The 72,089-nt window shown below is 43.2% G+C and overlaps 2 protein-coding genes across 5 annotated transcripts in view; both read left to right on the top strand.

Moving 5' to 3' along the window:
- Nucleotides 1–20,755, top strand: part of LOC106561208 (voltage-dependent calcium channel subunit alpha-2/delta-1) — a 109,031-nt gene extending 88,276 nt beyond the window's left edge. For 2 of the 4 annotated variants that reach the window (XM_045698743.1, XM_045698746.1), the window contains 17 exons: nucleotides 2,094–2,154; nucleotides 2,383–2,477; nucleotides 3,058–3,139; nucleotides 5,871–5,933; nucleotides 7,002–7,105; nucleotides 7,862–7,948; nucleotides 8,065–8,132; nucleotides 8,719–8,757; nucleotides 8,845–8,916; nucleotides 10,763–10,915; nucleotides 12,298–12,350; nucleotides 12,439–12,494; nucleotides 12,795–12,921; nucleotides 14,099–14,211; nucleotides 16,172–16,254; nucleotides 16,633–16,721; nucleotides 18,652–20,755. In XM_045698743.1, the coding sequence (XP_045554699.1) occupies nucleotides 2,094–2,154; nucleotides 2,383–2,477; nucleotides 3,058–3,139; nucleotides 5,871–5,933; nucleotides 7,002–7,105; nucleotides 7,862–7,948; nucleotides 8,065–8,132; nucleotides 8,719–8,757; nucleotides 8,845–8,916; nucleotides 10,763–10,915; nucleotides 12,298–12,350; nucleotides 12,439–12,494; nucleotides 12,795–12,921; nucleotides 14,099–14,211; nucleotides 16,172–16,254; nucleotides 16,633–16,721; nucleotides 18,652–18,688 (1,382 nt within the window). In that variant the 3' untranslated portion in view covers nucleotides 18,689–20,755. The remainder of the gene's footprint in view (nucleotides 1–2,093; nucleotides 2,155–2,382; nucleotides 2,478–3,057; nucleotides 3,140–5,870; nucleotides 5,934–7,001; nucleotides 7,106–7,861; nucleotides 7,949–8,064; nucleotides 8,133–8,718; nucleotides 8,758–8,844; nucleotides 8,917–10,762; nucleotides 10,916–12,297; nucleotides 12,351–12,438; nucleotides 12,495–12,794; nucleotides 12,922–14,098; nucleotides 14,212–16,171; nucleotides 16,255–16,632; nucleotides 16,722–18,651) is intronic. The other 2 variants (XM_045698744.1, XM_045698747.1) reach the window with 1 other exon arrangement.
- Nucleotides 20,756–42,933: 22,178 nt separating this feature from the next.
- On the top strand, nucleotides 42,934–68,594 carry LOC123728316 (hepatocyte growth factor). The gene is made up of 18 exons (XM_045700363.1): nucleotides 42,934–43,281; nucleotides 44,343–44,499; nucleotides 47,708–47,820; nucleotides 48,162–48,276; nucleotides 54,621–54,763; nucleotides 55,849–55,969; nucleotides 58,018–58,136; nucleotides 59,355–59,520; nucleotides 59,966–60,099; nucleotides 60,966–61,053; nucleotides 66,843–66,979; nucleotides 67,075–67,107; nucleotides 67,214–67,310; nucleotides 67,508–67,582; nucleotides 67,672–67,821; nucleotides 67,923–68,029; nucleotides 68,155–68,290; nucleotides 68,417–68,594. The coding sequence occupies exons 1-18, from the start codon at nucleotides 43,233–43,235 to the stop codon at nucleotides 68,592–68,594; spliced, it is 2,118 nt and encodes a 705-aa protein (XP_045556319.1). The 5' UTR covers nucleotides 42,934–43,232.
- Nucleotides 68,595–72,089: the final 3,495 nt, after the last annotated feature.

Raw genomic sequence — 72,089 nt, 5'->3', positions numbered from 1 at the left:
CCTTCCCTCTCTCTTTCTTTCCCGCTCCCTCCCTCTCTCTCTCTCTATCTCCCTCCTTCTCCCCCCTCCCCTCTCTCTTTCTCTCCCGCTCCCTCCCTCTCTCTCTATCTGGGGTCACTACAGGGCAGAAGGGCAAGTATTCCTCTTCCCCTTGTCTGCTTGTTCCATCACTTCAGTTTCACTCCACACCTTTTCTCCCTGTCTATCCGGCACCTCATATACAGTTGAAGTCGGAAGTTTACATTCACTTAGGTTGGAGTCATTAAAACTTGTTTTTCAACCACTCCACTAATTTCTTGTTAACAAACTATAGTTTTGGCAAGTCGGTTAGGACATCAAATTTGTGCATGACACAAGTCATTTTTCCAACAATTGTTTAAAAAAGTGTGTGCGATCAAGGATCCTACAAACCTGACTCAGTTACACCAGCTCTGTTAGGAGGAATGGGCCAAAATTCACCCAACTTATTGTGGGAAGCATGTGGAAGGCTACCCGACACGTTTGACCCAAGTTAAACAATTTAAAGGCAATGCTACCAAATACTAATTGAGTGTATGTAAACTTCTGACCCACTGGGAATGTGATGAAAGAAATAAAAGCTGAAATAAATCATTCTCTCTACTATTATTCTGACATTTCACATTATTAAAATAAAGTGGTGATCCTAACTGACCTAAGACAGGGAATTTATACTAGGATTAAATGTCAGGAATTGTGAAAAACTGAGTTTAAATGTATTTGGCTAAGGTGTATGTAAACTTCTGACTTCAACTGTGTGTGTGTGTGTGTGTGTGTGTGTGTGTGTGTGTGTGTGTGTGTGTGTGTGTGTGTGTGTGTGTGTGTGTGTGTCTGTGTGTGTGTGACACACATTGACCTGTCATCACTCTAACCAGTCTGTGGCTGAGATGAAGCAGAACTCTGTCAATAGACAGCAGTGTTCTAGATAAGGCCTGACAGTGAGTTAATAGACAGCAGTGTTCTAGATAAGGCCTGACAGTGAGTTAATAGACAGCAGTGTTCTAGATAAGGCCTGACAGTGAGTTAATAGACAGCAGTGTTCTAGATAAGGCCTGACAGTGAGTTAATAGACAGCAGTGTTCTAGATAAGGCCTGTCAGTGAATTAATAGACAGCAGTGTTCTAGATAAGGCCTGTCAGTGAGTTAATAGACAGCAGTGTTCTAGATAAGGCCTGTCAGTGAGTTAATAGACAGCAGTGTTCTAGATAAGGCCTGTCAGTGAGTTAATAGACAGCAGTGTTCTAGATAAGGCCTGACAGTGAGTTAATAGACAGCAGTGTTCTAGATAAGGCCTGACAGTGAGTTAATAGACAGCAGTGTTCTAGATAAGGCCTGTCAGTGAGTTAATAGACAGCAGTGTTCTAGATAAGGCCTGTCAGTGAGTTAATACACAGCAGTGTTCTAGATAAGGCCTGACAGTGAGTTAATAGACAGCAGTGTTCTAGATAAGGCCTGACAGTGAGTTAATAGACAGCAGTGTTCTAGATAAGGCCTGACAGTGAGTTAATAGACAGCAGTGTTCTAGATAAGGCCTGTCAGTGAGTTGATAGACAGCAGTGTTCTAGATAAGGCCTGTCAGTGAGTTAATAGACAGCAGTGTTCTAGATAAGGCCTGTCAGTGAGTTAATAGACAGCAGTGTTCTAGATAAGGCCTGACAGTGAGTTAATAGACAGCAGTGTTCTAGATAAGGCCTGTCAGTGAGTTAATAGACAGCAGTGTTCTAGATAAGGCCTGTCAGTGAATTAATAGACAGCAGTGTTCTAGATAAGGCCTGACAGTGAGTTAATAGACAGCAGTGTTCTAGATAAGGCCTGACAGTGACAGTCAGCAGAGTGTACTGGCCTAACAGCCCTGAAAACTCATGCTGACAGACTAGTGGCACTACCAAGCTTAAAGATGGATGGGAATTTGTCTCCATAATCATTGTCTCTCTCTCCTTCTGTCATGTCTTGTTTCACTCATTCATCTTTCAGTTCTTTATTTCCATAATGATCAGTCTGGTGTGCTGTATAGGCCATGAATCCTGCTCCGCAGAGTGTGTAAGGTCCTAAAGATGTCTCTCTATTCTCTTCAGCCATGAACACTCTGCAGGTGGAGATGTTTGATGAGTTGGGATACACCTTCATCGCCCCCAGGTGAGAGGCTGCAGCAGCACATCTGAATCTCCTCCACCCTCCTCCATTTTCAACCATTGTTACTCCTGAAGTGTACTTACTAGGAGTATCTGGTTATTCCACAGTTTATGCTGGGATTGAAGAGCATGGCGTAGAATTAGGTAGAAGTTATAAAAGGAGTTTAATGTTGTACAGATGTTGAATTTGAGATGTAATGTATCTAATATACAGCGTCTGCTATTTCTGTAGGGAGTATTGCAAAGGCTTGAAGGACAAGGACAACAACACCCAGTTCCTCCTGGACTTCAACCAGTTCATAGACAGGAACACACTGGAAGAGCCATGTAAGTTACCATGGCTGTTTAACACTCGCAGGCGCTCATACAACCCATGCATGCACACGCACGCACGCACGCACACACACACACACACACACACAGATGGAATTCCTCTACCTATTATACCCACCCAGGGGGAGGGGTTAGTGGGTGGAGTCAGGAGAGTTTCCCTCCACTTTGATTTTATGGTGTTCCATAGCCCTGTGAAGGTCCCAGAGAGGCGTTTGATTAGTCTGGTCTGGCCAGGAATGACATCAACCTTATCTAATGCAGTAGGCATTGGATAAGTGTAGTCTGATATCATCCTGATCGACTGAGCTTCCTAGAACCTGATGTTGTCATGCTACTGTGTGACTCAGAACCTCTATAGTGTCATCATCTAATGGGTATCAGCTACTGGAGATCCTATCAATGTCCTCCGTGTTGTCTAATGGATCACAATGTCCTCCGTGTTGTCTAATGGATCGCAATGTCCTCTGTGTTGTCTAAGCAAGCTCAAGCCATCTAAACTCCTATGTGTCATCCTTGCAGTTTACCAAGCGGTTTACTGTGGAAGATACTTCAGTAACAATGTCTTCCTGTCTAGGTAATGTGACTCTGGTCAGTAGGCTGCTGTTGGACGCTGGGTTGACTGCTGATCTGGTCAAACTGTGGAAGGAGCAGACATTGTGAGTTACACACACACACACACACACACACTGACCGCCATCAGGGCATCATCTACATGTACACATGAGTCAGTTACATGAGTCATATAGACAGTCAGTCTATTCCCTGTCTTGTTGATGTCTTATTGGAGAAACACCAGGCAGCTAGTACTGCTATATGCTAATGTCTTGGTCTGTTGCTATGAGAATCTTGTCTGTGTTTTACCAATAAAATATGATTAAAGAAAGACACAGGACCAGCTATGCCAAGACTTGGTGTGTTCTGAAGACACCACAGTAATTACCTCAACATGCATTCATCACGCCATACACACACATGCTCACATAAACAGGAACTATTTACTGAACAAAGAACTCAAAGAATTAGGACATAAAGAGAAGCGACTCTCAGGGAATACAACAATTAGTGTTCTGGACACAGTGATGTGTAGGCCTCTTTGTAGGCCTTTCCAAGACACACACTGTTCAGATGGACTAGTGACTTCTCCTGGGAGAGCGAGATGGGCTTCAAAGACAGTGGAATATTTAGCTCATGCCTCTCTGATTAGTCTAGATGGTCCCTGAGCCTCTGTTAAAGATGTGGTAAATGGGGCGATGCTTCCATTGACCAGATTGGCACACGTTCAACAAATCTGATTTTAACAAAGTGGATATCCGTCAAATCCGTCATAATTTACAGTATGTATTGTAACAAACCCACAATGTGGTTACTTAAGTGTTATTTGGCTGTTTTCGCTGCATAACATTTAGAAGTTGTCCGTTTTCAGGTTTAGAAGAAGTGACTGCTAAATGCTAACTCCTGTTAGTATAGCTAGCATACAGAAATCAATGGTGGTAGTCAGTCAATTATAACTGTAATGCAATTGATTGGTTCAGATGACATGAACATGTTGAGGTTGGCATCCATACAAGCATCATAGTAATTTTACCTCAATATAGTGTGAAATACACATACAGTGCATTCGAAAAGTATTCAGACCATTTACTCAGTATTTTGTTGAAGCACCTTTGGCAGTGATTATAGCCTCGCGTCTTCTTGGGTATGACGCTACAAGCTTGGCACACCTGTATTTGGGGAGTTTCTCCCATTCTTCTCTGCATATCCTCTCAAGCTCTGTCAGGTTGGATGGGGAGTGTCGCTGCACAGCTATTTTCAGGTCTCTCCAGAGATGTTCGATTGGGTTCAAGTACGGGCTCTGGCTGGGCCACTCAAGGACATTCAGAGACTTGTCCCGAAGCCACTCCTGCATTGTCTTGGCTGTGGGCTTAGGGTCATTGTCCTGTTGGAAGGTGAACCTTCGCCCCAGTCTGAGGTCCTGAGCACTATGGACCAGGCTTTCATCAAGGATCTCTGTACTTTGCTCCATTCATCTTTCCCTTGAGTCTGACTAGTCTCCCAGTCCCTTCTGTTGAACAACATCCCCACAGCAAGATGCTGCCACCACCATGCTTCACCTTAGGGATGGTGCCATTTTTCTCCAGACCTGACGCTTGTCATTCCAGCCAAAGAGTTCAATCTTGGTTTCATCAGATCAGAGAATCTTGTTTCTCATGGTCTGAGAGTCCTTTAGGTGCCTTTTGGCAAACTCGAAGCGGACTGTCATGTGCCTTTTACTGAGGAGTGGCTTCCATCTGGCCACTCTACCATAAAGGCCTGATTGGTGGAGTGCTGCAGAGATGGTTGTCCTTCTGGAAGGTTCTCCAATCTCCACAGAGGAACTCTAGAGCTCTGTCAGAATGCGTTGTCATGGCTGTGTGCTTAGGATCGTTGTCCTGTTGGAACGGTGAACCTTCACCCCAGTCTGAGGTCCTGAGTACTTTGGAGCAGGTTTTCATCAAGGATCTCTCTGTACTTTGCTCCATTCTCCCATCCTCACAGAGTAACTCTGGAGCTCTGTCAGAGTGACCATCATGTTCTTGGCCACTTCCCAGACCAAGGCCCTTCTCCCCCGATTGCTCAGTTTGGCCGGGCGGCCAGCTCTATGAAGAGTCTTGGTGGTTCCAAACTTCTTCCATTTCAGAATGATGGAGGCCACTGTGTTCTCGGGGACCTTCAATGCTGCAGACATGTTTTGGTACCCTTCCCCAGATCTGTGCCTCGACACAATCCTATCTCGGAGCTCTATGGACAATTCCTACAACCTCATGGCTTGGTTTTTGCACTGACATGCACTGTCAACTATAGATCCTTATATAGACAGGTGTGTGCATTTCCAAATCATGTCCAATCAATTGAATTTAACACATATGGACTCCAATCAAGTTGTAGAAACATCTCAAGGATGATCAATGGAAGCAGGATGCACCTGGGCTCAATTTCGAGTCTCATAGCAAAGGGTCTGAATACTTATGTAAATGTTATTTTTCATTTTCTTTTATAGATTTGCAAGCATTTTCTAAAAACCTGTTTTCACTTTGTCATTATGGGGTATTGTGTGTAGATTGATGAGAAAAAAAAATAAATGCAATCCATTTTAGAATAAGGCTGTAACGTAACAAAATGTGGAAAAAGTGAAGGGGTCTGAATACTTTCCGAATGCACTATATTAACAATAGCCTAAATGTAGGCTAATTTTGCTGGGGGGCAATGAGGAGATTCAGGATCTTTCCCCCACGGACATTTCCCCCACGAGTTTCCATGGCAATTCCATTGTTTTGGTCGAGTTCGATTTACCTCTTTACCTCATCAATTGAACTGTGATTGATTCCTGTGTGTTCTTTCTGTTCCCAGGGGCGGGATTCTGGCCAGGTTTGTAGCCACTGATGGAGGGATCACCAGAGTCTATCCCAGAAGGTATGCTCAGATTTCTCCTTTCATGTTAGTTAGATTAGCCCGATCCCAAACTGTAGGTGCTGTGGCCAACTCCTATTGTAAGAAGCCATGACAAGGGATTAATACTGGTAGGAGTTGGCTAATGCACAAAGCTATTTTAAAGTGTATAATGGTTTGGCTTGGATATGATACTGTTTTACTTCCCTACCTGCTCTGCTGGCTCATTTCACATTTCATGGAGAGTTGGTTCTCCCAAATCACCTACAGCCCATTAGCCCAGCCTAGAACATGGTTCACAAACACTGGTGACATTCTCAGTACAGATGGACTCTTTCTTTTCCTCTCTCTCTCTTTCTGTCTCTCTTTCTGTCTCTCTCTCTGTCTCTCTCTCTGTCTCTCTCTTTCTGTCTCTCTCTCTGTCTCTCTCTGTCTCTCTTTCTGTCTCTCTCTCTGTCTCTCTTTCTGTCTCTCTCTTTCTGTCTGTCTCTCTCTCTTTCTGTCTGTCTCTGTCTCTGTCTCTTTCTTTCTCTTTCTTTGTCTCTTCTCTCTGTCTGAAGATCTTTATCATTAGAGTGTATATCATCTAGCTGTCAAATGGGAATCAGTCTTGTTGATTGTTAGAGTACAGCAGTTTGTACTAAGTTTGTAGCTAAAATGTTAGGTTTTCGAAAGCATCTTTCTGTGATTTATTTACTAAGGAAAGGTTGTTATTGGTTGTTATTCATTGGTTGTTATTCATGTCTGAATTTAGGCAGGTGATCTTAGTAAAAAGTTGTATCTTATATTTATATATCTAACATGCAATTTAACTTGCAGATCACCAGTTAGAAAACAACTTTATATTGAGTTTTTATGACTGGCTTGAATTTAGTTATTATTGCATGTGAAGAAAATATGTAAAAATACGTTCATAAAAACCATACGTTTTCTTTATCTCTGGGCCAATTCCATGTCATTTTTCCAGTTTGTTGGGTGTGACTGTTATTTTGATCAAAGTGTAGCCTTGTATTTGAGTAAAATCTTTTAGACATCTGTGTCTTAAAAATGTGCGTACGTGTATGCGTGTGCATGTGTTGGTGTGTGTTTCAGTGCTGGAGAGGAGTGGACAGAGAATGCTGAGACATATGACTCAAGTTTCTACAAGAGGACTCTGGATAACAGCATCTATATTTTCACCGCTCCATACTTCAACAGTGGGTTAACACACACTCACCAAACACGCACGCGCGCTCACACACACACACACACACACACACACACACACACACACACACAGGGACCCAAGGGTGTCTTCTCCTCAATGTGGTCTGTCAGCAAACCTCTCTCTGGGGACGAACGGCTTGCTCTACTGGCTGAGATCTGAGATGAGAGGCCCTCTAGTCCCCACTCTCTCTGCTTCCTCTCATCTGTCTATCCCTCCCCTTTCTCTCCTCTGCTCTCCACTCACAATTTTTCATGTACTTCTTTCTTTAGCTCTCTCTCTCTCTGCTACTTTTGACTCCACCTGTGTGTATGTCCCTGTAGTATTACAGTACTCTATAGACCAGATCTCTGAGTTAAAGAACCCTTGTCTCCCTTCACTATAAGGTTCCGTTTTTCACTCATACTATACTGCAGTATGTACTCATACTATACTGCAGTATGTACTCATACTATACTGCAGTATGTACTCATACTATACTGCAGTATGTACTCATACTATACTGCAGTATGTACTCATACTATACTGCAGTATGTACTCATACTATACTGCAGTATGTACTCATACTGCCAAGCCACACATAATTTATGTCCAGTTACATCAGACCAAACAAACAAAGATTATATTCATCAAATATGATTCTTACCAAGCCTCACACAATTACTGTCATTGTCAAACAAGTGTCACTGTATGTGAATGTCTTGATACTCTTTCCTCTGCTCTCCCTCCCTCTCTCTCTCTGCTGCAGAGAGCAGGGAATCAGGCTATGAGTCAGGTATTCTGGTGAGCAAGGCTGTAGACCTCAACATAGATGGAGTCAACCTCAAACCAGCTGGTGAGTGGACAATACTGTCCCCATCCCCTAAGCACCTAAGCCGGGTGCTTAGTTGTTGCAGTGGGTACTTCTGAAGGGCTATTCAATAAAAACGTGTTTCTGAATATGTCTTGTAGTGGTGGGGGTGAAACTGAACGTCTCTGCCTGGATGAACAGCTTCATGAATGCCACCATCAAAGTCAACGTAAGGAAACACTTTTCCCCATAGTTAAGAAACGATCACTTATATTGTGTTTGCTCAACAAGTTACCCTTCATACATGATGGTGTGTGTTCTGTGTTTGCTCAACAAGTTACCCTTCATACATGATGGTGTGTGTTCTGTGTTTGCTCAACAAGTTACCCTTCATACATGATGGTGTGTGTTCTAATGTGTTTGCTCAACAAGTTACCCTTCATACATGATGGTGTGTGTTCTGATGTGTTTGCTCAACAAGTTACCCTTCATACATGATGGTGTGTGTTCTGATGTGTTTGCTCAACAAGTTACCCTTCATACATGATGGTGTGTGTTCTGATGTGTTTGCTCAACAAGTTACCCTTCATACATGATGGTGTGTGTTCTGTGTTTGCTCAACAAGTTACCCTTCATACATGATGGTGTGTGTTCTGATGTGTTTGCTCAACAAGTTACCCTTCATACATGATGGTGTGTGTTCTAATGTGTTTGCTCAACAAGTTACCCTTCATACATGGTGTTGTGTGTTCTAATGTGTTTGCTCAACAAGTTACCCTTCATACATGGTGTTGTGTGTTCTAATGTGTTTGCAGTGCAAGGATGAAATCTGTGGCTGTCTGAAGAATGATAAGGTACTATGGCCTGTCTTACTTATGAAAAATATTTAGAAATGTTGATAATGTTCTTTACTGACTGATGTTCTCTCTCTCTCTCTGCAGCACGTTGACTGTGTCATCCTGGATGATGGCGGCTTCCTGCTGATGTCCAATCAGGATGAGTATATCACTCAGGTGAGTCTCCATCAACCAATCAGCTTGTTCTGTCAGAGACAGGTATGTTTGCTCTACCAGTGCAGGGTCAACATTCTGTCTGGCTATAGGACGGTTTCCCAGACCTAGATTAAGCCTTGTCCTGGACTAAAAACATGTTCAATGGAGAGGATTATCCTTAATCTGTCTCCAGGAAACTGGCCCTTATGGAATCTGTTTAACTGATCTGGATGTGCTTTTAGTGACCCCTCTGACTATTATTGTAATGCTCTTCGTTAGAAGGAGAAGTGGACCAAGGCGCAGCGTGGTAAGTGTTCATGATACTTTATTCCAAGAAACACTCAAACAAGAATAACAAAAAGCAACAAAACGAAAGCCAACAGTTCTGTCAGGCATAGACGCTAAACAGAAAATAACCTCCCACAAACACAGGTGGAAAACAGGCTGCCTAAGAATGATACCCAATCAGAGACAACGATAGACAGCTGCCTCGGATTGGGAACCACACTCGGCCCAAAAACAAAGAAACAGAAAACAGACTTCCCCACCCGAGTCACACCCTGACCTAACCAAACATAGAGAATAATAAGGATCTCTATGGTCAGGGCGTGACAATTATGATTGTCACGCCCATATTTACATTTTAGCAGACACTCTTATCCAGAGCGACTTACAGTAGTGAATGCATATATTTCATACATTTTTTCCTCGTACTGGTCCCCCGTGGGAATCGAACCCACAACGCTGGCGTTGCAAACACCATGCTCTACTAACTGAGCCACACAGGACCTAATAAGATATTATTTTCTTGTATTGTCCTCTGCTTCTATAACACTCATTAATACCGAATGCCATATCATATTTGACATGACAACAAACAAGTATCTAAAGCACAGATCTGAAAGAAAATGGCTCTATGGCATCTACAGTATCCTGAAGTTAGTAGAACATAAATCCAGTGTCTTAAAGCCAAGACACTCCTGTTGGAATGAGTACTAAAAGGTTTATATTGGTTTGGCTGCCCACCAGATCTCTTCTCCTGCTCCTCTCTTCATCTCTGCTTCATCTGACCTGGATGACTCCAACCCATCACTCACTCACATAGGTCATGTATACGCCTTATGACATGATTATGACATGGGTATGACATCGTTCTGAGCCCATTGTGTCCTGTTAGAGTGTGTTTGAAAGCTCCTGTAGGACAGAAGTCTGCTTCTCCATCAGAGTAAAGGGTTAGTCTCTGGAACAGTATCAGAGAGAGAGAGAGAAAGGGAGAGGTTCCGACTCTGTTATGGTAACCTCTATTAAAGAGAGAGTTCACCCCTGTATCAAAGTTGGACAGATGTTTTCATACATTTCATGTGGTCTAAAGTCATGCTGAATCTGCTTTGTATATCCTACTATACTCCTTAGGAGAATCCTGCGGCTTCAATCCAAGTGAATGGCATATTTTGGCTCTACTTTGTTAAATTGGATTAGGTAGTTCAATCCTCCCCATTCATTTAGGATCAAGGCTTTCTAATGCATAGAGCAGGCATCCATTTTGCGTCTTTGGTTGTTGAATGCTCCTCTAGTTCTCTGTGGGGTGTCTTGAGTGCCTTCCCTGTAGCTCAGTTGGTAGAGCATGGTGTTTGCAACACCAGGGTTGTGGGTTCGATTCCCACGGGGGGCCAGCACAGAAAAAATAAAATGTATGAAATGTATGCATTCACTACTGTAAGTCGCTCTGGACAAGAGCGTCTGCTAAATGACTAAAATGTAAATGTTGAGTACAACCTTGTCCTCTGTGTGTATAGATAGGTCAGTTCTTTATGAATAAATGTGTAGGTGTGGTAGTTGAACGCAGCTCTCTGTTCCCTGTATACAGATTGGCCAGTTCTTTGGGGAGGTAGACCCAGTCGTGATGATCAGTCTGGTCAACACGTCTCTGTACTCCTTCTACAAGACTTACGACTACCAGTCAGTCTGCGATCCTGAGAGAGACAGCAAGGCTGCTGCAGGGCCACGGTCTGTCTATGTGGTGAGACACACACACACACAGCACACACACATGCATAAATGCATTATCTTGCTTTGGTTACATACAGTGCATTCAGAAAGTATTCAGACCCCTTCACTTACGCTACAGCCTTATTCAACAATGGATGAAATCGTTTTCTTCCCTCATCAATCTACATACAATACCCCATCATGACAAAGCAAAAACAGGTTTTTAGAAAATGATTGCAAATCTATTAAAAAAAGGGAAATATAACATTTCATAAGTATTCAGACCCTTTACTCAGTACTTTGTTGAAGCACCTTTGGCAGCGAGTACAGCCTTGAGTCTTCTTGGGTATGACGCTATAAGCTTGGCACACCTGTATTTGGGGAGTTTCTCCCATTCTTCTCTGCAGATCCTCTCAAGCCCTGTCAGGTTGGATGGGGAGCGTCGCTGCATAGCTATTTTAAGGTCTCTCCAGAAATGTTCGATCGGGTTGAAGTCCGGGCTCTGGCTGGGCCACTCAAGGACATTCAGAGACTTGTCCCGAAGCCACTTCTGCATTGTCATGGATGTGTGCTTAGGGTCGTTGTCCTGTTGGAAGGTGAACCTTCTCCCCAGTCTGAGGTCCTGAGTACTCTGGAGCAGGTTTTCATCAAGGATCTCTCTGTACTTTGCTCCATTCTCCCATCTCCACATAGGAACTCTGGAGCTCTGTCAGAGTGACCAACATGTTCTTGGTCACTTCCCTGACCAAGGCCCTTCTCCCCCGATTGCTCAGTTTAGCCGGGCGGCCAGCTCTATGAAGAGTCTTGGTGGTTCCAAACTTCTTCCATTTAAGAATGATGGAGGCCACTGTGTTCTTGGGGACCTTCAATGCTGCAGACATGTTTTGGTACCCTTCCCCAGATCTGTGCCTCGACACCATCCTGTCACGGAGCTCTACGGACAATTTCTTCGACCTTATGGCTTGGTTTTTGCTCTGACATGCACTGTCAACTGTGGGACCTTATATAGACAGGTGTGTCCCTTTCCAAATCATGTCCAATCATTTGAATTTACCACAGGTGGACTCCAATAAAGTTGTAGAAACATCTCATGGATGATCAATGGAAACAGGATGCACCTGAGCTCAATTTCAAGTCTCATAGCAAAGGGTCTGAATACTTATGTAAATAAGGTATTTCTGTTTCTTATTTGTAAAACCTAAAAACCTGTTTTTGCTTTGTCATTATGGGGTATTGTGTGTAGATTGATGGGGGGGAAAAATATTTAATCAATTTTAGAAAAAGGCTGTAACGTAACAAATTGTGGAAAAAGTGCAGGGGTCTGAATACTTTCTGAATGCACTGTATATGTGTATATTCTGTCCTTATGTTGTGAATTGTGCACTCAGTGCTGCTCTCCTCTCCACTCTCCAGCCCACTATAGCAGACATGCTGAGTATAGGTTGGTGGGCCTCCACTGCTGCCTGGTGAGAAAAATGGTCTGGTTACTGTAACAACTGTTTAGATATGGTCTGCTGTTTAGACCAACAGTAATGTGTTTGTTTGTCTCTCTAGGTCGATAATACAGCAGCTCTTCTACGGTCTCATATTCCCCAGCTTCCTAGAGGCAGGTGAGTGTTAGGGTACAGTATATTGGATGTAATTATGTGATTATACAACAGTCAATTTATAAAGGTACAATATGTTTGTTGTCGCTAAAATGGGCTGTTAATATAGTGTAAATATCCTTGGGCGTTGGAGTAGTTATGTGGAGGAGTTGTAAGCACAGACCTGTTTTGTTTGCTTGTTTGTTGATTTGGGTTTTTGGTTGAGTATGGTGACAGTAGTGGATTCTCTCTTTCTGTATCTCTCTCTCTATCTCTTTCTCTGTATCTCTATCTATCTCTTTCTCTGTATCTCTCTCTCTCTAGCGGACTCAGATGATGACATGTCAGCTAACATGTTTAAGGAGAGCTGTATCACAGAGCAGACTCAGTACTTCTTTGACAACGAAGAGAGATCCTACTCAGGAGTCCTTGACTGTGGAAACTGCTCCAGGTGTGTGTGTGTGTGTGTGTGTGTGTGTGTGTGTGTGTGTGTGTGTGTGTGTGTGTGTGTGTGTGTGTGTGTGTGTGTGTGTGTGTGTGTGTGTGTTTTTCCCTTCACTAGGACTAAGGGGCCTATCCCGAACCATGAAAAACAGACCCAGACCATTATTCCTTAGGCAGGTAGCGTTCTCCTGCAACCGCCAAACCCAGATTCGTCCATCGGACTGGCAGATTGTGAAGCGTGATTCATCACTCCAGAGAACGCTTTCCACTGCTCCAAAGTCCAATGGCGGCGAACTTTACATAACTCCAGCCAACGCTTGGCATTGCGCAAGGTGATCTTAGGCTTGTGTGCTGCTCGGCCATGGAAACCCATTTCATGAAGCTCCAGACGAACAGTTATTGTGCTGACGTTGCTTCCAGAGGCAGTTTGGAACTCGGTAGTGAGTGTTGCATCCGAGGACAGACGATTTTTGTGCGCTACACACTTCAGCACTCGGTGATCCCGTTCTGTGAGCTTGTGTGGCCTATCACTTCTCGGCTGAGCCGTTGTTGCGCCTCGACCTTTCCACTGGCAGGGCAGAAATTTGACGAACTGATTTGTTGGAAAGGTGGCATCCTATGGCGGTGCCACGTTAAAAGTTACTGAGCTCTTCAGTAAGGTCATTCTACTGCCAATGTTTGTCTATGGAGATTGCTGGCGGTGTGCTCGATTTTATACACCTGTCAGCAACGGGTGTGGCTGAAATAGACAAATCCACTAATTTGATGGGGTGTCCACATACTTTTGTATATATAGTGTATATCACCATGGTAGCCCATATGTGTGATGTCACGGGAGGCGGAAGGAACGAGCAGCGTTTACTCTTATCTGAGGCAGATAAAGAGCATGTTGTGTGAAAGCTTTGTTAGTCTGTTGGGAGTGTTTCCATTTGTTTCGGGGTTGAAATCTAGTGGAGCCTCTTCCTTCTGTCTTGGAATAATAGTGAATTCCATTGAAAGAATAATATAACATTCCAATGGAAGGGAAGTGTTGTCTCTCCTCTCATCCTCTCCTCCCCCCCCCTCTTATCTCTTCTTTTCCGCTCCTCTCCTCTCCCCCCCTCTCTCACCTCTCCTCTCCTCTCATCCTTTCATGATGTATAATGCTAAGTAGCTTACAAACACTTTGTGTGTGTGTGTTTCAGGATGTATCGGGCTGAGAAGCTGCCCAACACTAACCTGGTGTTTCTGATCACTGATGCCAAGGCCACCTGTCTGTCTTGTGACGCCAGACCACTAAGACAAGCTGAGCAACCCTGTATCCTTTGATACACACACACACACACACACACACACACACACACACACACACACACACACACACACACACACACAAACCTCTGCATTAGACAAACGGTAACAGAAGCTCAGCAGCACTGTATCTCTCTACATGTTGCTACCATTATCAACATAATACCAAGCCTGTGTATTGAAACCACATGGCTATAGATAAGAAGTACCCTCACATATAACTACATCATCCATTAGCAGGACACATGGTAGTACAGTTGTATTCATTTAGTTAGTATTACTGCTGGAGTGAAAAACTCTAGTCATGTCTAGTCATATGGAGCTATGTATCTGAATGGAACATCTGGAGCCATGTTGGGATCACTTTGAATCACTGTGTGTGTGTGTGTGTGTGTGTGTGTGTGTGTGTGTGTGTGTGTGTGTGTGTGTGTGTGTGTGTGTGTGTGTGTGTGTGTGTGTGTGTGTGTGTGTGTGTGTGTGTGTGTGTGTGTGTGTGTGTGTGTGTGTGTGTATACGAGACATATGTGTCTGGGGATTTAGCTTCCTGCTGGTGTAACAGTAAAAGTGTCGTTGTCAGAGTTCAGAGAGGGGTCAAACCAGAGGCATGTAGTTTATTACGACTCAATATGCTGATAATGAGGACTAAACACACTCACACATACAGCGAGATAAGCTATAAAATGTACACACTCCCTGTATTGCACACTATTTATCAGCAAGAGAGTCTGTCCAATCACAGTGTCATGTTCAATCATGGTGAATGGAGTTGTTAAAGGGTAATACTCTGCCACAGACTTGGTGATATGTCTGAGTTTGTAAGGGAGAGCGTTAAAGGGTAATACTCTGCCACAGACAGGGTGATATGTCTGAGTTTGTAAGGGAGAGCGTTAAAGGGTAATACTCTGCCACACACAGGGTGATATGTCTGAGTTTGTAAGGGAGAGTGTTAAAGGGTAATACTCTGCCACAGACAGGGTGATATGTCTGAGTTTGTAAGGGAGAGTGTTAAAGGGTAATACTCTGCCACAGACAGGGTGATATGTCTGAGTTTGTAAGGTAGAGTGTTAAAGGGTAATACTCTGCCACAGACAGGGTGATATGTCTGAGTTTGTAAGGGAGAGTGTTAAAGGGTAATACTCTGCCACAGACTTGGTGATATGTCTGAGTTTGTAAGGGAGAGCGTTAAAGGGTAATACTCTGCCACAGACAGGATGATATGTCTGAGTTTGTAAGGGAGAGCGTTAAAGGGTAATACTCTGCCACAGACAGGGTGATATGTCTGAGTTTGTAAGGGAGAGCGTTAAAGGGTAATACTCTGCCACAGACAGGGTGATATGTCTGAGTTTGTAAGGGAGAGCGTTAAAGGGTAATACTCTGCCACAGACAGGGTGATATGTCTGAGTTTGTAAGGGAGAGCGTTAAAGGGTAATACTCTGCCACAGACAGGGTGATATGTCTGAGTTTGTAAGGGAGAGCGTTAAAGGGTAATACTCTGCCACAGACAGGGTGATATGTCTGAGTTTGTAAGGGAGAGCGTTAAAGGGTAATACTCTGCCACAGACAGGGTGATATGTCTGAGTTTGTAAGGGAGAGCGTTAAAGGGTAATACTCTGCCACAGACAGGGTGATATGTCTGAGTTTGTAAGGGAGAGCGTTAAAGGGTAATACTCTGCCACAGACAGGGTGATATGTCTGAGTTTGTAAGGGAGAGCGTTAAAGGGTAATACTCTGCCACAGACAGGGTGATATGTCTGAGTTTGTAAGGGAGAGCGTTAACGGGTAATACTCTGCCACAGACAGGGTGATATGTCTGAGTTTGTAAGGGAGAGTGTTAAAGGGTAATACTCTGCCACAGACAGGGTGATATGTCTGAGTTTGTAAGGGAGAGTGTTAAAGGGTAACATGGGAGTATTGTACTAATAGGAGGTGTGAGTGTGTTAGTATTTCCTTAGTGTGTGTGTGTGCAGCCCAAGGTCCAGACCCATGTGAGCTGGCTCAGAACCCCAGATACAGGAAAGGACCTGATGTGTGTTTCGACAACAACATAGACGTAAATTCTATTTCTCTATCTCTTGGTTTGAATGTTCTTCATTGCCTGATTGCATGCATTTGTTTATCTGTTTTACATTTTGCTCTCAGTGATCTTTTTTGTTCCATCAAATGAACTGGTTGCTTGCATGACAGGTCTTCTCATGTTCATTCTCTCATCTTTCTGACATATTTCATTAAGTTATATCATCCTGCATTATTGCACCCTTTATACTGACTTTCATTAACTGGCACTACAGTAACTGTCATTTAGTGTTTTTGCATGAAATCTTCATTCTCATCTTTACATTTTTTCTTTTTCCTTGTATCTTTTTCTATTTCCAATTTCCTTCCTTCATTTTGCATCTCCATTGGCTGCTTCTCTTGTTTGACATGGTAGGACGAGCCCCTGTGTCCAATCAGCGGTGTCTCTGGTCTGAGTCCTGTCCCCCTCCTCCTGTTGCTGCAGGTTTTGATGCTGGGCCCTGGGTCAGTGTTCTTCAATACAAACTGAACTGAGACATGTCACTCCAGCAATGTTGATAGTCAGGCCTTACACACATGAACTACTAACTGACCTGAAACCTGCCAATAATCAGACTTTACACATAGCCACTACTAGCTATGTGGTATCAATTACTACCTGGCTTCTAGTACTTCCATCAAATGCATAAACCCACTTGGATAATCCCAGAGCAAAAGAAAGGCATCTACCACTTGATCATGTAATTCTACACCAGGTGAATAGTGTACTGTTAAGTCAAGTGGATGTGGATGGAATGTGATTGATGGTGAGAAGGCTGTTACTGTGAATGTGACATCATCTCCTACTCTGAAAAATACTGACATCACTCATGTAAATATTTAACATACCCCACAGTATTTCCCTTGCCTATTCTGACACACAGTCTTCGTACTGCTCATAATAGACCTGTCACACACACACACAGGCCGGTAGCGATGTTTAGGCTGGCCTGGGAATGGAGGGTACAGGTATTATACAGCGGATATAGATCCTCTTTGGAGAGTGAATGTAGGACAAATCCCTCTTCCCCAGCTGAACGATGGAAGTTCCTCTGCAGTCTATATTCCATCTAGAGTAAATTGAGGAAGCAACAGATGGGTTTCCTACCTTTGACGATGTGCTGTACTGTACAACACACAAACACACAAACATACACACACACCAAGGCCAAGAGCATGCACAGATATTTACTTTACTGACTTTATTGTTGCAGTGTCATGTACACGTTTAAAGTGGTGTTTAAGTAACAAAATAAATTGACAATCAACTTTCTTAACAGTTACATACCAATAAAAAGAGACTAGCCTGCTGGCCTTATTGGGTCGATAGGAACATTAGCCCAAGCTATTTAGGAGGGATATCACACCTGGCAAAAATGATTGTCTAGTTCTGTTTTTCTTGCTGAGGGGTGCCCTATACCTGCACCCAGAGGGGAGTAGTTCAAAGTCCAGGTACAGGGGGTGGCTTGGGTCTAAATTGATTTTGTGAGCCTTGCGGAGGGCCCTGACCTTAAAGATCTCATCCAGGCCTGTCTGTTTGATTCCAAGTACCTTGCATGCTATGGTGATAATCCTTCTCAGCATATTTCTCTGGCTGACAGTGGAATTGCCAAACCAACAAACAATACAAAAAGTTAAAATACTCTCAATAAAAGATTTGTAAAACAGAGTCAGTATAGTACAGTCAACATTAAAAGATCCCAGCTTTTTGAGAAAGTACAGTATCTGTTGGCTCTTTTTGTAGATCAGGTCTGTACATTTACTCCACTGAAGCTTATTGTCCAAGAGGACACCCAGGTATTTGTATTCCTCTACAATTTCTATGTTCTGACCTCTGATAGATGTTGCAGAGGTAGGTGTTGTATGCTTCCTGAAGCCTATGCACATCTCTTTGGTCTTGTTGGTATTGAGGACCAAGTGTGATTCGTCACACCACTCTACAAAGTCATTTAGGACCGGGCCATGGTGTTCCTCGTCATCATGCAACAGGCTGATCAAGGCAGTGTCATCAGCGAACTTAACAAGGTGTCTGTCAGGATGGGAACTAGTACAACTATTAGTGTACAAGATGTACAGGAGTGGGGACAAAACACATCCCTGAGGAGAGCCTGTGTTGGTGTTGCGTATGTCCGACACGTGGGGACCTATTTTGACAGATATCCTGAACACTGGCATCAAACAGGAGGAGGACACACACACACACACACACACACACACACACACACACACACACACACACACACACACACACACACACACACACCGACATTTCAATGATGTTGCACTCTCCTGAACGCAGCCTTGTAATATGTGTTTAATCTGTTATTTGCCACATAATCTGGTTTGAATTATCTCATTGGCTGCCTGTCTGATTAACGTTTGTTGTGTCCAACAGGAGGATGATTCTGACTGTGGGAGCGGGACCTCTCTAAGCCCCTCCCTCTGGCCCATGTTGGGGCTCCAACTACTGCTGCTGTGGCTCCTCACTGGCTCCCGACACTCATGACCCCTACACAAACACACAAATGCACACACATACACACTCACATCTCACTTAGACAGTGTTTTACATTGGACTGTTTTCTGACACCCCATCCTCTGAACGTAATCACTGATGTGTTAACTCACTGCCAGTATGGAAGAGGAGTCACTCTCCTGTTCTCCAATCATTTTCCAATGCCAAAGGGTGCTCTCTCCCATCGGTCACTTCTCTTCTCCACCATGTTTCAATTGCCTGAGATATTCTATTCTATTCTATGGTGCAACAGTAAGAGCTAACCAAACCCTTTAATTCTGTAGTATCTATGTATTGGTTTGAGTCTGAGGGAGGTTGAGTGGCTGTCCTTCATGCCAACATATTATTTTTCACTGACAGCAGATTATTTGTGTAGGCCTAGTTGTTTGTATTATTGTTGCTTATGATATTTATTATATGTAGAAAAAGATCATTATGAAGACAACGAACACTGTAACTGAAATGGACAGCAAAGTTCTCAATAATCCAACTGTTCCAGGTCAACCAGCAGTGAGTAAATAGATGCAGTAGACTAGAGTAGGGTTCACTCAACAGAGAGCTGACTACTATGACACCAAATAAAGCTCCTTAGAGTAATGGGGATAGTTGGCCCATGAAAGAGACTCTGATAACATGTAGGGTCAAATCATACTTTAATATCGTTATGGCCATGGTGCCAATCTATGACCTGAGCCAAATACTTTTGGTGTGCTTCATTTAGCTTCACTTGCTGAGTGAGCATGGTTGTACTTTTGGGACTATTCCATTGGTTCCATTGCACCGGGAAAGCGAAATCGAGTGCAACTCAAGTGATACACTATCTATTTGACCCAGGTCTTTAGAGATACATATACAGTATAGCTTCATTTGATGCATCAGATTCCTAGTGCCTATGTAGCGTCAACATCCCATTCATATATCCAGAGTTAATCTTTGATGGGGAATCATTGGAATGATGTCTCAATGTGTCCCAGTTGCACGCCGTACAGTATGCTTTGTGTAGTAGTAGAGCAGGAGCAGTAGCTCAGAGATATGTTTCTTATGTTACATAACTAGCTGGTATCTATCTAGCCTGGGGGTCAGTCTCATTCACCTTCAGTCTGCCAGACAGACTTGAACCCACCTCTGTAGAACAATGTGCTCCTGAAGTTAGTTTCCTCTGGATCCCCAGACTCAGGATTTCAGCAAAGTGAAAGACAGAAAAGCTTTCCAAAAGACTACAGGAGTTTGTTTCACATGCCTTGGTGAGCAGACAACTGGAGAATGATATCAGCACATACAGTATAAAGACTGTTTCTTTTCCGTCTTCTACTGCTTGTTTCTTCTTTGTGTTGCTCTCTAAGTGCTGTCAACCAGACGCTGAAAGCTCGGTGTCAGAATGCTGCAATGTGACGGAATAAGTCTGTTCGATGTTGGACGCTCCTCAAACCATGGATAAGTCACTGTTTGGCCATGATGGAGAGGACCAAGGTACAGGCACTGTTACCACAGACCTGAACCACAGACAGTTTCAAGTCTTACCCCACTCTTATCCCAACCTTACCAAAGTTAAGTTCACTGTAAACTACACATTACAAAAAAGCAGCACTGTAACCCAAAATGATGAACAAACAGCTCCTGTTATGTTGTTTTTACATCAGGGCCTATCGCTGCCTGTGTTGTCCTTTCTGCCATGGCCATCGTGTGACTAACTGGTTTGGCGTTCAGGATCATGCCTGTTTATTGGAGTCGCGTAAGGACATTATGTAGCCCTGGTACAGGCATGTCCCTGGGGTAATCCTTGATTGTGCTTTAATACATGACTTACTCTTTTGTGGAACTTGACTAGCCTGATTACATTTTGTATACATTTGTACAATAATGATATTTACTGTAAAAAAAAAAAAAGAAACTGAAAAAAGGAGATATAATGTTTATATAACTTGGTGGTGATTCTTGTGCAAATATGATGTATTCACAATAAACATATAGTATTGTTATGGTCTATTGATTAGCTGTTCGTTCAACAGGAGAGTGTTTTATGGACATCCAGCTTGGCACAGCAGATGGACATAAAAGAACCGCTTACTGTTTGAGGTCCCCTGTTCCCACAAGTAATACTTCAATAATGATTTAATAATAGTTCATGCTGGAGAGATCAAACAGCGGGTCACAGATCAGGACAAACATGGTATTATCTTTCAGCTGCGCAGAGCAAGGTCAGGATACTGCTACAGATGAGGGGAGGGGAGAGGACAACTCTTCCATCGCTCTGCGAGAACAACAGAGAGTGGCTCCCAGCCATTCCACTGTGTTAGGAGCCTTGGTACAGAGTCAACTGTACCGTCGCTGACAGGTTAGTAAATAACTAATCATGCAGTTACATGGATGTACTGTACAGCACTGGCTTGTAATGTCTGCTTAATGATGAATGTCACTGTATGCAATTCTAATCACTTATCAGTGTTTGGTTTAATATCATAAGGTACTGACAGACATGCAATGACCATGGCTGTCTAATAGACATACAACAACAAAAATATGATAAGATGTTCTTGTGTTCTCTAGCACACTGATAACAATACGTTTTTCAAAATGCAATAATGCTCCTCAGATTCTCTGATAGACTAATAGGGTATTATGCAACTATGACCAACCATTAGTTACAGTGAGTCTGCCTGTGGCAAAGATTTTCAGTGCTTTCTTCAAGGCTTGGGATTCATTATGCCAACATTAATTTATATTTATTTTCTCATAATGTTAATGTGACTATCACTACTGGACTCCCTAACTGATGATATATCATGGTAAAGTCATAGTACAGGGGTTCTCACTGAGAATGACCTGGTACCAATGGGACATTCTTCAACCACAGAGTGATGCCACGCTCTAAAGGCCTGCAAACTGTGATAACACCCTTTACATCATGGGATATTTGTGGATGCAAATGTTGTATCTAAGATGCTTTTGGAGAAATATAGTGCATATGCCTTCTTCTTTCTTCAATCAGAATGATTGTTCTAATACCTCAGTCTAATGTGATGGCAGTGCTGCTTTCTTTGCCCCACGAACACACACATACCCACACAGCATTACCGTGGACAGGTGTCCATGCAGATGAAAGACAGAGAGATGTGTAGTGACATAGCATGTCCCCTGTACTAGACTGTGTCCCTGGATGGGCCCACAAGTCCCCTCTCTCTGTGATGTCTTGACGGGAGAAACCGACTTGGCTCTGGTCAAGCATCACGGCTGTGACAGGTCCGAGTGTCTTTAGGTTTATGTTGTTTATCCCATGTTATATTTGGATAAATTCAACTACTGTTCATTTTTTGAGCTTTGTGTTTGTTATACTGGGAAAGGAAAGCTCAAAAGGATCACGTTGGGCTGGACTGGCAGGTCTTGGTGTGTGTGTGAAGGGATGGTTAGCCTGGGGGATCTGTGTGTAATGTGACTCCTTGTCTGTACTGATGGGGCTCATAGCCTTCACCATGGCTGCTATCTCCTTACATGCCAGTGCTCAGAGTTAACGGAGACTGAGGAAGAGAGAGAGAGTGAGCGAAGGAGGGGGGGGTGAAGGAATTACCTAAACTTCAGAAATGGTCACAGGAAAAAAGCCTTATTTTTGACTGAAATAACATTACCTTACACATAAAGAGTCAGCACACTGCTATGTGTTTCTGAGTTGTGCTATATTGAACGTGTGAACTAGGATGTTCAGCTGAGAGAAAGACAAGCACTGTCTCTGATCAGAGCACTGTGCGTTGATATAGACATTTGATCCTCATTAGTAAACTGGCCACAACCACCCTGAGGCCATAAGAAAGACCATGAACCTAACCTTAACCATACGGCCATTAGACCTAGCCTGAATAAACATCTCTAATCAAGTGGCCCTAATTTAGTTGACCTCTGACCTTCATTTTAATTGGTTGTAGATTGGTTGTTCCAGTCAGAGCAGAGGGGAGGGTTTGTTCCCATAAGTAGGGTCATCATTTTTCAAAAGCTATTTTCTTGTTGTCTGTTTGTTTTAGTAAATTACAAATCTACATTTAAGTTAAACATGTCTAAATATTACTTTTCAAAATTGCCTGCTCATGAGCGTTCTCACTTACTGAGAAAACATAATATTATAGTGCTTCCCTCATGCCCCTTTTCATGACGGCACTAGCAGCCACGTAAGTGAAAGCTAGCTAACTACCATCCGGAACATTAAGCTAGCCAAGACCAACACCACAAACAAACTGACTATACAGCCACATGTAGTGAGTGGAGTAACAAACAGACTATACAGCCACATGTAGTGAGTGGAGTAACAAACAGACTATACAGCCACATGTAGTGAGTGGAGTAACAAACAGACTATGCAGCCACATGTAGTGAGTGGAGTAACAAACGGACTATACAGCCACATGTAGTGAGTGGAGTAACAAACAGACTATACAGCCACATGTAGTGAGTGGAGTAACAAACAGACTATACAGCCACATGTAGTGAGTGGAGTAACAAACTGACTATCCAGCCACATGTAGTGAGTGGAGTAACAAACAGACTATGCAGCCACATGTAGTGAGTGGAGTAACAAACGGACTATACAGCCACATGTAGTGATTGGAGTAACAAACAGACTATACAGCCACATGTAGTGAGTGGAGTAACAAACTGACTATCCAGCCACATGTAGTGAGTGGAGTAACAAACAGACTATGCAGCCACATGTAGTGAGTGGAGTAACAAACGGACTATACAGCCACATGTAGTGAGTGAAGTAACAAACGGACTATACAGCCACATTTAGTGAGTGGAGTAACAAACGGACTATACAGCCACATGTAGTGAGTGGAGTAACAAACGGACTATACTAAACAAGTTGAATATCTTACCTGTGATGAAATGTTTCCACACACTGAGCTACATGTATCGTACGTGGACACCGGGACCCCAAACTTTGAACCAGAAAGGGTTCTTCAAAGGGTTCTCCAATGGAGACAGCTGAGGAACCCTTTTAGGTTCTAGATAGAATAACCCAGCATTTTGGAAGTCAATTTGGAATCAGTCAACAATAAATCCTAACATTCCCCAGTATTCCTTTGATTCTCCTGTGGGTGCTGGAATTAAAGTCAACGTTCCCAACCTGACCTACAGGATCAGCGGGATGCAGGGTCCCCAGGTGTGTGTTTGTGTTTGGTTTTACTATCCTTGTGGGGACCAGAAGTCATCACAAGGATAGTAAAACAAGGAAAATTCAGACAAGTGGGGACATTTCACAGGTCCCCACAAGGAAAAAATGATATTTTAGGCATACAGTAAGGGTTAGGTTTACAATTACGGTTCGAGTTAGAAGTAGGGTTAGCTGTTAGTGTTAGGGGTTAGGGAAAATAGGATTTTGAATGGGAATCAATTGCTTGGTCCCCACAAGGATAGTAAAACAAATGTGTGTGCGTGCGTGCGTGCGTGCGCGTGTCTGTGTGTGGTGGATTCAAATAAAGTATTTAAAATGTGTTTGCGCGTGCGTGTGTTTCTGTTGTCAGTGGAAAAACAGGGAACCCTCTCCAGGTGAATATTGTCAGCGGAACATGTTCCATTTAGACACTGTAATAAGTCATCTGTTGGTGGTTATAGGTATATGGCAGTCATCAGAGTGTAGCGCTCTGGCTACCACCCTGTAAAGTCCCCTTAGACGCCCCTCTCCCACCAAACACACACACACACCCACACACCCACACACACAGGAGACTGAACAGAGATTCATTTTGTAGAGGGGGGTGCCAGCATGTGTAGTAGATCATTCCCAGCTGCTGGGTCCCCGCTTCTTCAGAGGGTAATCAATCTCACACAGACACACACACACACGGGCATTGCAGAGGGTTCACTACCAAAAGCAGGTGTGTGTGCGTGACCCCACCTGAACCCTGTTTGGCATAGCGTGCATCATGTTAACTATCAACATGCTAATTACAAATATCAGTTCTGACACAAATACACACGCACGTGGTAAAAAAACTGCTCTCTCCACCCTATCCACAGGGTGAATTAACAATGTCCACCAGACAACACAAGTTGGTTGTCCCAGATGTATGGCTGGTGATGGTACATACTCATTACAACATGCCATGGTGAAATGAACATGAGGCGGTGTTATAGTGATAAGTCATCCCAGTCATTAATCACCAAAGTCCCGTTTTGAGGAAACTGCAGGTATAACACCTTTATCAACTGGCACGACAGTAGTGGAACAACTCTATTTCTTTCCTCTTAACGTGGAATGGTCTTGTGTCTTGTATGTAAAATGTGGTCTATTCTCTCTGTGTGTGACATATGTATAGAATGGTAAAGGATGTGTGAGTTAAACCGTTATGGTTAGTGGGATATACAAAAGGACAGGGTATTCTACTCGGGGATTGTTTCACATCAACACCCAGAAACACTCGCAACAAAGGACAAACACTGAATAACTGATAAGGTTTGTCTTTGGGTGTGTGTGTGTCTGTGTGCAGATGCATCATGCCCATAGGGGGGCACAAGGGAACATGCCCCTCAGATTTGTCCTGTATTTAAATTTTTCAGATATTAAATTAATTACTTAACTTCCTTTTTAAGCCCACGTTTTATCATAATTATTTATGAAAGATCTGTCAGCATTATTTTGCAGAGGTGGCACACTGACTGGATCAGGCAAAGAGTACCTCACCCTATTCTCCCTAGTAAGTGGTTCCTTCCAAGGTGCACCACGAGATATGCTAGTCAGGATGCTAGACACTAGTGCATGCAGACAGTATTGTCAGTGGAGGAGGAGCGTGAGTGTAGAGTGACACACAGTGTTGACTTGATTTTAGCTGCCGATGAAGGGAATAAATACCACCAAAAAGTTTTGTTTCTCTGCAATACTAGCCACCTAACAATTTTATGAAGTTGGCTATAGCTTGCCAGCTGGAAAGGTTCCCATTCTCCCGACCTCATAACTAGCTACCAAGCCATTCAGTGAAGTTAGAGTAGCTTGTCTAACTACCTTAGCTGGCATGCCTACTTTAGAAAAGCAAGCAATTACTACATGTACTGAATTAGACTCACAGTTCTTTCAATCTTTTACACAGATTTTAGCAGAGTTGCATATTTAGTACCTTTAAAACAATAACCACCAGTCAGGAGGATACAGACTGATCAAGAGGTATGCTTAGATATGCAGAAAAATACTTGGTTTAAATGTAATCTGACTCCCTATGATAATATCATAATATTTGTGTATTAATTATGATGCCATGATATGTGCCTGTATAGATGATGTGGGTTATGATCCCATGTCCTGTGTTGTAATTTTGATTTAATATTAAGCTCTGACGAAGGCTGTGACGTCGATACGTAAAGCTTATTAAAGATGAGTGATACTATCAAGGGCAGTGTGCGGTTTCCTTTTTCCTTCATCGATTTAATATCTTAGGCATGTTAACCTAGTGGTTAGAACGTTGGACTTGTAACCGAAAGTTTGCAAGATCGAATCCCCCAAGCTGACAAGGTAGAAATCTGTCGTTCTGCCCCTGAACAAGGCAGCTAACCTACTGTTCCTAGACCGTCATTGAAAATAAGAATTTGTTCTTAACTGACTTGCCTAGTTAAATAAAGGTAAAATAAATAAATAAAATGTTAATGCAGTATATTCAGAAGTTTGATTTAGAACAGTCAGAATGACATCCTAACTAAAATGACTATTTAACAGGTTTTTATTTAACTACGCAAGTCAGTTAAGAACAAATTCTTATATTCAATGACAGTCTAGGAACAGTGGGTTAACTGCCTGTTCAGGGGCAGAACGACAGATTTGTACCTTGTCAGCTCAGGGATTTGAACTTGCAACCTTTTGGTTACTAGTCCAATGCTCTAACCACTAGGCTACCCTGAGAGGTATGCTTAGATAACCTATGCAAGGGGGTTCCCAAACTTTTTCTGGACACAACACCAAATTGACACTAGAAAATGCAGGGGATCCCACTTTGAAAAAATGATATTCCCTAGTTAACTCTGTGTGTTCATATTCTCTCAGTTTTAGGTCTCGCAGGCTTCTCCAACACATAATAATGACACAGAAATGTATTATAAGACTGTAAAAGGCCCTTAGTTGAAACTAAAAGGTTGTATTCTATACCCATTTGAGAGAAACAAGTTTTTACTTTGTTTGATAAGATTATAGTTTTTCTCAGGGGACCCCATTTCAATTCCGAGTTTGGGAACCACTGACCTTTGCAGAAAAATATATTTTTGACAGAATTTGTCATAATGATAAAACTGTTCCATCCTCAAGTACTTCGTGCCCCCTCTGAAATAATGGGTTCATGACGCCCCTGTCTGTGTGTGTGTCTGTGCATGCACGTATGCATGTGTGTGTGTGTATCTGGTGGATTGAAAAGGAGCTGCTGTATATCATTAGGGAGTGTGTGTGTGTGTCTGGCAACAGTTAAAAGTCTAAGGGCCTTGGTTTACAGACTGGAAGGAGGTTTGACAATGTATATAATGATTGCAACATCAAAATGTAGTAGTTTAATTTATAGTTAGCTACAGAACAACATACCATGTTTATGTAGCAAAAGAATGTGAGTGTGTGTGTGTGTGTGTGGACTGTGCCTGTCAGCACGTTTTAATTAGCAGTGGTGGTCTGACAGGATGTGTGTGTTTGTTTACAGCAGGATCGTCTGACACTGTGTCTGTGTTTACGCCCTCTAAACAAACACACACACACACACACACACACACAGCAGGACACAGGAATATGTTTATAAAAGGATGTTTTTATTTCCTTTACCCCCAATTAGAGGTACATATCTGAGACCCCACTCCCCAAACCCCTCATCCTTCAGAATCACCCAGTCTAGGCTAGTGGCAAGGCCTCCACATTTTTTTATTTGTTTTCTTCACGTCTCTAATGCCACCTTTTTATGAAATAAATTGCTGCAAAATTGGTTACATTTATAGATATTGTGACACACCCCTAAACCAGCAGTTTCCAATCTAGGGGGTGACGACCCCATGTGGGGTTGGCTGATAGGAAAATGGGGTCAGAGGAGAATTTCCAAAACCCTGAAGAAAATAATATATACAAATACAAAAATATTATAATATTGTCTTTGTATCTCAAAATCATTGTAATGTGCTTAACCTTAAAAATATAAAGAAAAATTATTAAAATCTCGAAGATAAAATTCAACCAGAGAGTGCCCTTAGATCATGGGAGAAGGCTGCACTTGACCTTTGCACTTGAATCATTCCCACCGTGAATGGCTAGGCCCGCTACGCTATGAAACCATACACTGTTGCAGAGACCCTGATATTACCATCCACAATTGATATGGTGAAAACAATGTGTGGGGAGGCAGAGGCACAGAAACTTACAACAATACCTTGTCAGATATCACTGTTTAAATACAAAAACACTGACTGAACGACTCAAACTCCACAGTTTATGCTCTCCAAATGGACTTTAGCTGTGAAGGCCGAGATGCCCATGCATTGACTTATGTTCGCTATACATGTCAGGGGATGCTATTCACAAGGACATCTTGTTCTGTCTCACGATTCCTGAGCATAAAACGGCATATGGGATGTTCAGTGTGCTGCCTGGCTATATTGACGAAAAACAGATTCCACATGGGATTCCACATGGGATTCCACATGGGCTTTTGCACAGATGGGGCTCCATCTATCACGGGACGGCGGGCAGGTCAAAGGGAATACGCTTCCTTCTCCCTCTGAGCATTAATGCTGCGTTCTAAACAACTGGGAACTTGGAACTGGAAACTCGGGAATCTCTGACTTTAGATTTCAGTGCATTCAAGATAACTGGGAACTCATAAAGAAACAACCTCCTACTGGGATTTTTTTTTTGAACAGTCATCCAACTCGGAATTCCAGCTCGGGAACTTGGGCCTCTTTCTAGAGCTCTGACTTTCCAACCTGAAGTTCACTGACGTCATGATTTGATCTCGTATTTTTACGAGTTTCCAGTTGTCTTGAAATCACCATAAAATTCATGGTAGGCTACCCTTCACCAGCTCATAACTGGTGAAGGGTAGCCCAGGGGTCCTGGGCCAAAAAAGTTTGGTAACCCCTGCCCTAAACTCAAACAGTGCAGAATAATGCCAGGATGGAGGGGGATGGGCCACATAAACTAATGTAATCCTATATCGCAAGCTCTAATAGACAACTTCCAAGTCAAGTGTGCTCTCAATCAGTGCTGTATGGTCCCACCTGACAAAAATACATACAGTTACACATGTATTTTGACATTGTGGTTATTGTAATCGGCTCTAAGGAAAACAAGTGGGCTCAGACATCGAAATTACATTTTTGGGGTTCAAGGTTCCTTGAAGGATTTTGTATCTTTACCCCTTACTCTTGCAATTTAGTCAGCGGGTCTACCACAGATTATATTTGGGGTCAGCCTGGATTTGGCCTCAAATCCAATATGACATCAAAAATCCAATATAGCTGTCATAATACCATTTGTGGAGGTTAAATCACGTGTAAATATACATTTTGTAAATGAGGCATATATATTTTTAAATTGTATACAACACTCATGCCCATAAAGACTGTTGTGGTGTAAAGAAAATAGATTCTGCTTCAAATATGGCCAACTGAATTTACTCGTTCACCTACAAAGAAACTGCCCTGGTTTAATTTGTGTTGTGTTATTCTGTCTTTAAAAGGGTTTCCATAAGGCTCTTGGTATAACTAGGACTATGAGTGTGTTTGAATAGCTGAAGCCAACTATCTTTTCAATGTGTGTTCAGGTTTTTCACGATACAAGCACATAGCCACTGGGCACAGACGTCAGTTCAACGTCTAGTTTTGATTTACATTTGGTTGAGATGTCAAATAACGTGAATTCAATGTGAAATCAACAACAAAAATGTAATATCATATTTAGGTTAAAATCTGGGTGAGAAATAGGGCTTCCTGAGTGGCACAGTGGTCTAAGGCACTGCATTGCAGTGCTAGAGGTGTCACTACAGACCCGGGATTGATCCCAGGCTGTATCGCAGCCGGCTGTTACCAGGAGATCCATGAGGTGGCGCACAATTGGCCCAGTGTCGTCTGGGTTAGGGGAGGGTTTGACTGTCTGGGTTAGGGGAGGGTCTGCTCTAGCTACTCCTGTGGCAGTCCGTGCTCATGCATACCTATTTCGGTCACCAGTTGTACGGTGTTTCCTCTGACACAATGGTGCGGCTGGCTTCTGAGTTAAGTGAGCAGTGTGGTGTGGCAGGGCCATGTTTTGGGGGAGCAAGGCTCTTGACCTTCGACTCTCCCGTACGAGAGTTGCAGCGATGGGACAAGACTGTAACTACCAATTGGGGAGAAAAAGTGAAAAGAATACGAAATGCCCTTGCGTTGATGACTTTTGCAGCGTGTCACTGGCCTACACACAAAAACCCCATAATGTCAAAGTGGAATTATGTTTTTAGAAATGTTTGCAAATTAATAAAAAATGAAAAGCTGAAATGTCTTGAGTCAATAAGTATTCAGTTCAGGAGTAAAAATGTGCTTAGCAAGTCGCATAATAAGTTGCATGAACTCACTTTGTGTGCAATAATAGTGTTAAATGTGATTTTTTTTATGACTACCTCATCTCTGTACCCCTACACATACAATTATCTGTAAGGTCCCTCAGTCAAGCAAGGCATTTCAAACATAGATTCAACCAGGAAGACTAGGGAGGTTTTCCAATGGCTTGCAAAGAAGCGCACCTATTGGTAGATGGAAAATAATTTAAATAAAGCAGACATTTAATATCTCTTTGAGCATGGTGAAGTTATTAATTACACTTTGGATGGAGTATCAATACACCCAGCCACTACAAAGATAAAGGTATCCTTCCTAACTCCGTAGCCGGAGAGGTAGGAAACTGCTCAGGGATTTAACCATGGTGTCTTTAAAACAGTTACAGAGTTTAATGGCTGTGATAGGAGAAAACTGAGGATGGATCAACAACATTGTAGATACTCCACAATACTATCCCAAATGACTGAGTGAAAAGAAGGAAGCCTGTACAGAATAAAAATATTCTAAAACATGCATCCTGTTTTGAATAAGGCAATAAAGTAAAACTGCACAAAATGTGGCAAAGAATCTTTATGTCCTGGATACAAAGCATAATGTTTGGGGCAAATCCAACACATCACTGAGTACCAGTCTTCATATTTTCATGTTCTGGGTATTTTTAAAATCTTTATTTAAGTAGGCCAAACATTAACCCTGACGACACTAGGCCAATTGTGCACCACTGTATGGAACTCCCAATCACGGCTGGTTGTGATAGAGCTTGGAATTGAACCAAGGTCTGTAGTGATGCCCGCAAGCACTGAGATGCAGTGCCTTAGATCACTGCGCCGCTTGGGAGCTTGTCATTGGCAAGGACTAGGGACTTTTTGGGGATAAAAGAAATGGAATAGATCAAAGCAGGTAAAGTCCGAAAGGAAGACCTGGTTCAGTCTGCTTTCCAACAAACACTGGGAGACAAATTCACCATTCAGCATGACAATAACCTAAAACAAAAGGCCAAATACAGAGTATTCGGAAATTATTCAGACCCCTTGACTTTTTCCACATTTTGTTATGTTATAGCCTTGTTGATTGATTAAATTGGTTTTCCCCCTCATCAATCTACACACAATATCCCATAATGGCACAGCAAAAAGTTTTTTTAGAAATGTTTGCTAAATAATTCAAATTAAATCGCATTTACATAAGTATTCAGATCCTTTACTCAGTACTTTGTTGAAGCACCTTTGGCAGCGATTACAGCCTCAAGTCTTCTTGGGTATGACGCTACAAGCTCGGCACACCTGTATTTGGGGACCTTCTCTAATTATTCTCAGCAGATCCTCTCAAGCTCTCTCAGGTTGGATGGGGAGCGTCACTGCACAGCTATTTTCAGGTCTTTCCAGAGATGTTTGATCAGGTTCAAGTCCGGGCACTGAATGCCACTCAAGGACATTCAGAGACTTGTCCTGAAGCCAATCCTGCGTTGTCTTGGCTGTGTGCTTAGGGACGTTGTCACATCCTGACCAGTATTTAGGTATTATTTGTATTATATTTGGTCAGGACGTGGCAGAGGTATATTTGTTATGTATGGTGTTTTTTTTTAGTGTGCTTACATGGAGAGACGTATGGAGTGGAGGGCGCCGAAGTTTGGAGAAGTGCGCACGATCTCGCCATACGCTCGCACAGTCCCGTGCGAGCTATTCCAGCCCCTCGCAGATGCCGTGCTAGAGTGGGCATCCAGCCTGGTAGGAGGATGCCTGCGCAGCGCGTCTGGTCGCCGGTACGCCTCATAGGACCAGGCTACACTACGCCCGCTCACGCACGGTAACTATCAAGCCCTTACACAGCCCAGTTCGACCTGTACTAGCACCCCGCTCGTACAGGGCTGCTAGTTCCACCCAGCCAGGACGGGTTGTGCAGGAGGTGCGAGCAAGACCACCTGTGCGCCTCCATGGCCCAGTCTTTCCAGTTCCCGCCTCTCGTGCTGACCCGGAAGTGCGTACCTCCAGTCTGGCACAACCAGTACCAGCACCACGGATTAAGCTTCCCATGGGTCAGCCTAGTCCTAGTCAGCCTATTCCCGCTCCTCGCACTAGCCATGGGGTGTGTGGTTTAAAACTGGCAGTTCCAGTACCAGCACCACGCATTAGGCCTATAGTGCATAAGAGTAATTCCTCTCGGCCGGTTCCTGCTTCCCGCACTAGCCCTAGGGTGCGTGTCTTCAGCCTGGTACCTCCTCTACCAGCCCCACGCACCAGGCTTCCAGTGCGTCAGCCCAGCCTCGAGAGTTCGGAGACTGTGCCCCATCCAGAGTATCCGGCACCAGTGTGCAGTCCAGAGTATCCGGCACCAGTGTGCAGTCCAGAGTATCCGGCAACAGTGTCTAGTCCGGAACCTGGGGAGACTGCCTGCGACCCGGAACCTGGGGAGACTGCCTGCGACCCGGAACCTGGGGAGACTGCCTGCGACCCGGAACTGAGTAAGTCTGTTGGCGACCCGGAACTAAATGTGATTAACTGTGTACAAAATGAGTTTGCTTACAGCATGGAATGGAATGGGTCTGCCTACGATCTGGAACGGAATGGGTCTGCCTACAATCCGGAATGAGGGGAGTCTGCCTGAGCAAGTCTGTCTACAGTCTGGAGTGCAGTAGGCCTGAGCCGGAACCACCTCCAGTTTAGGTGGGTTGGGGAGGGGGTGTAGCACAGGTGCCGTCGTTGTTGGCAGCCACCCTCCCTTCCCTCCCTTTAGTTTCGTTTTTTTTGGGGGGGGGTTGTCTTTGTTTAGGTGCATTCGGTGTATGCACCTTTAGGGGGGGTAATGTCACGTCCTGACCAGTATTTAGGTATTATATTTGGTCAGGATGTGGCAGGGGTATTTGTTTTGTATGGTGGTTTTTTTTGTGTGTGGTGTAGAGGGGTGTTTTATTTATGTGTTCCTGGGTTTTGGGTGTATGTTCTGGGTTAGAATGTTCTAGGTAATTTTTTCTATGTGTAGGTTTGGGTGCTGGACTCTCAATTGGAGGCAGGTGTTTCTAGTTGCCTCTGATTGAGAGTCCTATAAGTAGGTATGTGTTTGGTTTGTAGTTTGTGGGTAGTTATCTTTTGCATTGCTGTCTGTTCAGCCTGTGAAACTGTCATCTGTAGTGTTTATTGGTTTTTTTTCGTGTACATCATATTTAAATAAAATGATGTGGAGCACGCAACCTGCTCGCTGAGTATTGGTCTGACAGTGATTTCAAGATATCTTCAGATGAAGGTGAAGATTGTGACAGACGTTGTCCTTTTGGAAGGTGAAACTTCGCGCGAATCTGAGGTCCTACACTAGAGTTGCTTACCAGGATGATATTGAGTGTTCCTGAGTGGCCAATTTACAGTTTTGACTTAAATTGGCTTGAAAATCTATGGCAAGACTTGAAAATGGCTGTCTAGCAATGATCAACCACCAATTTGACAGAGCTTAAAGAATTTTTATTAAAAAAAATAATGTGCAAATATTGTACAATTCAGGTCTGCAAAGCTCTTAGACTTACCCCAGAAAGACTAATCACTGCCAAAGATGATTTTAACATGTATTGACCCAGGTGTGTGAATACTTACGTAAATTACATATTTATGTATTTAATTTTCAATGCATTTGCCAAATTTTCTACAAACATGTTTTCACTTTGTCATTATGTATTGTGCATCGATATGTAACAAACAAATCAATTTGATCCATTTTAAATTCTGGCTGTAACAAAACAAGATGTGGAATAAGTCAAGGGGTATAAATACTTTCTGAAGGCAGTCGGGTAGGATGATTATTTGGCCTATATTTACTGTTGGTAGTTGGCTGGGATTCTGGTTTCGGGCAGGCCCAGCAGGAGATGAGGAGAGTGACAGAACCTGTGAGGGTAATCTCAGGTTACCTAGAGGTTACTTAGAGTGTAGGTCATAGACTATGAATATGTTGGTTATGAGGGACGTACACAGCTCCACACAGATACACATTTGATGGTCCCTGGGATTTGATGGAAAGTAAAGGTGTTGCAGGGTAGGTGGAACTGATCAAACATGGTGCACAAAGGCCACTCACTCACAGTCAATCCCCAACCATCATACACGACGACATACAGCATCTTAAGGCAATGCACGGCAGAACTTTCCAGATGGCATTTTGGCTGTTGAATGCCCTCCTGACATGTGGCAGTCCAGATCCACGGCGTCTCTGTCTTTAACTGCCAGAGGGGGGACTGATGGTGGAGTGGGCCTATCAAGGACAGTCTTGGGAGATTCAGGAGCTGCACAATTTTCTATGACATGTGAAGGTCCACTAAGTTAATGGCATTTCTTGTCAATAAGTGTCAGGTTGTGTTGGATCATTGTAGTGAACACCTGCCGTATGCGCTTGTCATCATGTGTTTTTGCATCCTCCCCATACACCATAATGTCACCAAGTCAACTCATACGGCAGCTCCAGGGCAGAAAGACAGGGTGGTGGACATTATTTTGGGGGAAAAAAACAATGTGCCAGCTCAACCCGAACAGCATAAGAGCGCATACACCAATGTGGTACACAAATGTAGTGAGCCAGCGAAAAGTCATGTTGGATTCAGGCAGCTGTTTTGGACTAGCAATAAATCAAAGCTTACTTGTAAATAATATGGAGGTGACTTAAGAGCCCAATCCTGGAGGCACAAGTTATCCCACAGTGGGGGCAAGTTGTAGAGCTAGGGAGATGGTATCCAGGTTTCTCTTTCCTTTCATTGGAGCCTCTGAGTTTCCTCATTGATCCTTAGAGGCTTGTGACTTGGAATTCTTTGTGTTGCCATGCCATGCAGTCTGCTGGTTTTTCTATATCCAGACAATGGTGTTTGAGTGTAATTATGGCAGGCCTATTGGATTCCCAACATAGTTGAATTACACAAAAAATTGTATTGCGTACAGGTCATAATTAGAGTACACAAATCTGAAAGATGTCTTTGATTAAAAACATGTACAGTATCAGTCAAAAGTTTGGACACACCTACTCATTCAAGGGTTTTTCTTAATTTGTACAATTTTCTATATTGTAGAATAATAGTGAAGACATCAAAACTATGAAATAACCCATATGGAATCATGTAGTAACCAAAAAAGTGTTAAACAAATCAAAATGTATTTTATGTTTAAGATTCTTCAAAGTAGACAACCTTTGCCTTGATGACAGTTTTGCACACTCTTGGTATTGTCTCAACCAGCTTCATAAGGTAGTCACCTGGAATGCATTTCATTTAACAGGTGTGCCGTGGTCAGATTACACGGATGCTATGCTACAGGACTTTTTTGCAAGCACGGACTGGAATATGTTACGGGATTCATCCAATGTCATTGAGGAGTATACTCCCTCAGTCACCGGCTTCATCAATAAGTGCATTGACGACGTCGTCCTCACAGTAACCGTACGTACATTTCCAAACCTGAAGCCATTGATTACAGGCAACATCCGCACCGATCTAAAGGCTAGAGCTGCCGCTTTCAAGGAGCGGGACACTAATCTGGATGCTTACAAGAAATCCTGCTATGCCCTCAGACGAACCATCAAACAGCCAAGGCGTCAATACAGGACTAAGATTGAATCCTACTACACCGGCTCTGACGCTCGTCAGATGTGGCACGACTTGAAAAATATAACGGACAACAAAGGGAAACCGGTACGCCTCATAGCTGCCCAGTGACGTGAGCCTACCAGATGAGCTAAATGCCTTTTATGCTCGCTTCGAGGCAAGCAACACTGAAGCATGCATGAGAGCACCAGCTGTTGAGGATGACTGCGTGATCACGCTCTCCATAGCCAATATGAGCAAGACAGTTAACCTGTTGAGGACAGACGTTCCGCCTGCGGAACCCCTAGCCAACAGCCAATGGCATTGCACGGCGCGAAATACAAAACCAACTAAAATACCACAATTCAATTTTCTCAAACAATCAACTATTTTACACTATTTTAAAGATAAGACTCTCGTTAATCTAACCACATTGTCCGATTTCAAAAAGGCTTTACAGCAAAAGCAAAACATTAGATTATGTTAGGAGAGTACTTAGACACAAATAATCACACAGCCATTTTCCAAGCAAGCATATATGTCACATAAACCCAAACCACAGCTAAATGCAGCACTAACCTTTGATGATCTTTATCAGATGACACTCCTAGGACATTATGTTATACAATACATGCATGTTTTGTTCAATCAAGTTCATATTTATATCAAAAACCAGCTTTTTACATTAGCATGTGATGTTCAGAACTAGCATACCCACCGAAAACTTCCGGTGAATTTACTAAATTACTCACGATAAACATTGACAAAATACATAATTATTTTAAGAATTATAGATACAGAATTCCTTTTGTCACGCTTGTCGTAAGGAGAGGACCAAAATGCAGCAGGGAAGTGTATACTCATCTTCTTTATTACGGACAAAGGAAAAAAACAAAATAAACACGTATACAAAAACACAAAACGAACTAGACAGTCTTGTCAGGCACACACAGCAAAACAAGAAACAATCTCCCACAAACACTAAACCAAACACATACCCATATATAGGACTCTCAATCAGAGGCAACTAGAAAACACCTGCCTCCAATTGAGAGTCCAACCCCAATTAACTAGACATTGATATACAACTAACCAGAAAGAACATAGAAATACTAATACAGAACATAACCCCAAAACCCGGAACTAACTAACCAAACACCCTACTAAATAAACCACCACCCCGAACTACATAAACAAAATACCCTCTGCCACGTCCTGACCAAACTACAATTACAAATAATCCCTAATACTGGTCAGGACGTGACACCTTTATGCAATCGCTATGTCCGATTTTAAAATAGCTTTTTTGGCGAAAGCACATTTTGCAATATTCTGAGTACATAGCCCGGCCATCACGGCTAGCTATTTTGACGTCCGCCAACTTCGGGGTCACCTAAACTCAGAATTACTATTAGAAAAATTGGATTACCTTTGCTGTTCTTCGTCAGAATGCACTCCCAGGACTTCTACTTCAACAACAAATGTTGTTTTGGTTCCAAATAATCCATAGTTATATCCAAATACCTCCGTTTTGTTTGTGCGTTCAGGTCACTATCCGAAGGGTAACGCGCGAGCGCATTTCGTGACAGAAAAATTGAAATATTTCATTACTGTACTTAGAAGCATATCAAACGCTGTTTAAAATCAATTTTTATGCTATTTTTCTCGTATAATAGCGATAATATTCCAACCGGGCAACGTTGTATTCATTCAAAGACTGAAAGAAAAACATGGCGAGTTCTCGTGAACGCGCATCTCCAGTCTCACTGTCCCCAGGCTGACCACTTACAAACTCTGCTGTTGTACTTTGCCCAGAGACAGCAGACACCCCATTCCACTTTCTGGCGGCTTTAGAGAGCCAATGGAAGGCTTAGAAAGTGTCACGTTACAGCACAGATGCTGTAATGTTGATAGAGATGCAACAGAATGACAACAAATTGTCAGACAGGGCACTTCCTGTATGGAATCTTCTCAGGTTTTGGCCTGCCATATGAGTTCTGTTATACTCACAGACACCATTCAAACAGTTTTAGAAACTTTAGAGTGTTTTCTATCCAAATCCACTAATTATATGCATATTCTAGTTTCTGGGCAGGAGTAGTAACCAGATTAAATCGGGTATGTTTTTTATCCGGCCGTGAAAATACTGCCCCCTATCCCAAAGAAGTTAAGCAGGTCAACATTCACAAAGCCGTGGGGCCAGACAGATTACCAGGACGTGTACTCAAAGCATGCATGGACCAACTGGCAAGTGTCTTCACTGACATTTTCAACGTCTCCCTGACCGAGGCTGTAATACCTACATGTTTCAAACAGACCGCCATAGTCCCTGTGCCCAAGAAAGCGAAGGTAACCCGCATAAATGATTACCGCCCCGGCTAGTCATGGCTCACATCAGCACCATCATGCGGGAAACCCTAGACCCACTCCAATTGGCATACCGCCCCAACAGATCCACAGATGATGCAATCTCAATCGCACTCTACACTGCCCTTTTCCACCTGGACAAAAGGAACACCTATGTGAGAATGCTGTTCATTGACTACAGCTCAGCGTTCAACACCATAGTGCCAATAAAGCTCATCACTAAGCTAAGGACTCTGGGACTAAACACCTCCCTCTGCAACTGGATCCAGGACTTCCTGACGGGCCGCCTCCTGGTGGTAAGGGTAGGCAAAAACACATCTGCCACGCTGATCCTCAACACTGGGGTCCCTCAGGGGTGTGTGCTTTGTCCCCTCCTGTACTCCCTGTTCATCCACGACTGCGTGGCCAAGCACGACTCCAACACCATCATTAAGTTTGCTGACGACACAACAGTGGTAGGCCTGATCACAGACAACGATGAGACAGCCTATAGGCAGGAGGTCAGAGACCTGGCAGTGTAGTGCTAGGACAACAACCTCTCCCTCAATATTTCTGTCTGTTATAAAAAAACTTTTGTGATGAAAAACTCATTCTAAGTGGCTGGGCCTGCCTCCCCAGTGGGTGGGCCTGTACCCTCCAATGGCTGCACTCGTGCCCAGTCATGTGAAATCCATAGATTAGGGCCTAATGATTTGATTTAAATGGACTAATTTCCGTATATGAAATTGTTGCAGGTTGCGTTTATATTTTTATTCAGTATAAAATCCAAAGAGCAACCTTTGACTGAAAATAAATGTCAATTTTTACTGTCTGAGCCCACCTGTTTTCCTTAGTACCTATTAGACTACAATAGCCACAACATTAAAAAAACATGTTTAACTGTACACATTTTTTGAATAAGAGCACATTTGACTTGGAAAGTTTTATATTAATCAGTTACCAAAAAGAGTTAGCTTACATTCATCAGAAATATTCCTAGTTGATATTTCTGCATATGTATTAACAGGTATATATTTCTAAGATGCATTACGATATCCCAATGCTGTTTATTTTTGTATGTAGTGAACTAACTACTTGTACAATTTTAGCAATATCAGAGCTTGTAATATTGGGCTACATTACCTTTTTCACAACCATCCATTTCATAAATGAGAGATATTAGAGATGTGGGAAAAACTTGGTTGTATTTTGTTCTACCTTGGGTATGGGTATCTAAAAAATGAAAGCCCTTTTTCAGTATTGGCCACTAGCCTAATCTCACTCCCCATCTGCCTTCTTCCTTCCCTCCCTCAACAGGCCTGTTGGGTCACCCTAGGTCTGACGAGAGAGAAGAGAAAAGATGAAGCGAAGAATGAAGAAAGATGGCTTAAGGAAGAGAGAGAGAGAGAGGAGAGAGGGAGAAGGGGTAAAGGTCAGCTTGAGGTATTCCCCAGGTCATTGCAGTAAATGAGAATGTATTCTCAGTTGACTTACCTGGTAAAATAAAGGTAAAATAAATAAATAAATAAATAAAAAGGTCAAGAAAATTTGTAGCAGATGAAACATGACATCTACATGCACACAAGCCACGCAAACACACAAATTACCCTGGTGCCTGGCAAATTTGGAGGAAATCAAATTAGCCCATCGATCCTATTACCCCCTACCCCTCTACACCTACCCCTCTACACCAGTGATGCATCGTTCCAACCAACATTTTAAGAATGTGCCTGCACCCTTATTAACTTGCAAATGTGGTAGGTTGAACTGGATGCTTACAAAGTGCAGGTTGAGGAGCTGTTTTTTAATATAGGCCTACTACACAGTTGAAGTCGGAGGTTTACATACACTTAGGTTGGAGTCATTAAAACTCATTTTTCAACCACTCCACAAATTTCTTGTTAACAAACTATAGTTTTGGCAAGTCGGTTAGGACATCTACTTTGTACATGACACAAGTAATTTTTCCTAACAATTGTTTACAGACAGATTATTTCACTTATCACAATCAGAAGTTTACATACACTAAGTTGACTGTGCATTTAAACAGCTTGGAAAATTCCAGAAAATAATGTCATGGCTTTAGAAGCTGGAGGAAACAGGTACAAAAGTATCTATATCCACAGTAAAACGAGTCCTATGTCGACAAAACCTGAAAGGTCGCTCAGCAAGGAAGAAGCCACTGCTCCAAAACCGCCATAAAACAGCCAGACTACAGTTTGCAACTGCACATGGGGACAAAGATCGTACTTTTTGGAGAAATGTCCTCTGGTCTGATGAAACAAAAATAGAACTGTTTGGCCATAATGACCATCGTTATGTTTGGAGGAAAAATGGGGAGGCTTGCAAGCCGAAGGACACCATCCCAACCGTGAAGCACGGGAGTGGCAGCATCATGTTGTGGGGGTGCTTTTCTGCAGGAGGGACTGGTGCACTTCACAAAAGAGATGGCATCATGAAGAGGAAAATGAAAAACACAAAAAGAAAGATGCCCAGGGTCTCTGCTCATCTGCGTGAACGTGCCTTAGGCATGCTGCAAGGAGGCATGAGGACTGCAGATGTGGCCAGGGCAATAAATTGCAATGTCCGTACTGTGAGACGCCTAAGACAGCGCTACAGGGAGACAGGACGGACAGCTGATCGCCCTCGCAGGGGCAGACCAAGTGTATCAACACCTGTACAGGACCGGTACATCCGAACATCACACCTGCGGGACAGGATGGCAACAACAACTGCCCAAGTTACACCAGGAATGCACAATCCATCCATCAGTGCTCAGACAGTCCGCAATAGGCTGAGAGAGGCTAGACTGAGGGCTTGTAGAACTGTTGTAAGGCAGGTCCTTACCAGACATCACCGGCAACAACGTCGCCTATGGGCACAAACCCACCATTGCTGGACCAGACAGGACTGGATAAAAGTGCTCTTCACTGACGAGCCGCTGTTTTGTCTAACCGGGATGATGGTCGTATTCACGTTTATCGTCGAAGGAATGAGCGTTATACCGAGTCCTGTACTCTGGAGCGGGGTTCAATTTGGAGGTGGAGGGTCCGTCACGGTCTGGGGCGGTGTGTCACAGCATCATCGGACTGAGCTTGTTGTCATCGCAGGCAATCTCAACTCTGTGCGTTACAGGGAAGACATCCTCCTCCCTCATGTGGTACCCTTCCTGCAGGCTCATCCTGACATGACCCTCCAGCATGACAATGCCACCAGCCATACTGCTCGTTCTGTGAGTGATTTCCTGCAAGACAGGAATGTGACTGTTCTGACATTGCCAGCAAAGAGCCCGGATCTCAATCCCATTGAGCATATCTTGGACCTGTTGCATCGGAGGGTGAGGGCTAGGGCCATTCCCCCCAGAAATGTCTGGGAACTTGCAGGTGCCTTGGTGGAAGAGTGGGGTAACATCTCACAGAAAGAACTGGCAAATCTGGTGCAGTACATGAGGAGGAGATGCATTGCAGTACTTAATGCAGCTGGTGGCTACACCAGATACTGACTGTTACTTTTGATTTTGACCCCCCCTTTGTTCAGGGACACATTATTCCATTTCTGTTAGTCACATGTCTGTGGAACTTGTTCAGCTTATGTCTCAGTTGTTGAATCTTATGTTCATACAAATATTTACACATGTTAAGTTTGCTGAAAATAAACGCAGTTGACAGTGAGAGGACATTTATTTTTTTGCTGAGTTTAGAAATCTAATCTTAGTCTAATTTCAAAACACACACACAAACACTTCTATATCAGATCGTTATAAAGGACTAATGGAGATTTACTCAAACCATAACATCTGAATGATCCCAACACATCTGCTGCTACAGTAGTTACGTGTGTGTGTGTGTGGTTATGAGAGTTTAAGACCCTGATTCATTCGTATGGATGGTTTATTATCAAAGAGCATGACTGGTTTATAATAATAATACAAAACCTCCTATTAGTCATCTGCAGAGAGAGAGAATAGAGAGAGAGAGAGAGAGACATGGAGATGCATAGAATGCGTGTGTGTGTGTGTGTGTGTGTGTGTGTGTGCGCATTTAGGGGCGATGACATGATGAGGGGGGCGATGACGTGATGAGATTCCCCATGTCCCAGGAGATATGGAAGAGCGGAGGTTTAGGATGCTGTGTGTCCTCCATGAAGACAGAGCTGTTTGTAAAAGCTGAGATAAATCCTGACACTCTGGCTCATGGGTCTGATGCTGTCATCAGGGGAACTTTTCCACTAATTAATACCTAATGATTTTCTTCATAACTTTTTCACTGAGATATAAACTGAGTGTACAAAACATTAGGAACACTTTTACCTAATATTGAGTTGCATCCCGTTTTGCCCCTTTAGAACAGCCGCAATTCGTCAGGGGCATGAACTCTACAGGGACACTGGCCCATGTTGACTCCAATGCTTCCCACAGTTGTGTCAAGTTGGCTGGATGTACTTGGGTGGAAGGTCCATTCTTGATACACATGAGAAATTGTTGAGCGTGAAAAACCTAGCATTATTGCATTACTTGACATACTTACCTACTACCATACCCCGTTCAAATGCACTTAAATATTTTGTCTTGCCAATTCACCTTCTGAATGGCACACGTACATGATCCATCTCTCAAAGTAAAAAAACATATTCTTTAACCTGTGTCCTCCCCTTCACCTACACTGATTGAAGTGGATTTAACAGCTGACAATAATAGGGGATCATAGCTTTCACCTGGATGCACATGGTCAGTCTATGTCATGGAAAGAGCAGCTGTTCCTAATGTTTTGTACACTCAGTGTACCTTGACTACGGTACTCAATGTGTTGTTAAACAGTGAGTGAGTGTAGTAGAGGAATAAAGTGGGAGGAGAGCGCTGAGATGAGGGGGAGAGAGAGATCCATAGTGTGTTTCTACTAAGAGGCATCTGTGCTGTAGCTGAGTGAACAACCCCAGTCCCTCCGTCCCGCTGTCTGGACCTTGTCAACGAACGACAACACCGTTACTATTATTGGGATATCAATAATCGTTTATATCGTGAACAGCCTTTGCAGGAACTATGTGGATTTACAACATTATTTTTACTCTCTTAATCGTCCGTTATTCAGGTAAGTTTGGGAGACAGTCGCCAGGGCATTTCAGACTTTCTAGTTGTAGGCTAATTGAGATTCAGCAGTTTGTTGTTTAACTTTTCTCCCCTCCCTCTCCTCACCTGGCACGTTGCAAAATCTTATTTTACGTGGGTAGGCCCTGCTAGCCTAATGTAGAATGGTGGATGTGTTGTTTTGTTGAAAATCACATCATAATAACCTGTTTAAATCCGTTACCGTTCAAGTTAGCTTGGCAAGTTTAAACTGTAAATTTTTTTTATAACATTCCGCACAGCTTTCTGTGAGGAATATAGAAACTTTGGAGCCCATCTCTAGACGTTCTGTGATGGTTCTACAGAAAACTTGCGTAACATGATTTTTTAAAGCTAATTAAGAGGAGCACCTGTACGTTTTATGTAAAACGATGTATATGGAGCTGAAGCGCCAGACGTAACTCTCTCCGCTCTCATGTCGATATTCCGCTTGATGTGTTGGTGGAAATAGGCTAAATTCATACAGGTTTCACTCAGAGTAAACAGTCATTCTAAAGCTTCTAGACGAGTCTGACGTGAACTCGCTGATCCCAGCCAGCTTTCACTATTTAGAAAGAAAGTAATGGTTGCTATAGGCTATTGATACTACTTGTATAGGTATTCTTCCATATTGTGGCTCTTATTACACTTTTTTCTCTGTTACATTTATTGAGGAGGAGAATACATTAAGACTAAACAGAGATATAGCCTGACTGTCTGCTACTGGGCTGTTTACGTGTGAGTCAACACTGCATTGTGGGGGGAGAAGAGAAAGGGTAGGGGGGTAGGTGAGTGTGTCCCAGCTGAAACGGAGGAGAGGAGAAGAGAGTTATCAGTCTGTCAGTGAGTATGTCAGTAAGGGGACAAGGAGTGATGAGTGTGCATCCCATTAAGAGATTCATATTAATGGGGTTAAAACCATGATAATTTAAACATCATGATGCTGCTGGGTTTGTCTCAGTCCTGATGGGAAAATCAATACAGCCTCACTGGCCAGGGGCTGGACACTGCATTCAACACCTTAATTTCATACTGTGTGTATGTTAGAGTGCAGGAGGAATGCATTACAGGACTACCAGAGGAGTGATGGCGTGAGATTGGTCCAACTGCCAGACTCTGCCCTCCATACCAAAAGCAGGAAGTTGAGCATTGTGAAGTGTGCCCGTGGTTGCAGCCGCGACAAGATACTGCTCTTCACCTGCAGGTAGGTGTGGTGCATCTGTGACCAACTCCTGGGTATAGCAACAATTTCTGTGCCTGCAGCTTCACATGCTGTGTGTCTGTGACCATGTTTTCATGCAAACCACTATCCCGTAATTATTCGGGATACTGAAGTATTCTGTTTTTGAGTTGATGCAAATAAACCTATCCCGTTTACAATAACCCAAAATAGTTTGTATCTCGGTTATGAGAAACCTGGACAAATGCCTGGGATAGGCTGATCTAAGATGGGATAGTGTGGGATGTAAAACATCTTATCCTGTTTACTGTTGTTTTAGTTTCACATATCATGTGTGTTGTGTGATGATGTTTTATCTGATTGTCAAACCACTTCAAAAAGTATGCTACCTGCACAGTTTTATCCCTCATAATAATTCCATAATAATTTAGCCTACTATAATTAATTTACTACTAGCAACTTTCACCCCTAATTTAGACACGTTTCTACTTATAATTTACAACATTTGGTAGGCCATATTATAATTTCCGACATTTGGTAGGTAATTTGTTTGTCAAATATAGTCTGAAACATGGAACTTCTCTTCAGTCATAACTTGTTGCCCCAGAAGACTAAATAAAGTAGTGCTCACCGGTAACAGTGGCGGTAGGTACCGTTTAAGATGAGGGAGGACGATCATTTTTTTTATGAGCATGGCCTTATTTCTATTACATGATATTGGATGACTGTCATTCATATTCCATTCACCCAGCTCAATGTAACATCAATAGGTTTCGGCTACTGCACGGTACTAACATTTTCCCTATACCCATCATGAGGTTGCTACAACCTAGCCTATGAATGAAAGTTTACAATGTAGGTGCACAGGTCAAGAGAAAATTAGTAATCAAGGTGACAGACATTGACACATTAAATACCGCCTAGCACAATCTTGCCTGCATCTAGCTGATCTAGTGTGTAATCATTTGTCCAAAAGTTGCAAACGAGAGTTTCTATTGGACAGATTCAGGTATGTTTATGCCTGTTTCATTCAGTTTGCTTCCATTTAAGAAATGTTTTTCGCCAGACTTTGCAGTATGAATACACCCCTGATCACTCGCAATCACAGTTCTTTTTCATCGTCAGTGACTGGGGAACTGGTCAGAATTGAAGGAATGATGGATGGCGCTAAATACATTTAAATGGATTGGAATGGCCTAGTCAAAGCCCAGACCTCAATCCAATTGAGAATCTGTGGTATGACTTAAAGATTGCTGTACACCAGCGGAACCCATCCAACTTGAAGGAGCTTGAACAGATTTGCCTTGAAGAAAGGGCACAAATCCCAGTGGCTAGATGTGCCAAGCTTATAGAGACATACCCCAAGAGACTTGCAGCTGTAATTGCTGCAAAGGGTGGCTCTACAAAGTATTCTTTGGGGGGGTGAATAGTTATGAATGCTCAAGTTAAGTTTTTGTTGTCTTATTTCTTGTTTATTTAACAATAAAACATATATGGAATCTTCAAAGTAGTAAGCATGTTGTGTAAATCAAATGATGCAAACCCCCCAAAAAATCTATTTTAATTCCAGGTTGTAAGGAAAGAAAATAGGAAAATAATACAAAATGAATACAAAAGAACGTTTTTTTTTCTTCTTTGTATTGTCTTTTACCAGATCTGTGTTATATTATCCTACATTCCTTTCACATTTCCACAATATTCAAAGTGTTTCCTTTCAAATGGTACCATGAATATGCATATCCTGGGCTGCAGGCAGTTAGATTTGGGTATGTCATTTTAGGCGATAACTGAAAAAAAGGGGCGGATCCTTATGAGGTTAATGTTTCACTGTTTTTTTTTAAATGAAAATCACTTCCCCTTCCTCCTCTGAAGAGCCTCCACTGACCAGTAAAGTTGTGTGTTTCATTTAGGGACCGGGGAGAAAACGTAATAACTGCAAAACAATGGAAAGATTGGTCCTGTGCGAAATGTCCAAATGCCATCCGTTTTAAGGAAATTAAAAGCTGAGAAAACGACGACTTCAGTTAGTCTTGGATGCATATTGTATGTGGTTGAAATACTTTTTGCTTGGAAAACAATTTCAAAGAAAGCACATTACATGCGCATTCACATTTTGTCTATAGAGATGCTGAAAAATATATATTTCTCCACTCCTGTTCCTGAGACAAAATTAACATATGTTGTATAATTTCACTCCAGGAAATGCATAGCCTAATTCTGCAGGAGTTAATATTATATTAGGCTACATGTGAGAGGTTATAGGCCTACAGTCAGTGTCCAGATTTCAGTTACTATTCCATTTAACCCATATGAACTTAAATGAGGAATATTCTGTTTATTCATGGACAGGAATACTCATGAGTGGGATATCAAAGGTGCAAACGGCTTATCCAAAATAAGACCTTAAGTGGGATATGAGCTACTATCCGGAACACTGTCCGTATGTAAATATGGTCTATGACAACTGTCGAGTTGCTTTCCACCTGTAGTTAGATATTGTCGCTGTCAAGTTTTTAATTCATTAAATGCAGTAACTCCATTCATTTCATGACTCTAGATCTAAGAAAATGTATTCAAAATAGCTTCTGAATTTTCATAATTCTATTTTCAATAATGGGAAAATCTGGTACTTTTTTAAATTTCCTGGAAAGTTTATGTTTTGGAGAAAATACGTTTTCATCAGACAGCGACAATATACTGTATTTGTTGTCCAAGCCAGTATGACACCATCCCCTGGCCTTCTTTGGCAGCAGCCCAAACTCTATATAGGTAACATGTGAGGGTTGGAGCCAATTCCATTTCAATTCCAGTCAATTCAGGAAGTACACTGAAATTCAAATTCTCTTGAATGCTTTTCAATGAGGAACATTTGGAATTGGAATTTGGTTTTCTTTTGATTGGCTCCTAAATGGAATTGTTCCCAACCCTGCTTACTGTAATACCCTACCACACTGTAATGACAGGTTTGGTTTCCCTTAGTGTCTTTCAGCAGCAAAATGAGTCTGGTATGCATGTCTAGGTTTCCCATGACAGACTCAGTCCTCTCTGCAGTCTCCTTTCAGCAGTAGCAGGCTTGGGGTAAATCCTATTTCAATTCAGGACACGTACTGTATTATCTGCATGTTAATTATAAGTCGCTTTGGATAAACATGCCTGCTAAATGGTTATATTACATAAATCAATCAATATTTCCCTCCATCCCTTCCTTCTCTCTTTCTCTCTCTCCATCTAGAGCGTTCTTGTATGATCAGAAAAACAGGAAATGCCAGTGGTTGTCGTTTGACAGGAACTCACCAGGAGTCCAAAGCCAACACGACTTCAACTACCAACTCTACCAGAAGAAAGGTATTGTACACTATCTCCCTGTCTCTCTCTCTTTCTGTCCTCCAGCCCTCTCCCCCCTTCTCTCTCTCTCCGGCAGTAGAAAGGCACTGCTTACAAGTGTCTAAAGTTTCTCTTTCTCCTTGTTCTCATCAGAGTTTGGTACCTGGGTTAGTAATGTTATGTATGTGTAGAGTCAAATGGAACAGTATGGGGGATGTGAGACCCGTCCTAACATGCTCTGTCAGATGAGAAACACAGAAATGTTCTTACAAACACAGTCCTTTTTTTGTTGGCTGTCCTCTTTCTCTCTCTCTCTCTCTTTCTCTCTCTCGTGCTCTTTCTCTCTCTCGTGCTCTTTCTAGCCTATGTGCAGGAGTGCATAGTGGGGACAGGCGTGAACTACAGAGGGAGGAGGTCTGTAACGGCCAGTGGAATCAGGTGCCAAGCCTGGGCCTCTCCTTTCCCTCATGAACACAAGTAAGCTAGAACCTGTGTTTGTGCATGTGTTGTGTGTGTGCGCCTGTGTGCATGTGTCTAGAGTGATACATTAGCTGGTGATTAGTCTTAAGGGGCCAGTCATTCATCAGTACTAGTCCTCTCTGACCTCACTCTAACACTTTACACAGTCAGGGATCACTTCCTGTTGTAGTCTCACTGTTTATGTTGGGTGTGTGTTCAGGAGAGTTTATACTGTAGTAAAACCTGTTAATTAAGTGATAAAAACCTGAGAGAGAGAGCACAGGGAGAGAGATGGGGAGAGAGAACACACGGATACAGGGAGAGAGATGGGGAGAGAGAACACAGGGATACAGGGAGAGAGAGGACACAGGGAGAGAGAGAGGACACAGGGAGAGAGAGAGGACACAGGGAGAGAGAGAGAGGACACAGGGTGAGAGAGAGAGGACACAGGGTGAGAGAGAGAGGACACAGGGTGAGAGAGAGAGAGGACACAGGGTGTGAGAGAGAGAGGACACAGGGTGTGAGAGAGAGAGGACACAGGGTGTGAGAGAGAGAGGACACAGGGTGTGAGAGAGAGAGGACACAGGGTGTGAGAGAGAGAGGACACAGGGTGTGAGAGAGAGGACACAGGGTGTGAGAGAGAGGACACAGGGTGTGAGAGAGAGGACACAGGGTGTGAGAGAGAGGACTCAGGGTGTGTGAGAGAGGACTCAGGGTGAGAGACAGCTCGTGACAGAAGTTCATTAGTAACACAACCATCCACCTCCTCCTCGTTCTTCCTCTCGTTCTCCTCTTACCTCGCCCTTCTCCTCTTTTCTCCTGACGTTTTTACCTTTCTTCCCTGTGCAATCAAATGTTATTTGTCACATGCGCCAAATACAACACCTTACAGTGAAATGCTTACTTACAAGCCCTTAACAAACAATGCAGTTTTAAGAAAAAAATAAGTGTTAAGAAAGCATTTACTAAATAAACGGAAGTAAACAATAAATCAATAAAAGTGAAAAAAATTGAAAAATAACTAATATTTCAAATGAAATTCTAATGAACTTACTTATGAATGGCGCCAGACGGGATGACTGCCGTTTTATGGGCTCCTAACCAGCTGTGCTTTTTTGTTCGTTTTTTCACATTGTTTGTAACGTATTATGTACATAAGAGACGGTAGCAGCAACTTTATGAGCGAAAAGAGCTTCTGGACATCAGAACAGCGATTACTTACCTCGAACTGGACAAAGCTCTCCCTCGCCCTCCATTTGGAAAATCTGACCATAACTCTATCCACCTGCTTACAAGCATATATATATATATATATATATATATATATATACACTGCTCAAAAAAATAAAGGGAACACTTAAACAACACAATGTAACTCCAAGTCAATCACACTTCTGTGAAATCAAACTGTGCACTTAGGAAGCAACACTGATTGACAATACATTTCACATGCTGTTGTGCAAATGGAATAGACAACAGGTGGAAATTATAGGCAATTAGCAAGACACCCCCAATAAAGGAGTGGTTCTGCAGGTGGGGACCACAGACCACTTCTCAGTTCCTATGCTTCCTGGCTGATGTTTTGGTCACTTTTGAATGCTGGCGGTGCTTTCACTCTAGTGGTAGCATGAGACGGAGTCTACAACCCACACAAGTGGCTCAGGTAGTGCAGCTCATCCAGGATGGCACATCAATGTGAGCTGTGGCAAGAAGGTTTGCTGTGTCTGTCAGCGTAGTGTCCAGAGCATGGAGGTGCTACCAGGAGACAGGCCAGTACATCAGGAGACGTGGAGGAGGCCGTAGTAGGGCAACAACCCAGCAGCAGGACCGCTACCTCCGCCTTTGTGCAAGGAGGAGCAGGAGAAGCACTGCCAGAGCCCTGCAAAATGACCTCCAGCAGGCCACAAATGTGCATGTGTCTGCTCAAACGGTCAGAAACAGACTCCATGAGGGTGGTATGAGGGCCCGACGTCCACAGGTGGGGGTTTTGCTTACAGCCCAACACCGTGCAGGACGTTTGGCATTTGCCAGAGAACACCAAGATTGGCAAATTCGCCACTGGCGCCCTGTGCTCTTCACAGATGAAAGCAGGTTCACACAGAGCACATGTGACAGACGTGACAGAGTCTGGAGACGCCATGGAGAACGTTCTGCTGCCTGCAACATCCTCCAGCATGACCGGTTTGGCGGTGGGTCAGTCATGGTGTGGGGTGGCATTTCTTTGGGGGCCGCACAGCCCTCCATGTGCTCGCCAGAGGTAGCCTGACTGCCATTAGGTACCGAGATGAGATCCTCAGACCCCTTGTGAGACCATATGCTGGTGCGGTTGGCCCTGGGTTCCTCCTAATGCAAGACAATGCTAGACCTCATGTGGCTGGAGTGTGTCAGCAGTTCCTGCAAGAGGAAGGCATTGATGCTATGGACTGGCCCGCCCGTTCCCCAGACCTGAATCCAATTGAGCACATCTGGGACATCATGTCTCGCTCCATCCACCAACGCCACGTTGCACCACAGACTGTCCAGGAGTTGGCGGATGCTTTAGTCCAGGTCTGGGAGGAGATCCCTCAGGAGACCATCCGCCACCTCGTCAGGAGCATGCCCAGGCGTTGTAGGGAGGTCATACAGGCACGTGGAGGCCACACACACTACTGAGCCTCATTTTGACTTGTTTTAAGGACATTACATCAAAGTTGGATCAGCCTGTAGTGTGGTTTTCCACTTTAATTTTGAGTGTGACTCCAAATCCAGACCTCCATGGGTTGATAAATTGGATTTCCATTGATTATTTTTGTGTGATTTTGTTGTCAGCACATTCAACTATGTAAAGAAAAAAGTATTTCATAAGATTATTTAATTCATTCAGATCTAGGATGTGTTATTTTAGTGTTCCCTTTATTTTTTTGAGCAGTATATATACATACACACACATACATATAAAAAAATGGTATTTGTCACATGCGTCGAATACAGTGAAATGCTTACTTACAAGCCCTTAACCAACAATGCAGTTTTAATAAAATACCTAAAAAAAAGTAAGAGATAAGAATAACAAATGATTAAAGAGCAGCAGTAAATAACAATAGTGGGGCTATATACAGGGGGTACCGGTACAGAGTCAATGTGCGGGGGCACCGGTGTCGAGGTAATTGAGGTAATATGTACATGTAGGTAGAGTTATAAGTGACTATGCATAGATAATAACAGAGAGTAGCAGCAGCGTTCCAGCTATGACTTGGGTGACTGGAGTCTTTGACAATTTTTAGGGCCTTCCTCTGACACCGCATGGTATAGAGGTCCTGTATGGCAGGACGCTTGGCCCCGGTGATGTACTGGGCTGTACACAGTTACTCTTGTACTCTGTAGTGCCTTGCGGTCGGAGGCCGAGCAGTTGCCATACCAGGCAGTGATGCAACCTGTCAGGATGCTCTCAATGGTGCAGCTGTAAAACCTTTTGAGGATCTGAGGACCCATGCCAAATCTTTTCAGTCTGCTGAGGGGGAATAGGTTTTGTCGTGCCCTCTTCACGACTGTCTTGGCGTACTTGGACCATGTTAGTTTGTTGGTGATATGGACGCCAAGGAACTTGACGTTCTCAACCTGCTCCACTAAAGCCCCGTCGATGAGAATGGGGGCATGCTCAGTCATCCTTTTCCTGTAGTCCACAATCTTCTCCTTTGTCTTGATCACGTTGAGGGAGAGGTTGTTGTCCTGGCACCACACCACAGGTTGCATCATCTGTGGATCTGTTGGTGCGGTATGCAAATTGGAGTGGGTCTAGGGTTTCTGGGATAATGGTGTTGATGTGAGCCATGACCAGCTTTTCAAAGCATTTCATGGCTACAGATGTGAGTGCTACAGGTCGGTAGTCATTTAGTCAGGTTACCTTAGTGTTCTTGGGCACAGGGACTATGGTGGTCTGCTTAAAACATGTTGGTATTACAGACTCAGACAGGGAGAGGTTGAAAATGTCAATAAAGACACTTGCCAGTTGGTCAGCGTATGCTCTGAGTACACGTCCTGGTAATCCGTCTGGCCTTGTGAATGTTGACCTGTTTAAAGGTCTTACTCACATCAGCCGCGGAGAGCGTGATCACACAGTCGTCCAGAACAGATGATGCTTTCATGCATGTTTCAGTGTTTATTGTCTCAAAACGAGCATAGAAGTTATTTAGCTCGTCTGGTAGGCTCGTGTCACTGGGCAGCTCTCGGCTGTACTTCCCTTTGTAGTCTGTAATACTTTACAGGCCCTGCCACATCTGACGAGCGTCCTAGCCGGTGTAGTACGATTCGATCTTAGTCCTGTATTGATGCTTTGCCTGTTTGATGGTTCATCGGACGACATAGCGGGATTTCTTAGAAGCTTCCGGGATCGAGTCCTGCTTCTTGAAAGCAGCAGCTCTAGCCTTTAGCTGGGTGCGGATGTTGCTTGTAGTCCTTGGCTTCTGGTTGGGATATGCCAGTGACTGATGTGGTGTACTCCTCAATGCCATCGGAAGAGTCCCGGAACATATTCCATTTTGTGCTAGCAAAACAGTCCTGTAGTTTAGCATCTGCTTCATCTGATCACTTTTTTATAGACTGAGTCACTGGTGCCTCCTGCTTGAAATTTGCTTGTAATCTGGAATCAGGAGGATAGAACTATGGTCAGATTTGCCAAATGTAGGGCACGGGAGAGCTTCGTATGCGTCTCTGTGTGTGGAGTAAAGGTGGTCTAGAATTGTTTTCCTTCTGGTTGTTAATTTAATATGCTGATAGAAATTAGGTAAAACTGAATTATGTTTCCCGGCATTAAAGTCCCCAGCCACTAGGAGCGCCGCCTCTGGATGAGCGTTTTCCTGTTTGCTTATGGCAGTATACAGCTCATTGAGTGCGGTTTTAGTGGCAGCATCAGCCTGTGGTGGTATGTAGACAGCTACGAAAATACAGATGAAAACTTTCTTGGTAGATAGTGTTGTCTACAGCTTATCATGAGTTACTCTACCTCAGGCAAGGAAAACCTCGAGACTTCCGTAGATATCGTGCACCAGCTGTTGTTTACATAAATGCATAGGACCCGCGCGTGTCTTACCAGAGGCTGCTGTTTTGTCCTGCCGATAGTATATAACCCGCCAGCTGTATGTTCTTAATGTCGTTGTTCAACCACGACTCGGTGAAGTATAAGATATTACAGTTTTTAATGTCTCGTTGGTAGGATAAACGTACTTTGAGTATGTCCCATTTATTTTCCAGTGATTGAACGTTAACTAGCAGGATGGAAGGCATGAGCACATTAATCACTCGTCGCCTGATCCTCACAACGCACCCTGATTTCCTTCTCCAGCGAATAACAGGGATCTGGGCCTGGTTGTGTGTCTGTATTATATCCCTCCCGTCTGACTCATTGAAGAAGAACTCTTTGTCCAGTTTGAGGTGAGCAATCGCAGTTCTGATGTCCAGAAGCTCTTTTTGGTCATAAGAGACGGTAGCAGCAACATTATGTACACAACAAGTTACGAACAATGTGAAAAAACAAACGAAATAGCCTGGTTGGTTAAGAGCCGATAAGATGGCAACCTTCCCCTCCGGCACCATCACAAGGAAGTACCAATGACTCGCTCAATATGGAAGTGGCCCGATGACGAGGATGCTATGCTACAGGACTGTTTTGCTAGCACAGACTGGAATATGTTCCGTGATTCATCCGATGGCATTGAGGAGTACACCACCACAGTCACCGGCTTCGTCAATTAATGCATTGAGGACTTTGTCCCCAAATTGACCGTACTTACATATCCCAACCAGAAACCATGGATTACAGGCAACATCCGCACCTAGCTAAAGGCTAGAGCTGCCACTTTCAAGGAGCGGGACACTAATCTGGACACTTCTAAGAAATCCCGCTATGCCCTCAGATGAACCATCAAACAGGAAAAGCGTAAATACAGGACTAAGATTAAATCCTACTACACCGGCTCTGACGCTCGTAGGATGTGTCAGAGTTCTGTTAAGGCTTGGTATGTCAAGCAATAACAGCTAAATTGTGTGCATGTGTGCTTTATCAGTGAGTTTACACTGGGGCACCCACACATTACCATATGTTGCATTATGTTGCCTAGCTCTGTGCCTTCCAAATTGTTTCAGCTGTGACCCATATAAATCCTTCCAATTGATCATGTGAGTCAGCAAACAAAACCACAATTGAATTGTTCCTCAGTCAATACGTAGATGTGTATGACTCAAGGTTATTTAGCAACACATGGCCTGTTCTACGCTCCACCTCGGAGATTTCCCTTCTGCCTTTCAACTCTGCACCAGATAGAATGAGAATATGTTTGTGATTGAGTGAAATATTGATGAACACTGAAGTTCTTCTCTCCCTCCAGTTTCCTACCGAGGAGGAACAGGAAGAAGGAACTGACAAACAACTACTGCCGTAACCCTGACAACGCTATTTCAGGACCATGGTGCTTCACTACAGACCCCAATGTCAGACACCAGGACTGTGGAGTACCTGAGTGCTTACAAGGTAGGACGCGCGGACACACACACACACACACACACACACACACACACACACATTGACCACTGCCAACAACTAGTGGCTCTAACATGGTGGATTCTCTCCCTCAATGCCCCTCATTGGTCTCCACTTAACTGTGGCAAACTGCAGCCAAGTGGAATATCAGGTGCGTTCTCAGTAATGTAGTAATTATCCAACTGTTTGTGATGGTATTGACCTGAATTGCTGCATGCAGAAGTGTGACTCAGTTTATGTTGTCGATTCTCATTTCATCCTTCTCTGGCTTTGTTAACTATTTCAACCCAAAGGGACTCCGTCTGCTTTTTTGCTTTTCAGTCTATACATAACCCCTGTTCCTAGTGGGGATTCTTACTCTAGTAGGTCAGTTAAATGGCTTTAACTTTAGGCATGGAGCAGTGTTCGCACCACAGGCCATGTTCTTTTACAGTGCACCATTTAACTGTACTGTGATCCCTTCTCCCTGTGGCACTGGATCATGGCCTGTGGTATCTAGAACTGGATGACGCAAACTGTCACAGGAGAATCACTGTTTCTCAGATAGTGTCTAGAGGATAAATGTCCTCTGTGGATAATACAATGTATCTAGTTAATAAACAGCTGACAGTGATGTGATAAGATGTGTATGAAATACACAGTACTACCAGAGATGTGTGTGGGAGGGAGGAATCCACAAGGTTGTTATAAGAGTCAGAGGAAATCTAATGGGTCTGTGTTGTAATGGGAATGTGTGTTTTGGTCCAAAGAAAAATGACTGGAAAGGTTGATTTGAAAGAAAGTTTCCAGTAATGAGGAACACTGGGACATCACACACACACACACACACACACACACACACATAATGGGAATAGTAGACTCATAAACATCTGTTTCTAATCTGCTCTGCTCTGCTGTTTACACTGCTCCACACACACACACATACACACTGAATGTTGACTCATTGGACTTAAGGGGAGACGTTTTACATGAACGTTTAAATAGATGGGACAATTATACAGAAACTATTTTGGTATTACATGTAGTATCTGCATAAATAATGTCCATGGCATGTGTGTGTGTGTGTGTGTGTCCAGTGGAGTGTGTGAGCTGTAATGGGGAAAGCTACAGAGGTCCCATGGATCACACCGAGACGGGACGGGAGTGTCAACGCTGGGACCTAGAGGAACCACACAAACACCACCTCCACCCCAAGAGGTAACACACACACACGTATACACGCGCACACACACACACACACTCAGTATGAGGTTGAATATTAATTACAGAAACACAAGGATGACTAAAGACGTGTTAACGAGTCTAACACTAATCCACACCACCTGCGGCTGGGGCAGGATGCACACACACCCTTCAACGCTGTGATGAAGAGGTTCTCAGTACCTCTGAGGCTCTGTTAGTATGCCTGGAGGAGGAATGAGATGCAAAACAACTGCAGTGGACCAGTATACTCTGCCCATGGAGGCCCTATGGCCAACACACACATACTTATAGATACACACACACACACAGAAACGTATAAATGCACGCTTAAACTGATGGAGAAGCACGCACACACACCGACATTCCCAGTTTGCTCACTGCTCGTATTTTTGAAGTCGGACGTTTACATACACCTTAGCCAAATACATTTAAACTCAGTTTTTCACAATTCCTGACATTTAATCCTAGTAAAAATCCCCTGTTTTAGGTCAGTTAGGATCACCACTTTATTTTAAGAATGTGAAATGTCAGAATAATAGTAGAGAGAATGATTTATTTCAGCTTTTATTTTTTTCATCACATTCCCAGTGGGTCAGAAGTTTACATACACTCAATTAGTATTTGGTAGCATTGCCTTTAAATTGCTTAACTTGGGTTAAACGTTTCGGGTAGCCTTCCACAAGCTTCCCACAATAAGTTGGGTAAATTTTGGCCCATTCCTCCTGACAGAGCTGGTGTAACTAAGTCAGGTTTGTAGGCCTCCTTGCTCGCACACACACTTTTTCAGTTCTGACCACAAATTGTCTATATGATTGAGGTCAGGGCTTTGTGATGGCCGCTCCAATACCTTGACTTTGTTGTCCTTGAGCCATTTTGCCACAACTTTGGAAGTATGCTTGGGGTCATTGTCCATTTGGAAGACCCATTTGTGACCAAGCTTTAACTTCCTGACTGATGTCTTGAGATGTTGCTTCAATATATCCACATAATTTTCCTCCTCATGATGCCATCTCTTTTGTGAAGTGCACCAGTCCCTCCTGCAGCAAAGCACACCCACAACATGATGCTGCCACCACCGTGCTTCATGGTTGGGATGGTGTCCTTCGGCTTGCAAGCCTCCCCCTTTTTCCTCCAAACCTAACGATGGTCATCATGACCAAACAGTTATATTTTTGTTTCATCAGACCAGAGAACATTTCTCCAAAAAGTATGATCTTTGACCCTATGTGCAGTTGCAAACCTTAGTCTGGCTTTTTATGGCGGTTTTGGAGCAGTGGCTTCTTCCTTGCTGAGCGGCCTTTCAGGTTATGACGATAATGGAATTGTTTTAATGTGGATATAGATACTTTTGTACCTGTTTCCTCCAGCATCTTTACAAGGTCCTTTGCTGTTGTTCTGGAATTGATTTGCACTTATCGCACCAAAGTACGTTCATCTCTAGGAGACAGAACGCGTCTCCTTCCTGAGCGGTATGACAGCTGCGTGGTCCCATGGTGTTTATACTTGTGTACTATTGTTTGTACAGATGAACATGGTACCTTCAGGCGTTTGGAAATTGCTCCCAAGGATGAACCAGACTTGTGGAGTTCTACCATTTTTTTTCTGAGGTCTTGGCTGATTTCTTTTGATTTTCCCATGATGTCAAGCAAAGAGGCACTGAGTTTGAAGGTCGGCCTTGAAATACATCCACAGGTACACCTCCAATTGACTCAAATTATGTCAATTAGCCTATCAGAATCTTCCAAGCTGTTTAAAGGTACAGTCAACTTAGTGTATGTACACTTCTGACCCACTGGAATTGTGATCCAGTGAAATAATCTGTCTGTAAACAATTGTTGGAAAAAATTTGTTGTCATGCACAAAGTAGATGTCCTAACAGACTTTCCAAAACTATAGTTTGTTAACAAGAAATTTGTGGAGTAGTTGAAAAACAAGTTTTAATGACTCCAACCTAAGTGTATGTAAACTTCTGACTTCAACTGTATGTATCTACATCTTTCCCAATGACTTGTTGAAATCCTTCTCTTCTGTTTGGGATGTAGGTATCCTGATAAAGGCCTAGATGACAACTATTGTAGGAACCCAGATGGACGTCAACGACCGTGGTGTTTCACCCTGGATGCACACACATCCTGGGAGTACTGCAACATCACAGCCTGCCGTGAGTGTGTGTGTGTGTGCATGCGTATGTATGTGTGTGTGGTGTGACTAACTACTCCAAATGTACAGCTTCCTGTACCTGTCATTCCACCCCCTCCTCTCTCTCTGATTGGATAAGGCAGAGGAATGTGGTTTTGAGCAACACACACACACACACTCATTCCCAGTTATGTCATGGTTAATAGACTGTGTTTATTTTAGGCTGTATCACAACCGGTCGTTATTGGGAGTCCCATAGGGCGGCGCACAATTGGCCCAGCATTGTCTGTGTTTGGCCGGTGTAGACTGTCATTGTAAATAAGAATTTGTTCTTAATTGACTTTCCTAGTTAAATAAAGGTTTTAAAAAGTGAGCCTATAGAAGGTTGACGGAGAACAACACTTTAAAGCTGTGTGAGTGTTGTTTCGTTGTTTGGCTCTTCTCTGCTAGTCATCAGCAGCACTGGAACTGGGACTTTACCAGATAGCATGTTACTGGTTGGACTCTCTCTCTTTGTCTCTGTGGTACAGGCCTTGGAAGTCAACCCAGTCCAGTTTTATGGTCTAACCCTTAAACGTTGTGTTAATGAAACCAAGGCAGAAAGAAAGAGTTGTATTGTTTTGGCCTTTTCTATTCCCTGGTCCTGTCTTTATAATCCTCACCAGTAGCACTCTATTTTTAGACAGATCCACAAAATACTGCAGATTGTGGAGCGACAAAAGCTGCCGTGTATACTTGTGTACAAAATTAATCAGCGTTGTTTCCTTGTTATTTCAGTTTAATCAACTACATGACTGCAATATAATCTATAGACAATATAGGCGTTTTAGTCCAAGTCAGTCTTGTTCTTGCTACTGTGTCTGAGTGGCACAGTGGCCTCAAGGAGAAGCTGGTGTAGTTTAACAGATGGTGCAGGTGATATGGCTATATCTAACCATGGTGCATCTCTCTGTCTGTCTGTCTGTCTGTCTGTCTGTCTGTCTGTCTGTCTGTCTGTCTGTCTGTCTGTCTGTCTGTCTGTCTGTCTGTCTGTCTGTCTGTCTGTCTGTCTGTCTGTCTGTCCTTCTCTGTCTCTCCTTCACTGTCTCTCTGTCTGTCTGTCTCTCCTTCACTGTCTCTCTCTCCTTCACTGTCTCTCTGTCTCTCTCTCCTTCACTGTCTCTCTCTCCTTCACTGTCTCTCTGTCTCTCTCCTTCACTCTCTCTCTCTCCTTCACTGTCTCTCTGTCTCTCCCTCTCAGCCTCAGACAGTGTGGGAGAGGTAGATGTGACTACCAGCTGTTTCCGGGGTCGAGGTGAGGGCTACAGAGGGACAGTAGCAGTAACACCCAGTGGGGTGACCTGTCAACGCTGGGACTCACAGTACCCCCACAACCACACATATATACCCCAGGACTATCGCTGCAAGTGAGTGACCCACACTTGTACGGACACACATCGACAACCCTACACACACTATATTACATGTTGAAGGGCAACTTCACCACTTTTCAATCTCATTTTCAAATATAACGTTAACAAGTTATTCCCAGTGACATCATGATTTTCAAAAACTATGAGATTCGTGGTGACGTGGGGAGCCAGAAAATACCCTCCCTCTGGCTAGAAACTCACTGCAGGTTTTGGAAATCACCGTTTGTCTTACTTTTAATCCTACCCTTTGATATCACAGAGAATTCTTTTTTAAAACCTTTCTTCCCATCTTTTTGACCACAGGTCGTAGAAACATGCCTCTTTCACATATGTAGACACTGGTTTGGTGCTGGAGATAATGAATAGGAGGTTGAAAAAGGGTGGAGTTGCACTTTAACTTGTTTAGAGAATATATCTTAATTGTGTGTGTGTGTTGCAGAGACCTGAGGGAGAACTACTGTAGGAACCCTGACGGCCTTGACCTCCCATGGTGCTTCACTTCAGACCCTAACGTTCGCAAGGCATTCTGCACCAACATCCCCCGCTGTGACACACAGAATTCTGAACCCCATGGTGAGAGCCTAGCATAATCAAAACCACAGTAGTCCCCTGAGCTAAAGCCTATAGCTCCAGGAACTAATACAGGTCTTCATGTCTCAGACAATGGTAGTGCAATGGACATTTACTGCTTTTGGTTAAACTAACATGTGAAGGGGTGGTGGGTAGCCTAGCGGTTATAGCATTGGGCCAGTAATCAAACGCTCACTGGTTCAAATCCTGTGTGACTAGGTGAGAAAAATCTGCCGATGTGCCCTTGAGTAAGGCACTTAACCATAATTGCACCTGTAAGTTGCTCTGGATGAGAGCGTCTGCTAAATGATGTCAATGTAATAGGCTTCTGGCTCCTAAACATTTTTATTTTGACCATGCAAAATAGATGGATTCCTGATGCAGATATGTTTTCTCTGAATAATAATATACTTGGCATTAGTTCAGTGTTGTCTCTGAAGTATAATCTCCTGAGCAACTTATAAAGTATGTTTCTATAGAAGTATTACTGAAGGACTCTGGGAATCACAGCCCACTGCACATAAATAAACTAGCTCTGACAGCGTTACAACATCGCTCTGTCCCATTGGATAGAGAGTACAAGGAAGCTGTGTCCCATTGGATAGTAAGTGGATCTGGAATACAGATTCTTTAGGGTTGTGTTTTCCCACACTCAGATGAGAATCTCAGAGTTGGGACAGTTTTGTGACTGGTGTTTTGTGGTCATGTTCTGGTATACTAGTCAGGACACCAGAGATTGTATAGTTTTAATACCATATTTCCCTGGGGTTGGTGTGGTCTGTAGCATTCTGACTTGTATTACAGTAACATAAATATGTTTTCATATTTTATTATCCTGGTATCATACTGTATGTGTGTGTGCGTTCCAGACTGCTACGAGGGCAATGGAGAGAGCTACAGAGGAGAGGTGTCAAGGACCAGGTCAGGTCTTCCCTGTTCCCTCTGGAGAGACCACAGGTAACAAAACCACATGCTACACATCTGCTTGTGTGTTGTGGGGTGGGGCATAGATGGGAGTAGGGCTGTGGTGGTCATGACATTTTGTAAGCTGGTGATTGTTGAGCAAATAACTGCCGGTCTCACGGTAATTGACCGTAAATTAACATAAACACGTTTAGCATAACCTGGCTTCCACGCATTGCCTACAAGCCACTGATGCAGATCTTTGGAAAATCAATATTTTCAAAAGTCTAATAAATCCGTTTAATATAGCCTACACCATCACAATAAATCCATTATTTATTTTGGATTTATTGTGAGAAACGTGATATGAAGAAAATGTAGTTTATTTCAGAAGAACAGGATAGTGCACTATGAGTTGTGCTTACGTTAGGCGCTAATGTAGCTATGCCATATGGCTGTAGGCTACACTAGTTCATTTAACAGACAAGATTTGCTTAGAATGCTGTGGTATTATTTTATAGTATGAAGAATACAATTGAACATGCCGAATGCTGTTCTGCCTGCGGCTATAGAACCCTGACCTGTTCACCAGACGTGCTACCTTGAACTGCTGTTTTCGACTCTTTCTCTACCGCACCTGCTGTCTCTAACTCTAAATGATCGGCTATGAAAAGCCAACTGACATTTACTCCTGAGGTGCTGACCTGTTGCACCCTCTACAACCACTGTGATTATTATTACACAGCCAGAAGAGGACTGGCCACCCCTCAGAGCCTGGTTCCTCTCTAGGTTTCTTCCTAGGTTCCAGCCTTTCTAGGGAGTTTTTTATAGCCACCGTGCTTCAACATCTGCATTGCTTGCTGTTTGGGGTCTTAGGCTGGGTTTCTGTATAGCACTTTGTGACATCGGCTGATATAAAAGGGCTTTATAAATACATTTGATTCAATTTGATTGAATAAAATAGAAAGGATATTTTCTCAATGATAAAAAAACAGGTCCTCCTGTATGCTTAATTTAGAGTTATTTATGCAACTTTAGTTGTGATACAAACGTTGGGCTATATGTTTTGATTTGTAATACATAAAAAGTTGCATCAAAGGCATGCACTCTTTGTTTCTTGTGCAGGCTGTGCACAATTCATCAGTCTCTCATTCACAATTTGTCAAGCACTTGATAATATTCTCACAAGGCCTCGAATTTCCCGACAGCATCCCACATGTGTGGCTGTAATGCCCCCTAAAAAATGCTATGCCTTTTGCGGCCAAAGTGGCCGTTGTGCCTTTTGGGCTGAATATAATAATTATTATTCCCTTCTACCGGCTGCGTGCTCCGAAGCATCTCTCACATGGCTCTCTCAGATATCTCAATTCTTATTAGCCAATGCCCATCACCTGATTGGGTCCTTCTCACAGGCATCTGAGCTCCGAAGTAGGCTACAAGTGAAGACAGACACATCGGGCAACTGCCTTCTTATAGAATTCCGAAGCGCATATTGGAGATGTTAGAAGACCTGTCCACATTTACTTTTTATCAGCCAACAAGATGAGTTGGTCTAACAAACAGCAAAAGCTCTAGCTTATGTCAATCTACTGTCCCCCATAGTACATAACGTGACCTACTCTATTGGTCAACTTGTCCTTCTGTGCGAGAAATAAATATTCCAAACATAGTCTGGGACAGTTGTGGGATGCGATAGATCCCAAATTAATACAACCACTGCATAAAAAAGTAAAAGCAATGAGGCTGATGCAACAGATCAGAATGTTTAGCTTAAAAGTTAAACTATTAGGCTATTTGTTCACATTATAAGCCAGCAGTGCTCACACGGCAGTAGGCTATAAGTGCGAATGTTCCAAAATGCAATTAGCGGGAAAACACATTCTCCAAAGTGACCTCAAATGTGATTATGCATGTAATGCTTTATTATAAGCTCCATTTTTATGGTAAAAATTATCTTCCCCAAACTTGAAACTCACACGCCGACTATGAGCCAGTTAGACTCTACACCGGTTATAAAGTGGATTAATGTGCCTAATTTTAAGTAGATATTTGGCCACTTTAGTTGTGATACAAACCTTATCAAAACAAATGGGCCTATGGGCTAGGCTACATGAGGTGTGCGACTAACCTTTGAAAAAGTCGCAAAAAGAAGTAATGCGCTGTTTCTTGCATAACTGCACATGCTGTGCATCATTCACAAGTGATAATATATATTTCACAAGTGATAGGATAATATTGTCACCCATCAGACTATTCTTAATTTAATCTTGTCTTTACATACAGTACCAGTCAAACGTTTGGACACCTACTCATTCCAGGGTTTTTCTTTATTTTTGCTGTTTTCTACATGTAGAATAATAGTGAACACATCAACACTATGGAATAATGTAGTAACCAAAAAATAGTTAAACAAATTCTTCAAAGTAGCCACCCTTTGCCTTGATGACAGCTTTGCACACTCTTGGCATTCTCTCAACCAGCTTCATGAGGTAGTCACCTGGAATGCATTTCGATTAACAGGTGTGTCTCGTTAAAAGTTAATTTGTGGAATTTATTTCCTTCTTATTGCATTTGATCCAATCAGTTGTGTGAAAAGAAAGGGGTGGTATACAGAGGATATCCCTATTTGGTAAAAGACCAAGTTCATATTATGGCAAGAACAGCTCAAATAAGCACACAGAAACGACAGTCCATCATTATTTAAGACATGAAGGTCAGTCAATCTGGAACATTTCAAAAACGTTGAAAGCTTCTTCAAGTGCAGTCGCAAAAACCATCAAGCGCTATGATGTAACTGGCTCTCATGAGGACCGCCACAGGAAAGGAAGACGCAGAGTTATTTAGAGTTACCAGCCTCAGAAATCAGCAATCAACTGCACCTCAGATTGCAGCCCAAATAAATGCTTCACAGAGTTCAAGTAACAGACACATCTCAACATCAACTGTTCAGAGAAGACTGCGTGAATCAGGCCTTCATGGTCGAACTGCTGCAAAGAAACCAGTACTAAAGGACACCAATAAGAAGAAGAGACTTGTTTGGGACAAGAAACACAAGCAATGAACATTAGACCAGTGGAAATCTGTCCTTTGGTCTGATGACATACGGATGATCTCCGCATGTGTGGTTCCCACTGTGACGCATGGAGGAGGAGGTGTGATGGTGTGGTGGTGCTTTGTTGGTGACAGTGTCTGTGACTTATTTAGAATTCAAGGTAAACTTAACCAGCATGGCTACCACAGCATTCTGCAGCGATAGGCCATCCCATCTGGTGTCCGCTTAGTGGGACTATCATTTGTTTTTCAACAGAACAATGACCCAAAACACACCTCCAGACTGTGTAAGGGCTATTTGACTAAGAAGGAGAGTGATGGAGTGCTGCATCAGATGACCTGGGCTCCACTTTAACCCAATTGAGATAGTTTGGGATGAGTTGGAACGCAGGGAAGGAAAAGCAGCCAACAAGTGCTCAGCATACTACCGTTCAAAAGTTTTGGGTCTTACTACTTTTGCACACACTGTACATAGATGTTTCTATTGTGTTATTGACTGTACGTTTGCTTATCCCATGTGTAACTCTGTTTTTTTTGTCGCACTGCCTTGCTTTATCTTGGCCAGGTCGCAGTTGTAAATGAGAAACTTGTTCTCAACTGGCCTACCTGGTTAAATAATTTTTTTTTTTTAGAAGTGTCCTTGTTTTTAAAAGAAAAGCATTTTTTTTTGTTCGTTAAAATAACATCAAATTGATCAGAAGTACAGTGTAGACATTGTTAATGTTGTAAATGACTATTGTAGCTGGAAACGGCAGATTTTTTATGCAATATCTACATAGGCCAATTATCAGCAACCATCACTCCTGTGTTCCAATGGCACGTTTTGTTAACTAATCCAAGTTTATCATTTTAAAAGGCTAATTGATCCTTAGAAAACCATTTTGCAATTATGTTTGCACAGCTGAAAACTGTTGTTCTCATTAAAGAAGCAATAAATCTGGCCTTCTTTAGACTAGTTGTGGGTTCGATTACAGGCTCAAAATGGCCAGAAACAAATAACTTTCTTCTGAAACTTGTAAGTCTATTCTTGTTCTGAGAAATGAAGGCTATTCCATGCGAGAAACGGAAGATATCGTACTACTCCCTTCACAGAACAGCGCAAACTGGCTCTAACCAGAATAGAAAGAGGAGCGGGAGGACAAGTACATTAGTGTCTAGTTTGAGAAACAGACGCCTCAACTGGCAGTTTCATTAAATAGTACCCGCAAAACACCAGTCTCAACGTCAACAGTGAAGAGGTGACTCCGGGATGCTGGCCTTCTAGGCAGAGTTCCTCTGTCCAGTGTCTGTGTTCTTTTACCCTTCTTAATCTTTTATTTTTATTGGCCAGTCTGAGATATGTATTTTTCTTTGCAACTCTGCCTAGAAGGCAAGCATCCCGGAGTCGGCTCTTCAACATTGCCATAATTTTGAATGGTAGTGTATGTGGGGACTCCTTCAAGACTTTTGGAGAAGCATTCCAGGTGAAGGTGGTTGAGAGGATGCCAAGGGTGTGCAAAGCTGTCATCAAGACAAAGGGTGGCTACTTTGAAGAATCTCAAATGTAAAATATATTTTTTGGTTACTACATGATTCCATATGTGTTATTTCATTGTTTTGATCCTTTCACTATTATTCTACAATGTAGAAAATAGTAAAAATAAAGAAAAACCCTTGAATGAGTTGGTGTGTCCCAACCTTTGACTGGTACTGTATACTAAATAATGTGTGAAATTAGTTTTGATTTAGAATGGACCATTATCATGCACCTGTCTCAGAACAGAGGCAGGGGTAAAATACATGTCATCTATGCACTTAAATAGCGAATGGAGGACGCTTTTCCCATGGTTCATTTTCATGCCAGCCAGGTAGGCTATACTCCTGTTTTAAACTGAAGCAATGTGCTTAATATTAGGAAAGCTGAGAAATAAATATAGTAGGCCTAGCCTATAGAAAGCTGATGGAATCCTCCTCTTTATAATAGAGGCCATCAATTGCATAGCTATAGAAATGTTGCACAACATGAGCTAATGGGCCCTCATGAAGTGTTTGATTTGACTTTCGATCACATTTACATTGATGTCAGAGTGATTAGAGGGACAATATGGTGTGGAGTACCAGGCAGTTAGCAAGTTTGGAATTTGACTGCGGTCATGAATTATGACTGCCGGTGTGGCGGAAATACGGTCACCGTAACAGCCCTAAGATGGAGTTCTCTATTCAGAAACACATGGTTGAACCTAAGAGGTCATGGGGGAGTTAACCTGTAGCTGACATGTGGTCAAGTCATATTGGTCTAACAAAGAGTCAGAGCCTGGCTGTTCTCAAGGAGAGAAAAACTGGTCCATTACTCCACTGTAACGGATGGTTGAGTGGGTGTGTAATAAAGCATCTGGAGGACACGCTGCAGGCTTCCTCTGACCCTGAGCCTCTTTCCTTCTCGGAATACTTCAAAGCCAATCGGTTCCTCTGCTTGGCTCCCGCCCAGAGGTCAGAGGTCAGCAGTTATTGTTTATGTTAGAGAGACTCAGAGGGATCACTCTCTCAGCACACACGCACACGCACAATGTGCGTCGGTGATTGGTCCTCCTCTGAATTCCCCTATTATCATCCTGGAATGTCTGGGAAGGAATTCTGTTGGAGACGTTCCAAACATTACGATCGCTGCCCTGTGTCAGTGTAGGTGTGTGTGTGAGAGAAAGAGATGGGTAAAGAGAGAGGCCATATACAGCTGTGGCTCCTCTCATTATGATGGGCTGACAGTCTGTCTTTAACCGTCTCTCATACTCTCCTTTGCTTTTTTTTGTGTATAGTTGGGACAGAGATGCAGCGGTGCTGACTGTGGGACAGGAGGGGAGTTTCTGTAGGAACCCAGACAGAGACACACACGGCCCCTGGTGTTACACTAACAGCACTGCGATACCCTGGGACTACTGCAGCGTCAAACCATGTGAGTCATACACACACACACACCACTGCTGTAGTGGCATTGTCACTGTGTTGTCACTGAGACCTCTATCTTGTGTTTCATCCTCTGTCATACAGGTGAACCATCAGAGTACACCATTCCACAGCGAGGTCAGTCGCTCTACTCCGCCTTCTGGTTTTCATGTTTTCATCTTGTACTTCTCTCTGGGTATAAAATGGTTGTTTCAACATAGTTTCCTCTTTCTCAACTTGTCAGTGGAGGTGTCATGTTTCATCCATAAGACGACCAGGATAGTAGGAGGAGCTCCAGTCGCCATCACAGACGGAAGCTGGATGGTCAGCATACAGAAACGGTACACACACACACACACACACACACACACACACACACACACACACACACACACACACACTATATATATATGCCTGGCTTTGCTTCTCTGTGTTATCTACTGTAGGTATAAACTCTGCTCTAGTGGCAGATAGTGTTGGAGTTAGCAAAGGTCCATTCCCAGTGTGTAATATCATGTGTGGTGTGTTCCCTCCCCAGGTCCAGTCACTGGTGTGGAGGTTCTCTCATACGAGAGGAGTGGGTCCTCACTGACAGACAATGCTTCTCCTCATGGTAACTGCACCTCGCTCTCTCTTGCTCTTTACCTTTCTTCCTCTGCCTCTTTGTCTTTACTATGCTTATGTCCACCTGTCTCCACACAGTGTTCCAGACCTGAGTGAGTATCGTGTGTGGTTGGGTGTATCAGACCTTCGTGGCTTGGCTCCTAACAGCTCCTTCAGACAGGAAGTCTCCATCTCCCATGTGATCTGTGGTCCTGAGGGCTCCAACCTGGCCCTCATACGGCTGGCCCAGTGAGTGCCTGAACATAAATATACAAACACTCCTGGTCGTATATCATACGTTTTCTAGTCTTGTATTTTTCAATAACAACAAAAATATTTCTCTCACTCAGGCCTGCCCTCCCTGCAGACAGTGTCCACACCATTCAGCTGCCGGTGGCTGGGTGCTCCATTCCTGATGGCTCGATGTGTAGCATGCATGGCTGGGGCGAGACCAAAGGTACACACACATACCATCACATCCATCAAAATTATGTCATCTAGGAAAGGGACTGGTTACTCATTAGCTGTACTGATGTCTTGTTGTCATGACTATAATCTCCCCTCCTCTCACCTATCACTCAGGTACGGGTCATGAAGGTGTACTGAAGGTGGTCCATCTGCCCATGGTCAGTAATGAGAGGTGTAGAGAACAACACAGAGGGAACCTCCACATCACAGACACCAAGATTTGCGCTGGGGGAGGAAGGACGAGGGGTCTGTGAGGTAAGGAAGCTGGTGAACTGTGAATGAAATATGCACTGAAACACTTGGAACAGTTCTCTCTCATCAGGAGTTGACTGTATGTTTTCCTAATGTATGCATTATGTCTCTCCCCCTGTCAGAGGGACTATGGCGGCCCCTTGGTGTGCCAGGAAGGAGAGAGCAGGGTCATAGTGGGGGTCAGTGTCCATGGCAGAGGCTGTGCCCGTGCCAATCGGCCTGGCATCTTCATCAACGTCCCCTTCTACACCCAGTGGATCCACAAGGTGTTCCGACACTACCCCGAACCTCAGATCAACTAGGCACGACCCTCAGATCAACTAGGCACGACCCTCAGATCAACTAAATATCAAAATAGAGATAAACCTTTATCCCATCATCAATCAGAGACTCACTTGACCCCCCTTGATATAGATACACATTGTTGTCTCTACTCTTACCTGTGGCTCAGTCACGTAAGGACCAACTGAGTCCCTGTGCATTTGAAAGGGGGAAAACTCCAGCCATACAGAAAAATATCAAGCGCAACTCCAAACTTGATTCTGGAATTCAGACTCATGGGCTTCTATATGTCTTTGGAGTGGACCTGTGAAGTGGAATGTAATTGTGTTGATCAGACTGCTGGATCGATCCTTTAGATAATATAAATATGTAGTATTACAAACATGCTACTAAGGACAACAGAGGTGTGGATATGTGGTTGGCCAACCACCATGTCCTGAAGCTGGTAAGGTTTGGATGTTCAGGACACATATTGTACGCAATCAGTAAGAAGCTGTAGACAATGTGGTAATAGGGGAGAGTGGGGGTAAATTGAGACACCCCTTGTTTCTAGGAAACCATATACAAAATGAATAATGTGACCACATTTTTAGGAAGAGGTCATTTCATGGAGTCAGAAGGAAGAAACCACCCCACAAAGTAAACTGAATGTATTGTGTTACAGGTTTTATGATGCTTGTATCTAAACCAAAGTAGATGTACATCAGTTGGGGTCTCTATAAGCTACAATATGAGGTCCTAAACCTAGCATGAAAGTGCATCCTTGTAGCTGTGTGGGCTAATATAATCAAAATGTTTGCCTTGGGGTAAGTTGAGCCAATGGCCACCATACCCCCATACAAATGATGATTACATTTTGTCAATTTTATGCATATTACGCATAGTATTTTTGCAATGTGTCATGCATATAAACTCATGATAGTGCATTTGTATTATTACAGAGCAGACATCATCATGCCCCTTGTATACAAACGTAAAACAAGCAGGGGTCTAGCCGCCTTGAGTTTCTTGAGAGAGCAGCCAAGGAAGTGAGAGAAGGGAAGAAGTCAATTTGAGAAGCAGCAAAGGATGGAAAAATAGTCCTTATGACACTGAAGAGGTACATTGGCTATGACAGAGTAGCGGAGGCACACAAGGTCTCATCTGATGACATGGAGTCTCAGCTTGCGGATCATATCAAGAATCTGGCAGACCAGTTTCATGGGCTTAGCCTTAAATGCAGAGAACTACCACAACTGGCACATACAATTGGCACATTGAAGCAACATCTCTATCCCAGGCAACTGGTTAAGAAATGAAAGGGTCAGTGATATTGAACAGAGAGACTATGTCTGAATGAAGATATACACTATACCACACCCCCATTCCATTAATTAAACTTTGACCTACCAGCACTATCACCCACTATCACAGGTCACCATCCCCCACTATCACAGGTCACCATCCCCCACTATCACAGGTCACCATCCCCCCACTATCACAGGTCACCATCCCCCACTCTCACAGGTCACCATCCCCCACTCTCACAGGTCACCATCCCCCACTCTCACAGGTCACCATCCCCCACTCTCACAGGTCACCATCCCCCACTCTCACAGGTCACCATCCCCACTTACCTCAAGGCGGCTCAACTGACCTTGTTCCTATGCTCAACTTACCACATACCCGGGGTAAGATGTGCCAAAATACCACTTTTTTGGACAAGCTATGTTTTCAAAGCTGTTATTTTCCAGGGATACACAACTACCTGAAATACACTACGGAAGTGTGCTCATCAAACATCTCATTCGAAAATCATGGGCATTAATATAGAGTTGTTACCCCTTTGCTGCTATAAAAGCCTACACTCTTCTCAAGGCGTTCCAACATCTAGTGGAAGGTTGCTGCTTGGACTTGCTTCGCCTCAGCCACAAGAGCATTAGTGAGGTTGGGCACTGATGTTGAGCGATTAGGCTTGGCTTGCAGTCGGCATTCCAATTCATCCCGAAGGTGTTCGATGGGGTTGAGGTCAGGGCACTGTGCAGGCGAGTCAAGTTCTTCCATACCGATCTCGACAAACCATTTCTGTATGGACCTAGCTTTGTGCACGGGGGCATTGTCATGCTGAAACAGGAAAGGGCCTTCCCCAAACTGTTGCCGAAAAGTTGGAAGCACAGAAGCTGTAGCATTAAGATTTCCCTTCACTGTAACTAAGGAGCCTAGCGCTAATCATGAAAAACAGCCCAAGACCATTATTTCTCCTCCACCAATCTTTACAGTTGGCACTCTGCATTCAAGCAGGTATTGTTCTCCTGGCATCCGCCGAACACAGATTTGTTCGTCGGACTGCCAGATGGTGAAGCGTGATTCATCACTACAGAGAACGCGATTCCACTGCTCCAGAGTTCAATGGCGGCAAGTTTTACACTACTCCAGCTGATGCTTGGCATTGCACATGATGATCTTAGGCTTGTGTGTGCCTACTCGGCCATGGAAACCCATTTCATGAAGCTCCCGACGAACAGTTATTGTGCTGACGTTGCTTCCAGAGGTAGTTTGGAACTCTGTAGTGAGTGTTGCAACCAAGGACAGATGATTTTTAAGTGTTACGAGCTTCATCACTCGGTGGTCCCGTTCTTTGAGCTTGTGTGGCTTACCACTTTGTGGCTGAGCCATTATTGCTCCTAGAATTTTGTACTTCACAATAACAGCACATACAGTTGACCGGGGCAGCTCTAGCAGAGCAGAAATGGGATGAACTGACTTGTTGGAAAGGTGGCATCCTACTGTATGATGGTGCCACATTGACAGTTACTGAGCTCTTCAGTAAGCCATTCTACTGCCAATGTTTGTTTATGGAGATTGCATGGCTATGTGATTGATTTTATACACCTGTCAGCAATGGGTGTGGCTGAAATAGCCAAATCCACTCATTTGAAGGGGTGTCCACATACTTTTGTGTATATATAGTGTATATGTAGATATCTTTGGTAGAAACAATACTATTTTTCCCTTGACATAGTGATGCTGAATGTAAAAAGAAATGGCTCAACCTACCCCAATCTCCCCTACACTTGATTCCTGAAGTTACTTGAATGTACTGAAAATCAAAAGGCAGTAGCTCTCCACTTCTGTAGTGTTCTTCTGTAGGGCACTGTCAAGGTCACTAAAGCACAACTCTGTACTTCTTATGGCCTTATGAGGGCATTATATACTGTACTATGCCAATAAGTGTCACAGTGTAAATAGTTTGCCGAGTGTGACTCTAACACTCGGAATGTGATACTGGTCTTATAGACCTGTGAGAGGATGGTGAAGTTGGCCTTTTAGGAATATGGAAAGATCAATCTGAAGCCATTGAATGTAAATATGTTTTATTTCTCTATATGTACAGTATTTTAAAGGTAAAAGGGAATGGATTGCAACTCCAAGCCTTACCAGTGTCCTCTTACCCTCTCCCCTCCTTTCTATTTCCACTTCTCTCCTCCCCGCCTCTCTTACTGCAGTAATGTATTCTGTTTGATAAACACACATAA

This window comes from Salmo salar, chromosome ssa17, assembly GCF_905237065.1.
Source record: "Salmo salar chromosome ssa17, Ssal_v3.1, whole genome shotgun sequence".
NCBI classification, from domain to species: domain Eukaryota; kingdom Metazoa; phylum Chordata; class Actinopteri; order Salmoniformes; family Salmonidae; genus Salmo; species Salmo salar.
Note: the sequence above shows the minus strand (reverse complement) of the source record. Positions and strands in the feature narration are given on the sequence as shown.

Excerpts from the sequence above, each read along its gene's own strand:
- LOC123728316 (XM_045700363.1), top strand. The coding sequence starts at position 43,233 with ATGTGGATTTACAACATTATTTTTACTCTCTTAATCGTCCGTTATTCA. Across the intron at positions 43,282-44,342 it reads CTTAATCGTCCGTTATTCAG|AGTGCAGGAGGAATGCATTA; the intron begins GTAAGTTTGGGA and ends TGTGTATGTTAG. Across the intron at positions 55,970-58,017 it reads CACCACCTCCACCCCAAGAG|GTATCCTGATAAAGGCCTAG; the intron begins GTAACACACACA and ends TTTGGGATGTAG.